We start from the raw sequence: 72,089 nt of genomic DNA, 5'->3' as shown, positions 1-72,089 counted from the left end.
TGTTTTTCATGATTGCTTTGGAAATATTGTTTTATCCTATGCGGGACCAATTGGTATTGTTACAGCTAATTTTGCGGAATTAAGCGCCTTGCTAAGGAGTGTACATATTTTCATTGAAAGGAGGTTAGGGAATATTTGTTTAATTGAAGGAGACTCTCTTAATGTTATCAGGTGATACAAGAAAGAGCAGAAAATACCGTGGGAACTTTGATCTTTATGGTTATAGGTTATGGATGCTTTTGCACCTATATTTATATTTGTATCTTTTTCCCATGCCTACCGTGAAGTTAATGGTGTTGCTAATACATTAGCTAAGGGTGGCGTCTCTCTTGGTTCTTTTACTATTTCTGTCGATGTAATTTCATTTTAAGTCATCAATAAAAATTTTGAATGTTGGCCAAAAAAAAGATGGAGGAAGAGCATAAATTGTCAACGGGAACTTGTTAGGGAGCAATCATGTCATTTCAGATTTGGATCGATATCCAATGGTGATCTTTTAGGGTTTCTTGCCATCTGGTAGGTACCCATAGGATCATTACCCTTACAATTAATAAAAGATGAAGTTTCTTTAAGGCTGAGTTTTTATGAAAACAAAATAAAGCCTCACGTCAAATCCTCATCCGAAAACCACTTTCGGCAACGGAAATCTTCACGATGGCCTGTTGCCGGCCCAGCCAGTCCATGTCCTTACAAGGATGGGCTTGCCCGGCTCTAACAGGGGCAAATGGGCCCTAACCCTATCTAGGCTGGATCGGATTGGGCCTAATTAAAAATAAAATAAAATGAAAAATACAAGGCAGGCCAGCGCAGTCATGGTCCTTGCCCAAGACTAGTCCTTGGGCCATATTTTATGGGCAAAGCCCAAGTTTTTTAGGGCATGGCTGGGCACCCGGCCCATTGCGAACCGTAATGAACAGTTCCTCACAAGTACCCTCATATGTATAAATACATTTCTATTCAAAATATCATTTCAACTTCAATTTTCATACTTCAGATTTCAAAATCCGTTCTAACTTGGAAAAGAGTTAATTATAGTATTTTTCTCGTTGAAATCAGAATACTGAAAGAGAGTGTCAAGCTTCAGCCTGCCGCTTCTAGATCAATTTTACTTTAATAAAGGTTTTCACCTATTACTAAGTATACTTGGAATTTATGTTGTAAAAAAACATAGAACTTATCCCCTCTAAGACTTTCCTCAAGTGTTTAAAAAAACGCCGAGTCCGGTTCGACTCGGGAATCGCCATGGACGGATCGAATCGGCGAAAAAAACGGGAATCGTCTGGTTCTAGAGAGAACCGGACGATTCTGTACAGTGACTCGCCGATTCACTGTACGGAATCGGCGAGTCCCGTACGGTTTTTTTTTTTTTTTTTTTTTTTTTTTTTTTTGGTTGTAATCCATGATAGATTTTTTTGTAATACTTGATCGACTTTTTTGTAATCCATGATCGAATTGTTTTTTTTTTTTTTTTTGTAATCCATGATCGAATTTTTTGTTTTTTTTTTTTTTTTGTAACCCATGATAGAATTTTTGGTAATCCATGATCGAATTTTTTGGAATCCATGATCGAAATGTTTGTTTTTTTTTCTTGTAATTTATGATCAAATTTTTTGTTTTTTTTTTTTTTTTGTAACCCATGATAGAATTTTTTGTAATCCATGATCGAATGTTTTGTAATCCATGATCGAAATGTTTGTTTTTTTTTTGTAATCCATGATCGAAATGTTTGTTGTTTTTTTTGTAATCCATGATTGAATTTTTTGTTTTTTGTTTTTTTTGTAACCCATGATAGAATTTTTTGTAATCCATGATTGAATTTTTTGTAATCCATGATCGAATTGTTTTTTTCTTTTTTTGTAATCCACGATCGAATTTTTTTTTTTTTTTTTTTGTAATCTATGATCGAATTTTATGTAATCCATGATCGAATTTTATGTAATCCATGATCGAATTTTTTGTAATCCATGATAGAATTTTTTGTAATCCACGATCGAATTTTTTGTAATCCATGATCGAAATGTTTGTTTTTTTTTCTTGTAATCCATGATCGAATTTTTTGCTTTTTTTTTTTTTTGTAACCCATGATAGAATATTTTGTAATCCATGATTGAATTTTTTGTAATCCATGATGGAATTGTTTTTTTCTTTTTTTGTAATCCACGATGGAATTTTTTGTTTTTTTATGTTTTTTTTTTTTTGTAATCCATGATCGAATTTTATGTAATCCATGATCGAATTTTATGTAATCCATGATCGAATTTTATGTAATCCATAATCGAATTTTTTGTAATCCATGATCGAATTTTTTGTAATCCATGATTGAATTTTTTGAAAATTTGTGATTTTTTTTTTTAATCCATAATCGAATTTTTTTTTGTAATCCATGATAGAATTTTTTGAAAATTTGTGATTTTTTTTTTTTAATCCATGATCGATTTTTTTTTTGTAATCCATGATAGAATTTTTTGAAAGATTGTGATTTTTTTTTTTAATCCATGATCGATTTTTTTGAAAATTTGTTAAATTTTTTTTTTAATCTATATTATTCAAAGAGAAAATGAGAGAGATGATGATTCTGAGGCCACCCTATCCCAGCTATATTATTCACATATCGAGTCCCAACAACAACAGTGTAAGGATGAGCACGACAGTGCAGGTGCGCATGAAGGATGGACAAGCTTCGGGAATTTTAGATTGGGAACACAACAAAACACTAACACTCAGGGATTTGGGAATAGTCAGACGCCTGCTAATATCGATGATTCGTTTTTAGATCGAATCAATGAATTGTTAAACGAATTCAATCAATGGCACCAGCGTGACTAAGAAGAACAATAACGTCGTCTATCATTTTATTTTTAGATCATATGTTACTAATTTTATGCTTTATTGTAGTCCATGTATGTTGATATACTTATTCCATGATAATTCTATGTTTATCCTTTTGTGTGATATAAATTAAATGCTGAATGGCGGTTCATGCAGGGAAAGAACATATCAATATTCGCATATTCATTCAAAAACATGAAAATTTTTAATGGAGTACCCTCATTTCTTATTGAATTTTTAAAAAACAATATTTATAATGAATTTTAATAATTTTTTCGGATTTTTTTTAAGCTCTATTCTGATCGATTCACCCGATTCCTGATCCGAAACGCCGATTCATCGATCCGGATCGATTTTTTGGGTGCCCGATCCGGGTCACCGATCCATTTTTTAAACCATTGCTTTCCTCTCTTCTATCACACAACCGATCCTTCACAAATTAAAAAAAAAAACCTAGTGCAAATCCCCTTTTTCTCTCATAAACTCTCGTTAATCGATTTAATCAATATAGAGTAATCTAGAATTTAGGGAGAGAAACCAAAATTAAATGAAAATTGCTTTGATAGGGTTGTTGTCTTATGAAAGTAAGTAAAACCTGACCTCAAAACTCATAAATAAGTGTAGCTCTGGAGTTGGAAAACCTTCAAGCGATCATCTCATTTTTTTTTTCTCGCACAGGTTTGAACCGTCACTTTTTTGACCTTTTCTCCTTTTACCATTGCCAACCGTCGCTTTTTTATAGAATGAATGAGAATTATAATTTTTCGACTATGAGCTCTTTTAATTTTCCTCTCCTTTAGGTTTTACGAATATTTCTGTAATGTAAGTATATGAATGTGGATCGTAATTTAACTCTTATGAATATGGTAATATAAAAATATAAAAACATTATATTTTTATTAGGTACGCCATACGCCCATACGTAATTTTTCTCTCTTTTAGTTTTTTATTAGGTGCGCCATAATATATAGGGAGTTACTACTATACGCCCATACGTCCATACGCGAATGGCCCAGATAGAATCTGGACCATTCTATGGCCGATCTGACGCTTACGGATGTCTGATAGTGTTTGAATTTTATAAAAATTTTCTACAAATCTAAATCACTTGACATTTTAAGTATGTGTTTTTCTCATCAAGACGCACCTAATAAAAATATTAAAAAAAAACTTAATTAGTGAAAAATAAATTGATCAAAATACCCCCCAGAATGTTTAGGGGGTATTTTGATCAATTTATTTCATGTAAAAAAAATTTTTGATATTTTTCATAGATTTGCCTATTTTTTAAGAACACACGTCTAAAATTTCAAGTGATTTGGATTTGTAGAAAAAAATTAAAATTCAAATACTAACATACAACTGTGATCATCGGATCGGCTCAGATTCAATCTGGACCGTGGGTGTTTACTATAGCAATATGTACCTGAGCACACGGGATCTTTTCCCATATATATATATATATATATATATATATATATATATATATATATATATATATATATATATATATATATATATATATATATATATATATATATATTGCATTTTTTTGAGCTTTTTTTTTGCACTCCTATTTGAACCATAATTTTTAATAGGAGCTTTTTTTAATACAAAGTGGCACTTTTTAAATGTATGCCGAGCACTTATTATTTTTAGGAGTCTCACTCCATCTCCTACGTGTTTCTTTTAGGAGTCTCTCTCTAAGATCCCTTATGTTATATTTGCAAAGTACCTATCTTACAATTGTTCTAAAGATAGGGTTCCTTCTTATTCTTGCAATACTTGTCTAACTCTTAACTTTGGCATAATAATGTAATGTGATCATTAGCTCCTTTTATCAACTATTTACGGTCAGCTATATGAATCATGGTCCACCATTTTGCTCTATCAAGGACCATACTCTCTTAACCTTGTCTTTTTTAGCTTTCTAATTGAACCAACTCACACTTATTAACAAGTATTGTGTTGGGTCTACGCTGCATATGGCCAGCTCATTTAAGTCTATTTTCTCTCATCTTATCCCTTATTGGAGCCACACTTAAGTTCTCCCAAAAGCATTCATTTCGAATTGTATCCCTTTTTGTCTTTACCACTCAGTTATACGCATCTTATGGTTATATTGTTTCTTGATTATCCAACATTTCGCCGCCCTATAAAGCAAAACCAATCTCACAGTAGTCTTATAAAATTTTCCCTTCAACTTCATTGGTATGCAATGATCCCATAAAACTCTGGTTGTACATCTCCACTTCACCCACCCAGCTCTAATTTCATATGCAATATTTCCTCAATCTCTCTATTTTTCAAGAATATCAAGTCAAGATCTCGAAAGTGTGCTCTTTTTTGTAATTCTTAGTTGTCAATCTTAACTAGTTTTTCATCTCTGCTCCTAATATACTAAACTTGCATAACATATACTTTGTGTAAGTCTCGCTAATTTTAAAACCCTTAGATTTTAGAGCATCCCTCCCTCCGAAGTCCTAAGTTTTTGTTGACATTATTTTGGGTCTCATCGATCAAAATTGTCTCATCCACGAATAATACACACCATGGTGTCTCATGTTGTAAGCACCTAATTATGTCTTTCATAACTAAGACAAAGATATATAGGCTCAACATTGATCCCTAATGTGGACGTATTGTCACTGAAAACTCACTTATCTCTCCACTAATTACTTGCATACTAGTTTGCGCTCCCTCATACATATCTCTCACCAAGTCAATATAGTACTTGGAGACTCTCTTATAAGTTTTCTCTAGATAAATAAAGACTATGTAGAGGTCTTTTCCTTCACCCTGAACTTCTCAATAAGTTGCCTAAATAGTAAAATAGCCTTAATTGTTGAGCTCCCTGGCGAAAAGTTGAAAAGGTTTTTGATACACTCGTTTCATCCCTTAGTTGTTACTCAATAACTCTCTTCCAAAGTTTCATAGTGTGACTCATAAGTTTGATCCCTCGATAGTTCATACAATTTTGTATATCTCATTTGTTCTTATTAATAGGTACCATAATGTTTTTCATTCATTCGTCTAGCATTTTCTTTCTTTTCAATACCCTGTTGCACTTCCAAACGTCTATCAGGATACCATCGGTCCTAAAGCATTTCCTATCTTCATCCTCCTCAAATTTTCTTTCACTTACAATATCCCAATCCTATGAATGTATCTATGACTTCCACCTTTATTTAGGTCAACAGTTCCTTCTACTATTGTATTCGTCATTTAATAATTTTCTAAAATAAACTCTTCATTTTTTGTTGACCCATTCATCATTCACTAAGACCCTTTGATCAATAATATTGTAGATAGGTATTAATTAAATATATAAAGATCCAAGTCATCATTTAATAAACTCCCTAGAAAACGCAAATGTGATAGTGTCTCCATGAAATTGATATTATCTCAAAGAAAATGACCATTAGTCGTTTCTTTCTCACCAAATATTTCAACTGTGTAATCACTAAACCTTAATATTAGGAACTATTTGTTTAGTTTGTGGGGAAATTGTGTACAGACCAGTGGTTTAAAAAACGGATCAGTGACCCGGATCGGGCACTTCAAAACCCCATCCGGATCGGTGAATCGACGATGCGAATCGAGAATCGGCCGACTCGGTTGGATTAAGCTTAAAAAAAAATCCAAACAAATTATTAAAATTCATTATAAATGTTGTCTTTTAGAAATCCAATAATAAATGATGGTACTACATTGTTAACTTTCATTTTTTTCATCAATCTGTGAATATTGAGATATTCTTTCCCTGTATAAACTTATGTTAACCATTAAATTTATATCATACAAAAGAAAAATCATAGAATTATCATGGACAAAGTATATAATCTTATATGGACTATAATAAAGAGTAGACTAAACCGATAAAAAAATGGCCACTAAAATCTTGAATTGGCGGAAAACCCTAATCCGTTAAAAAAACCCTAATTATTACAACCTAACTAACTATAATCCAAATTATTACAACCTAACTAACTATAATATTATATACTTAAATTAAAAATGTTGGTTTACATTTTATAATACAAATAATAAAAAATCCAAAATATATTAGAATATCATCAAATTTAAAATGTATTATTGACAACAGTAAGAAAAATAGTACATTACATGATTTATAATGTAAAAATTAATAAATAAAATAAAAGATTTGGTTATCAATGTAGAAATTATTAGAATGTGTACCAATTTTTAAAAGAACACTTTAATTTTGCAAAATTTCAAATTTTTAGATTTCTAAAATAAATTTAGTAAAAGAGATTGTTAGTAGAAAGAGAGAGATTTCAAATGGAATGAACCAGTGGTTTAAGAAACGGATCGGTGCCCTAAGGTGTATTATTACAACTTAACTAACTATAATCATTTATTCCTAGGGTGTATTAAAAAATTACTGTTGTATTTATAAATATCTTCTTTTTTTTTCACAACAAATATTTGTTGTATCATCTTTTTTTTTTTTGCTAAGAAAAATATGATACTTGTTGAATTACTTTTTATTTTATTTTTTGACAAAAAAATTAAGAAAATGTTGTAATGTATTTTTTTTTTGTATTATCTTTTATTTTATTTTTGACAAGAAATACATTGTATTACTTCTTTTTTTTTACAAGAAAAATAAAAAGATGTATCTTTTTTTTTACCAAAAAAGCTTGTTGTATTACCTTCTATTTTTAAATTTTTTTTACAACAAATTTTTTTCTTTTTATTTTTTTTCCCTTTAGTACGTTTTTTTTTTTTTTTCCTGTGCGCAAAGGGGAAAAGGAGGAATCGAGGGTGGGAAGCGCAAGCCAAAATCCACAGAGCTAACCTCTACCACCAATTTGTCACAATATGCTTACAAGGTTGTAATAAATATACACATGCTATTTGTTATGTAACTCTAATTTTATCCCACATCGAAGGACGAGAGCACTAAAATGCTCTATAAATAAGAACGCAATAGATGAATATCATGCATGTGGAGGTACGAGGGTGATGTGTTGCGCGTTAATATGTCTAACCGGCTACAATTGAGAATTGGTGATATTTAGCCGATTTACTTGCCCGGTTTTCGATATTGCGTAGGACCTTGGAAATCGGCATGGGCAAGCTAATTCTTGTATCGATCCGGGTGATTTCGGGTCAAATCGGCATGGGCAAGCTAATTCTTGTATCGATCCGGGTGATTTCGGGTCGACGCGCTGATTTTTAAACCACTAGTACAGACCATAAAATAAATAGTTTATTACGTGCTGATCCAAATTTTTGAGTTTTTTCATTGCAGTTTACCCATGCCTTTTTTTACTTTTTTTTTTTTTTTTCAATTTTGTCACTTGGTTCAATGTTGGTAACATGAAACTACTTTTTTTATTTTTTTGTATATTAGGGGTATGTTCGATGTTCAGAACACCGAACTGGCCTAAACTTCACTTAAGCATTATCCGATATCGCTAATATCGGGTACTCTTGACTTCAAAAAAAAATTGAGTTTTGAGACGTTCGATATTTGTAATATTGAGCCGTTAAGCATGCTTAAAACATTTGCTAACTACACAGTCCAATGTTCAAAACATCGGACCACTCACCATAGGTGGATCCAATGTTTGGAACATCAAAACGTTAGTTATTCTACTTTCACATGTTGTACGACTCGATGTGCCAAACATCAACTTCTTACTATAGGATGTTCAATAATCGAAACTTCAGATCGGCCCTAATAGATCTAAAAAAATGAAAGTAGAATAACTATCTCATGTTACAAATATTAGACTGAAGGGTTAAATTAAACAATAATAAAAGGGTGTGGTTTGTATTAGGCCGAAGCCCTAAACCATCAAAGTAAGGCACACCTTAGGGTCGAAAGATATTGTTTCAATATTAAAAATCTTTGTGACAGCCTGAAAATTTATTTTCATATCTAATTATAAAATTTAAAGCTTCAAAAATATTGTAGATCGAGCATATCTATGAAAACTTAAAAATTTTGATAATTGACGGTCCAAAAATACATTGCAAGATACACTATTTTCAATACTTGAAATCCATTTTTTTTTTTTATGTTTATTCATCTTGGAGTTGAAATGATCAATTTGAGGATTTTTTAACATTGAAACAACCTTTTCTAGTGAATTTTTGAGATGCACCTTAATTTGATTGTTTAGATGCCGCAATCTTATATAAAATTTTTCCATAATAATAAAAAAAAAAAAAAAGAGCACTTGAGTTGAACCTCGATGTAAAAAACTCAATAATATAAATCATTGTGTTATATCCTAAATTTTTTGCTTCTTTCAAAAAAGGTTTACATAAGTTTGCAATCTTAAAATGCAGAACTAAAAGTGCATCCCAAAACTATCATAAAACGTTGTTTGGATGTTGAAAAACCCTCTAATTGATCATCTCGACATCGAGATGTATGAATATGAAAATAAAAAAAGATTTGGGGTCAGCAAAATAGTGTATCTTGCAGCACATTATCTGAACCGTCTATTTTCAAGATTTTCATGTGTTTATAGATCTACTTATGAACTATATTTAGAAGAACAATTGTTTCATGCAGGTAGGACCGTATTTCTAGAATATGCAGTCCAAAGGTAAAAAGCATCTATCTTAAAGATTGATGAAAATAGGTGGTCCATCTAAAAAACAATTGTAACTAATGGTCCAAATGTCTTTTTAATATAATTATTATAGAAAGAGTTTATATGGAGCCGAGGCTCTCTAAACAATAAAATTAAGGTATTGTTCTAATACTCATAATCCCTCAAATTGATCATCTCGACTTTAAGATGTATGGACGTAAGAAAAATAGATTTCAAGTCTTAGGAATATCGTATCTTGTAATGCTTTTTTTAGACCTTTACTATTCAATACTTTTAAGTGTTTTTAGATTTATTCAATCTACACTTTTTTTTGCAGTTTTAAATTTTATAATTAGAGATAAAAATAAATTATCAAATCATCTTAAAGATTTCCAATACTGAAACAATATATTTTGATACAACTTGAAGGTGCTCCTTAGTTTGATTTGTGTAGGCCCTCCACGTTGTACAGACCACATTTCTTAACAAAGAAAAAAAAAAGCAATAACGTTAATTATGCTCTTGTTGGAGGATAGTGTATATCTGCTCCCTCTTTAAATAGACCTATTTGGGAAGATTTTTTCTATTTGAAATTTGAGGACCTGCCTAAGAATTGAAGATGATTATTTTTTCAAAATAAAAAAAATATTTTAATTTTAATTTTTCAAATATTTAGATCCCACTGGTTTCTATTAAATATTGAGGTATTATTTTTTTTGAAGTGCTTGGAGGATGCAATCAGGAAAATTTTCTTATTGAAGTCAATCCACAGGTCGAAAAGGTTACATCCAAAAAATTGTGGGTCCTAAAAATTAACCCCAAATGGGGGTTTTTATCCGAGGGATTAAAAGGTAAATGAAATGTATACTCCCGCGGGAGCATAATATCATTTGGCAGAAACAGTAGAAACACCTATGACACTGCACATTTGGAAGGTAGAGAGAAGGATGGCCGCATGCTATGACGCTGTGGTTGCGACACTGATGAGAGAGAGAGAGAGAGGGATTTGATGGATGGTTCACGAGTGGCCGCATGGTTGGCGCCGTTAACGGCGCCTCGGAGGCAGGGTCGGATGAGTGCGTTGAATACAATGATTGGAGAAGAAGACTGTTTACGCACTTATTTGACGTAGGCACACATACTCTCACCTCTCATCAAAACGCCAAAAGGAAATGCTCTTGGTGTCGGCTTGCGGCCCACTCTCTCTCTCTCTCTTGTAGCTGCTCGCTCCTAGGAACGGAAATGATCACGGGCCCACCAACCTGTACAATCCAAGCCGGACCTACTCTCAACCTGTCCGGTCCACCGTCTGAGTCTAGACCCGATAGAGGACGCAATGGACCCCAACCCGACTTGGGATCCGAAAAGTAGATCTGATCCGCATTTGAGTATGGGTTTAAAACAATGGTTTAAAAAACGGATCGGTGACCCGGATCGGGTTTCCAAAAAACCGATTCGGATCGACGAATCGGCTATCCGGATCAAGAATCGGGTGAATCGGTCAGAATAAAACTTAAAAAAAATTCAAAAAAATTTTTAAAATTCATTATAAATATTTTTTTTTAGGAATTCAATAAAAAATGAGGGTACTCCATTAAGAATTTTCATGTTTTTGAATGAATATGCGAATATTGATATGTTTTTTCCCTGTATGAACCGCCATTCAGCATTTAATTTACAGTATTTGGTACTCATCCCTACACTGTTACTGTTGGGACTCGATATGTGAATAATATGGCTGGGATAGGGTGGCCTTAGAATCATCATTTCTCTCATTTTCTCTTTGAATAATATGGATTAAAAAAAAAAATAACAAATTTTCAAAAAAATCGATCATGGATTAAAAAAAAATCACAAATTTTCAAAAAATTCTATCATGGATTACAAAAAAAAATTCGATCATGGATTAAAAAAAAAAAATCACAAATTTTCAAAAAATTCAATCATGGATTACATAAAATTCGATCATGGATTACATAAAATTCGATCATGGATTACATAAAATTCGATCATGGATTACAAAAAAAAACAAACAAAAAAATTCAATCGTGGATTACAAAAAAAGAAAAAAACAGTTCGATCATGGATTACAAAAAATTCAATCATGGATTACAAAAAACTCTATCATGGGTTACAAAAAAAGCAAAAAACAAAAAATTCAATCATGGATTACAAAAAAAAAAAACAAACATTTCGATCATGGATTACAAAAAATTCTATTATGGGTTACAAAAAACCAAAAAATTCGATCATGGATTACAAAAAAACAAAAACAATTCGATCATGGATTACAAAAAAATCGATCAAGTATTACAAAAAAATCTATCATGGATTACTACAAAAAAAAAAAAAAAAAAAAAAAAAAAATCCGTACGGACTCGCCGATTCCGTACAGTGAATCGGCGAGTCACTGTGCGGAATCGTCCGGTTCTCTCTAGAACCGGACGATTTCCGATTTTTCAACCGATCCGGTCCCTTTTCGCGAATTCCGAGTCGAACCGGGCGAGTCCGGTTCGACTCGGCGTTTTTTAAAACGCTGGTTTAAAAGTTAGGACCGATGCGGTAGGTCCGGGTCCAAATCTTGGACTCGAATACTATTCAGGTCTAAATCTGGGTCTGCTAATATTTTCAGCTCCTAATATATGAAATATATCTAAATATAATTAAATACATAGACAGTTTAATTTTTGGGTTGGATTGAGTATGGGTTTGGGTATGATGAATTCAGGTCCATGTCTGAATCCAATCAGGTCGACACATCATGTCCACATGCCTGGTCAACCCAGTTCCTACCCCCAATTGCCCTAGCGTGAAGGATGTAATTTTTTTGAGGCCCAGACCTTATAAAAAGAAAGCAAAGCCTCACTTCAAAATCTTATTTAGAAAACAATTCTGACATGAAAATCTCTAAAATGTTTAAAAATCTATTTCTATTGCGGATCATGAAATTTGTAGCTCAAAAAACGATACAAAATTTGTAGTTCAAAAAACGATACAGATCTTGTGAATTCATTAATACTTGAAAATGAATAATTTAGATAATTTGTTATAATATACCTTGTTTTTAGGAAAAAGTTTATATAAGGGTGCAACCTTATAATGTAGAACTACAGATGCACCCCAAAAATCCATCGGAAAAGGTAGTTTTAATGTTGAAAAACTCTTTGATTGATCATCTCGACATCAAGATGTATGACCATGAAAAATAAAAAGATTGTAAGTCTCAAAAATAGTGTATTTTACAACATATTATCTACACCGTCCATTTTCAAGATTTTCATATGTTTATAGATCTACTTTATTTTAATTATTTTTAAAATTTAAAATTTTATAATTAGATATAAAAATAGTTTTGAGATAATCCTACGAACATTTTACATCAAAATTATATACCATGATAAAATTTGAAGGTGCACCTACGGATGCATACTATACCTTTATTTTTAAGGCTTGACATTGTAATTGTTTTATACCCACTATAATGATCAAGATCGATATGATCGATTTGAATGTTTATCGACACCAGAGTATAATTTTCAAAGAGTTTTGAGATGAGTTTACTTTTTTCCCATAAAGCATTGGCCGTACTCTTAACCTTTTCCTTGATTGAATTTTTCTTCCCCATACAAGCCTTAAGCTCTCATTTCCTTCCATCCAAGCCTTCCACTCTAATTTTTCCGCATACAAATTGAGTCATCTCTGTCATTTGTTTATATATAAAATTTTATAAGGTTGTAGTTTTATTTGTAGACGTAAATTTATTGTAATCTATACTATTTGTGTTACTTGGACATAGTAGATTTGATATATATTTATGATAAAGTATAGAATAATATCATTTACCTTCAGTACAAGGTTGTCACAATTAATCTTAATTATTGGATGTGAAATTGTGTGGCCACATTTATCTCATTGACCAAGCTCAAAGTTCAAAAAAATTTCTCAAACTTTATAACACATAAGCTATTAGATTTCACATCGGATGGTTATAAGTAATTGTGACTCCCCTATACTAAACGGTAAATGGTCTCATTATATACAATCCCTATATTTATATATATTAAATTAGCCTTTAAAAGACCATTATGGCCAAGTGAACCTACCTTTCAGAAATATGTTCCAAGTCGATGAATCCGATATAAAATTTGAAAAAAATAATTAGATAATAATAATAATGATGGTGATGCTGATATAGGTGGGATCTCGGAGATTCGCCTAATCCGGATCGTTCGGTTCCCTGACAGAACCAAGCGAATTCAGATGAACAATTCCCTATTCTATCACAGAATGGGTTCAGTAGCACTGATTCCCGATCCAATACGAAAACTTTAAATCACAGTATTGAATATTGCATGATCTCATGGGAGCAACTATAAGCTTGCTCTTGGGGGTCAATGATCTCTCTCCATCGATCATAGTATGCTCCAGTAGGAGCAACTATGCACTTACTCCGTGAGGCAAATAAGCTACTCGTGATGATTTAACTATCAAAAAGTTTGAGATCCACCGATGAATCACTTAGATAATCACAAAGAAGTTGGATTTGAATTATTTCAATCTTAAATATCACTGTAATAATAATAATTAAAAAAAAAAAAAGAAGAAGAAGAAAAAAAAGAAAAAAAAGAAAAAGAAGAAGATGAAGAATAGAAAAGGAGATAGGCTCTATCCATATCTTAGGTCATCTTTTTTTGAGGCACAAATAGGCTGCCTTCAAACCGTTTCTTCTTTCTTAGGATTTTTTTAGGTTAATTGTTAAATTGGAGAAGTTACATTACCATGATTCAGGGGTCTAAAAGTACTCATATACTGGATTTTACTCTATGGAGTGAATGAAGAAATGCTGCCACAAGATCTCAGTACCTTTTTGACCATCCAAAGTTTGCTCCCCTTTTCTCCCCTCTCATCCTCATTAGGCACTTCTTTCTCTAGCCATTTTGTCTTAAACCGGTCATTGCCAGTTTCAAGCCCGAAAGGAGGAGGGTTGTGTTAAGTTGTTAGTCAGTGTAAAACTTTTGTCATATCTATTTCATGAATCATGAGTGCTAACTAGTACGAGGAGAACTAGCAAAGACAAGTGAGTTTTCAATGACAGTAGCATACATCACATCAACGTTGAGCCTATATCCATTTGTTTTATTTATAAATGAGTTAATCAGGCATCTAGAGGATGAGGTACCGTGGTGTATATTGTTTGTGGATAACCTAACTTTGATTGATGAATCTAGAGAGGGTGTCAATGCAAAGTTAGAACTTCAGAGGGATGCTCAATAATCAAAATGTTTTAAAATTTACTGGACAAAGACATAATATATGAAATGTAAGTTTAGTAATAATAGGAGTAGAAACAATAAATTAGTTGTCAAAGAACACCTAAAAAATTATTTTTGATAGCTTAGGTTGATAATCTATGAAAATAGAGAGATTGAGGAAGATGTCATGCAAAGAATTGGAGCTGGGTAGAGAAGTGTAGATGTACTTCTAGAGACTTATGTGATCATCGTATGCCAATGAACTGAAAAGTAAATTTTATAGGACGGTTGTAAAACCAACCATCACAGGACCCAATGTTCAGCAGTCAATAAACAACATATTCATAGAATAAATGTAGTTGAGATGAAGATGTTGGGATGGATGAGTGGCCAGACAAAAAGACAGAATTCAAAATAAATATATGTTAGGAAACTTAGGAGTAGCCCCAATTGGCAATAAGATGAGAGAAAGTAGATTTAAATGGTCTAGTCATGTACAGTGTTGACCTAGAACAACACCGATTAAAAATGAAGATTTGGTTCAAGTAGAAGGCTTTAAAAAGCCAAGAGGATGGCCCAAAAGGACGTAATGAAAGTAGTTAAACAAGATATATGGTGACTTAAAGTCCGATTGCGAGTATTAGCCCTTGATGGAGTGGAATGGAAGAACAGGATTTATGTAGCCGATCCTAAATGGTTGGGATAAGATTTTGATGATGATGAAACGGCTCAATCCGATGTATAGATAGCTTCAACATGCTCCCAACTCTTCCAAAAAGTTTTTGCTTGTTATTTGATCAAGACTGTCCATTTTGTTAAACCATGGATGAGTTGTAATTTCAAAATCTCATTTATTTAACAAACATCGCCCTCACAAATTAAAACTTCAATGAACCTTTAAAATTGACTAATATACGGATCTCCAAGTTTACAAATTTCAGCATAAATGAAACACATTTTTCCGGAAGCCTCGAATTTTAAACAAATTAACCTAACACAGTATTTTCTGTTACGAGTTATATCATAATCTACGTTCCTCAAACAACCACTTACGAATCAGAGAACCGAGAATTTGTCAATTTGCGTTTACAAAGAGTATCAAAACTAAGTGGAAACTGGTATTGCTCGTCTCGTGAAGGATTTTCTAGTCTCTCAAAATTTACTGTTCTCTCTACCAACCATGAGCTTGACAGATTAAATGAAAATGCAATTTCAACATAATCAGTAAAATTCAAGATAACAAGAAAAGGACCCAGTCGAGTCGGTCAAGCAGACTCAGATCTGACCCGCGATGTCCGACTAGTACGTCCAGATGGGGTCGACCCAACACGATTAGGTCTAGGCTACCCTGGATCTGTACCCCAGGTTGATCGATCCGATAATTATTTTCCCCATTAATAACATAAAGGTACATCACAAGAACCTAAATTGGACATCTGACTTCTTGGTTCCTTGCCATATTTTGGCCATTCAGCATGTCAATAGGACCACAACTTCTCATTATAGAAAAGCTTTGAGTTCTGTTACTATTATAACTATGGTTCTCAGACAAATTACAAGGAATACCTTCCAATATCTTCCCCAATTTCAGATCTTACCTAACAATATTTTACACATTCTATTTGCTTCCACTCATATTAAGAGAATCCAGCCATTGGCCCTTATTTCATTTCTTGATTACTTCTTTTGGGTGGATTTTGACCTTGCTTCTTTTGTTTTTTTCTTCTTTTTTATTTTTTCTTTTTCTTTTTCTTTTTTTTTTTTTCTTTTTTTTTTAGTACGTCCCAACAACATGACCATAAGGTGAGAGCCGGTCCCTCAACCAAGGGCTTCAATCTATGAGGTTTAGCAACATTTTCCCTTAGGCCAAAATTATACTTTTTCTACAGCATTGGATATGGGCATCATTATCGGATGTATTCCCATAAGGAATGGCATGACTACATAAACGGTTCCAAAAAATGTAAAGCATCCTTCTTAAAGATGGATGCAAGCAGGTGTTCCATCTAAAAACAATGGAAACTAACCATCCAAATGTTTTTTTACTATAATTATTATTTCTAATTTTTAAAATTTACTTATTTTTTCATATTCATGATCTACATGTTAGATGTTACATGTCCTTAAAAATTGAGTCCAAAAATCCATCTCAAAAATAGATTTATTAATAGGCCCGCATTTCTACATATGTGGGCCTAATCCCATAGAAACCGGTCCTTTCCACAATAGGAACTAAGAGCATGTTTGATAAGTGGGAATTAAATGTCCCACTTTTTGATATTATTGTGTGGAAGCTGTAAAGTAGAAGGGCGGCATTCCACATTATTATTTTTTAGTGTTAAAATGGGTTCATTTTTTGAAGATCACATTTCCAGTAAAATGATACAAGAGCAGTCTTCGGGGAGAGAGTCCCCCTACTGTCAAAAACTAAGACCTCCCTTCCATTAAAAATGATGGAAGATAAGTCTTCCATAACCCCCTAAAAGCCACAAATAACATGCTTTAAGTTGTGATGTTTTTTACACCACAAATTGCAAATGATTTTAAATTGGAAAAATGGCCTAGACCAAATATTGGGTAGACAATAGGTGTGGCTCAAAGGCTCATTTGACTAACCCAACACATGTGGAAATTAGCTCCACCCAATGGGTGCAATCAAGTTAACCCAAATGACAAGCGATTTTTCTGATGTCGAATGTCGTCTACTTTAATAGCATATTTTATATATATATATATACACGCGCGGGGGATCACTGGCATGACGGGGACTAGTGGATTTATGTGCATTACATATAGATATGCAGTGAGAAAACCAAATATCTTAACACCAGACAATAGGTGTAGATTGGAAATCGACACCATCGAATGAGTGCAATCCAGTTAGCCATTTGAAGATCAATTTTTTCAACGTCGAATAATTTATACTATAATAGCACTCTCATATGTGTCGGCATGCATACGGGTCCATAAAGCCACAGGCTCGGAGCCCTCTTTGTTTTTTTCTCACGAAGCGCTCTGCCTCTCTCCTCTGTGCCTGCCCCGAAACCTGTTTCTGTCGCCATTACAGCTCTCTTCAAACTTCTGATATATCATATCAGGATTGAAAGAAGAACATCCAAAGAGAGAGGGCCTAAGATTAAGCCTAAGCCCAATAACCAACTCGAGCTCTGGAACAATTACAATGGCAGAAGAGAGCTGGAACCGGGGCACAGAGGAATGCCAAGCCCCAGAAGGCCACCGCCTCTGTGCCAACAACTGTGGCTTCTTTGGCAGCCCTGCCACCCTGAACCTCTGCTCCAAGTGCTCAAGGAAGACCAGGCCAACTCTGCCAAAGCAGCAGTCGAGAAATCGCTGAACCCGAACAATAATCCCTCTGTCTCCTCTTCCTCTGTCTCTGCGTCAGTACCTGAGCTTCTCGACAATCACCAGAAGCCAGCTACTGTTTCATCCAACTCTTCTGCCGATTCTAACGCCTCAGTTTTGTCATCGTCTTCTTCTCTTCAGAGCGGACCGCAGACTGCTACGCCCAACAGACGCTCTTGCTGCCGGAGAGGGTGGGATTGACATGGTTCAAGTGCAGGTGCGGGATCACATTTTGCTCGACACATCGGTACCCAGAGCAGCATGCCTTTGATTTCAAAGCTGCCGAGAGGGAAGCGATCGCCACGGCTAACCCCGTGGCGAAGGCCAAAAAGCTCAACAAAATATGAAGCAGAGAAGATGGAGAAGTTAATCTGGGGGTAGGAGATTATAGAAGACCAAATGAACTGCTACTTGGGGTGCTATGATTAATTTTATTTTTAATGGAAATATGGGGTGAGATGGTTGTAGTGGAAGTGGGTTGTAAAGTAATGTGATGGATGATAGTGAAAGAGGTGCAAGTTTTTACTTCAAAAAAAAAAATATATATATATATATATGTGCGCATACGTGGGATCATATTAATTATAGGAATTAGTGGATTTACGTGCAGTGTATACATCGACATGCAAGGAGAGAGAGAATAATAACGAAACCAAATATTGGGTAGACAATAGGTTTGGCTCAAAGGCTCATTTTGCCTTAAACCCAAATACCTATGAAAATTGGCACCACCCAATGGGTGCAATCCAATTAGCCAGTTGACAATAAATTTTTTTAATATCGAATAGTTCCTACTTTAATAGCACAATTATAAATGTAATAATCATGGGATCATTGGCCTTACGGGAACCAGTGGATTTACATGCATCGTACATATAGATAAGTCAGAGATAGAATAATAACCAAATATCCCAAGACCAGAAATTGTTAGACAAATCTTATATAAAAGAACAATAAATTTTCAAATATAACAAAAGAGAGAGAAAATTTATAATTAATAAGAATGCCAGGAAATTTTGAGTCTGAATATTAAGTCATAAATTGGTTTTAAAGCATGAAATTTTCATTGTAAAAATTACTTTAATCTTTGTATTCTAATAAGTCTTTAAGCCGATCCCAATTACTTGGGAAAAGGCGATGATGATTCCCAACGTTCTTTAAAAAAGCTTGAAATGCATGAAATTTAAAAGCCTTTACAATTCAAGATTCAGAAATATAAAGTATTTCAAAATACGTTTTATAAATTCTGATTCTATAATTGGAAAGGAAAACATTATGCAAAATTCAAGAGAAATTCATGGCATGGTCGGACCTCCATATAACTTTTGTTTTTTAAATCTTTTTTGACAAGAATAACAACTTCCTTCTTTCATTACCCAACACTCAATGTTAAATCAAGAACAACAAACAGTAAGAAGTTGCAACCCCTTCAACAAATACATGAATCATATAATCCTACTAAAATCTGCATTGATCGCATTTCTATCTTTTATAGTATTGATTTATTCAACATAGAATTTTTGAGCTTCCACCTGTTGTCTTGCTAAAGAATCGGCCTCATTATTCTTTTCTTTATGTGCATCAACAAAACATATATCATTGGATAAGACTCTGATGATGATGATGATACATACATGTATGTATATATCATTAATGGATACATATGATTTAGCCATGGTTTTTAATCATCAATATTGTGCATAAATATCTCTGAGTGACTAAAAAAAGTCCTCTAATAACATCTCTTAATAGTTTAAAGTGAATTCAATACAAAAAACTAAAGTAATAGATGATTTCTCCAACTTCTAAAAAATTTTCGATCTCGAAAACATTCAAAAAGTCTTCTATCGTATAACTTTTTTGCAAGAGAGACTTTAGAACCCCTGAACTCTAGAACAACCAAATCCCTTTTGCCCCTTAGGAAGGAGAAATGACCGGAATGCTCCTTACTCGAGATATTTTATGCCCTATGGCAAGGGGCAAACTAGGCGGGTGCCTAGGCCTAAACCCTAGGCACCTGCCTCAAACGCCTAAGAAGGCCTGCCTAGACCTCAGTGGGCACTCTGCTCCGTAGGCAAGTCAGGGTGGCAACCTAGGCGAACAGCAGGTCAATTTTTGCTTCTATGTTAGGGTTTGGATTTGCAGAATGCCATCTATAGAACCTCAAATTGAGCCAACAAAAATAAGATATATCTACCCAGAGACGTTTTATTGGCATCAAATGTAGCTGTACATAAATGAGGTCAGAGAATTGAAATGATCAATTACAGTTACATGGCTACGCAAAGGTCAACAGCTACAAGCTCATCTCCTTGGGCAAGCTGATCTCCAAGAAATAAAGACTGTCAAACAGGTATAAACACACGAGAAAGTAAGTGTCAGAAAAGGAAAACTAGTTTAAGAATTCAGAAATTTGAGATACCCAAAAGCACAAAAGAAAATTGAAAAAAAAAATAAAAAATGGTGATAGGGGGCCTTCTCCCCCCACTGATTTACCCCAAAAAAAGAAACAAAAAGGAAGAAATTCCATTTATAATACCTTGCAGACATTGCAGCCATGCCTAAGAAGACGGCCTTGACGGCTTGCTTTTGGCCAGCATAGTCGAATGCAAGAGGCAGCATTTCATGTAGTGTAAGAAAAGCCATCACTCCTCCAACTACACTTAAAATTATCCACATATAAAACTAGGTACTGGATTACATTTTGCATGACATAAACACCTCTTGCAGTGGTATAAACACACACACACACACTGTGGAGAGAGAGAAAGAGACTGATATGGAAGACCCATTGAGAAGCCCTTGCACCTGACACCAGTTGATTGCACACATACACACACACACACACGGATGTGCGCACACACAGATACCATCACACCACGACAAAAAACTATAGCTAAGTACCTGATCCAAGTAGGCCTTCCAGGATTTCAGGGGATAATTTGCTTGGGAATAGGTAAGCTGCAGTGACCCAAAAACATATTAGAGTTTTACCAAAAATATATTGGAACTTTCAGTAATGCTGGCCAATGAAGCAGTAACTAAATGTGGAATTGGCTAAAGAAACAACTGACTTAAAAGGAAAAAAACAAAATCTCTCAAGACAAAGATAACGACATGTCACTTTGCCATTTGCGGTAAATGTGCATCGCAGGATCTGAAATGGATTTATAAGTTTCAAACATACTTTTACTCAGCATTTAACATGGCAGTCTAGCCAAAAATGGGTTTACCCTTTCCAGAAGAGTATGAAATTGATGTTTAAGCTTTAAAAGATTGGAGAAAGTGTCATTAAGCCGTAAGAAAATTGGAATCTATACTGCAGTAGTTATGAAAGGCTTGGGTATAGTGTTAAGGTTAGGGAGCTATGGCGCCATCCCATGGAAAGAGAAGCATAGCTGCCTCAAGGCAACTTGATTTATTCTTTCCTTTTATTTGGGTAGTTTGGTGGTAGGAATTGTAGTTTGGTGGTAGGAATTGAACTCGACATGCAACCTTGCTAACAGTAACTGTTATAACAACTCAAACTCAATCCCTATTCCTTTGATATTTTCATTCGAGTATTTTTATTATCCGGAGTTCCCTTCCCTCCTAGGGTCCCCACATCTTTTGTGCACTTGGACTTCAGTATAGCACCTCGTTCATGATTAATTCATGGATGCTTTTATGGTTTGAGCATCCCATGACATCCAAAATTGAAACTACGTGTGTATTAATAACAAATGAGAAATCTATTAATAACACAATTAAACCAAGCTCCATTATCACAATTTTTAAGAAATCACATCACAGAAGTTTGTCCAAGCATCAACATAATAGCATTCAAGATGGTGATATTTCCAACTCTCCAACATAGTAATCCATGTAACCAACAGTCAATAAATTTGATTGGTCTTGATCTTCCAAAACCAATCCCCCTAGCCTTTAGTGAAGCTAAAATCCCAAAACATCAACTAAAATCTCTATGAGGACTTTGTTCCTAGAGGACAATCTGGTTAACTTTTGAGGATCTCTATCCATGTATAGTGGTCCAAGGAAGTGCACAGTGGAATATCAACAATTTCAATGCAATGACTCCGACATCTAAACTACTTTAGTTCCCATCAACCCCAGCCACGCCAAAATCATCCAACATCAAATTGAAATAGTTAGATGTAAATAAGGGTTAGGTTTGAATAAGGTACCCTCCTTATACTGTACACGTAAGGAACATCCTTCTAAAATTTACTTGGAGATGTAGTTTTGGTGTCCAAAACGTCATAATCGCCTAAAAATCTATTTTTAACCTTAATTCATCAACATCATCATTCATCCAAACCTTATCCCAATTATTTGGGGTTGGCTACATGAATCTTGTTCCTCCATTCTTCTCTATCAAGGGTCATACCCTCAATAAGATTAAAAATCACCATATCTTTTCTTACTACTTCTATTCATGTCCTTTTGGGCCTTCCCCTTGTCCTTTTAGAGCCTTCCACATGAACCAAATAGCACCTCCTAACCAATGTTGTATTAGATCTACGCTTTACATGACCAACCCACCTAAATCTACTTTCTCTAATCTTATCACCTATTGAAGCTACACCTAAGTACCTTCGTATGTATTCATTCCGAATTATAGCCTTTCTTGTCTTGCCACTCATCCATTTCAATATCTTCAGCTCAGCTACACTCATTCTATACATATGTTGTTTCTTGACCACCCAACATTTCGTCCCATAAAACATGGTAGGTCTTACAGTCATCTTAAAGAACTTCCCCTTTAGCCTCAATGGTATACGACGATCATATAAAACTCCGGACGCACATCTCCACTTCACCCACCCAACTCTAATTCTATGTGCGACATCTTCCTCATCCTCTTCATTTTTATCCTTAATTATGAAATTTAAAATTTCAAAAATATTACAGATCAGGCAGATCTATAAATGCTTTTTTTTGTTAAGTATCTATAAATACTTGAAGACCTTGAAAACAAACGCTCCAAATAACTTATTCCAAGATACACTATTTCAAAGACTTGAAATTCTTTTTTTCTTTAATATCCACACATCTCGAAGTCAAGATGATCAATTGAAGGATTCTGCAACATTAGAACTCTCTTTTGGAGGATTTTTTAGGTGCATCTTACTTAAATAGTATACGGTTACAACATTATATAAACTTTTTCCTATAAATGAAAATTAAATCCAAAGCAGGCTACACAGAAAGAGGATACAGAAAGCCAGAATTGAGGGCAAAATAAGGAAAACATTATCATGCTCTTGCCAGAGCAAGTTGTACACTTGCTCAAAGCAGACAACACACAACTTCAAGGGATTTGTTTGGCCCCAAACTAACTCTCAAATCATCTTTATTCATCTCTAAGAAACCAAAAAACAAAATCAGTTGGAAGCCAGAAAACGCTCCAATACATGCGCTCCAACATTGGCTCATTACCATCCATTTGATGAATGATCAAATGAAGAGGTCCATATTCGTCCTTTGGTTTTTAGAAATTGTTCCAGATGTGAATCAAAGATGATTTAAGGACTTTCGGATCAAAAAATTCCCCCTAACTAGGTTGTTGGTGTGCAACATAAATGTACAATTTGCTCTGCGGGAGCATGCCATACGCCCAAAAAAGTAAAAGTAGAATTTATCGCTACAGAAAGATGCCTGTAGTGGGTAAGAAATCTCATTAACATACCCACAAGAATCACCCCCAGAGGTTCGGCGAAACCAGAAAGTGTTGCCAATTTAAAAGCCTGCCATTTGCTGGAAGAAAGTGTAAAACGGAAGGGACACATTAAGAACCTTATCCAGACAAAAGAATATGATGGCTCAGCAGATTAAAAAATGCTAAAACAGATGGACAGATTCTTTTTCAGGTAGTTCAGTCGTAGGATTCAAACTTGGGATGTAGTATTGAAATTCTCAACACCTACCCAATCAAGCCCAAGCCTGAATCCTAAGATACAAGTTACTATTTCGGCAGCACTCAAGATATATAAAATAGCAGAGTAATGTACCTTTCTGTTGCAAAATAGACAGGAAGAGCCACAGCAACACCCTGCAAAATAAAATTTTGAAATCACAACTACAGTATTTAATAAAATTTGTTCAAAGCAAGACATTTTATTGGGGAAAATTTGTGAGCATCAGCTCGACAAAGTCCCCCAAATGCGAGCTTGACAATAGAATCACAGAATAAAATTCAACTAATCAAACTAGGCATAAAGCAAGTGAATCTCATAAAAATCAGTTGCCATTTTAAATAAAGGCAAAGCAGATAAAAATTTATAAGCAGACTTGCAACTTGCTAGCATTTAACTTGGCCACTAAAAAGAAGTTCAGTTCAACCATCGAATGTCCTAACAATAGAAGCCAAGAGATTATATGCTCCTGCAGGAACATATTCTAGACTCACTCCTGCAGGAGCATGATGTAGAAACCATCAACACATGCTTTCTAAGAAAACTATCATGTTGCGGCATTTCTTGTATTAGAAATAAGAACAGATTATCTTCGGCATGTCAAGAAAAGAGGCAATATCCCTGAAATTGAATAGTGTATTCACAGAAAGAACAAAAGAACAAATCAACAATATATAGATAGGAACGAATGATGTCCATTTGCCATCCCCCATAGATTTATACAAATATCCCAAAGTTGAGAAACCCAGGTTAACCATTTCCAGTTCCCAATAAGAAAATCAATGAACTTGTTAGGTTTTATAAAACAAGTCAGCAACTTGGTCTCTCTTTGATTTTGATGGAGCAAACAAGCACATTATCATTTTTTTCACAACATGAAGTTGAATCAACATCAAAGTTTAGTTAATTCATAAAATGTAGGTTAGGGGCTATTCTATAAGAAAGTTTGAAACTATAACTGTAAAAAACATGCCCACCAAGGCACCAACTACATCAACAGAACAGAAAAAAGAGTTAATGGTCTATGAGAAACCCCAAAAAGAGTATCGGACTTGCCCAATCAACAAACAAGTAAACCAGAATGTAAAATATCCTTGATGAGGTTTTGTCTCATGGAAAATCATAAGATGGTATTGGATCAGCTACCTGTATGTTGTAACTGCAGATACTGCGTAATGTGATCCGCATGAAGATCGTAAAAACTGGGAAGAGAAAGGACAGTTCACAATTTTCTGGACAAGAAGCAGTAGAAGACATTCCCATCCCAGTCGCCATTATTGTTTGTGGTGCCTTTTTGGGTTGTATGAAAGCTATCAAATAGTCAAAGGAAATAGAACATCCAGACTACAATGTTCAGACTTTAGAGGGTATAATCAGCTGGCCAAAGACATTCCTATCCCAGTCGCCATTATTGTTTGTGGTGCCTTTTTGGGTTGTAACTTGTATGAAAGCTATCAAATAGTCACAGACAATAGAACATCCAGAAGATGATGTTTAGACTTTAGAGGGTATAATGAGCTGGCCAAACAATATTTCCTATGGCATCTCAGAGTGCACAGCTATTAGGTCTTAGCCGTAGCAGGAGGTAGATAAATAGCAGGTGTTCAAAGGTCCATCACGTGGGGCAGGACCCAGTCATACACAGGATTACTTTTTGGAAGAATTTCCTGAATGGTCAAGGGTGACTATCCCTGCAGGTTAAATACAACAGTGTTATCACACTCCACAGTCTTTCCCATGGGAAATGGTCCAAGACGGGTATTTGTCACCTATGTGCTGAGTTCAAACCAAGAAACAGTATTAGATGAGAAAGGTGGATGTCATTCCCTTGAGAAAAATCCCAATTTCCAGACAAACAAGCAGTTGGTGATGAAGATGAAAGGACAGAGAGGTCTCTGGAGATGAAGTGATTTCTAGGTATCTCCAATGATACGCTCCTGAGGAAGAGGATGCTGATGGCTCAAATCGCAATAACCAAATCGGTACAGACAAGAATCAGGTATCAGGGAGCCCAAGAACTCAGTCCCATCAGTTAAACTACATGAATTTAAATAAGGCATAGAGCTATGAGTATAGGGCAAGAACTTGTTAAACCTCATCACTGCCCTCATTCGTATCAGGCACAATATGGCCCTGAAATCAAGTGTAGCTCTGTATGCAGTTGATGAACAATTAAATATATCCTTTATTCTGAAACCAAAGAAGCGATTTAAAGACAAACAACATCAAAATTAACAGAACACAATATAGAGCATAATGACTTTACGGCGAGATGGTCACCCAGCCTTTGGCTTGATGCTGAGTCACCCAGTTTACTGAGAGAAGTCATTTATTAAAAACTCTCCCTCAAAAATAAAGCTGATCTCCAAAAAGAATAAAAGACTTCAATGCATGGTGTCACATGGATTCCTCTACTGTTAATTAATAATGATGATATTATATTTGTAGGAATAGAAAATTGACCTCCTGAATCTGATGAAGACTGAATGCATTTTCCAAGTAAACCAATCATGAAGCAGTAATTATTTCGAGGAAAAGCTCAGGGAAGAACCAAAAAAACAGAAGGAACACATAAAAGCAAGTGTTTATCAATATAATCTTAATGACTTTAGTGACCTCAGAGATAAATCAGCATCAGCTAAACAGGTTACCTCTGGAATATTATGCAAAGCAATAGCCAACGCCAAATTAAGCCCAACCCGAAGTCCCTACAGCATCATGAATTTATCAGCTCAACTGATTCAAGAAAACATACAGCTGTATCACATGCTTATATTAGAGAAAACAAGCTGCAGATATATCATTTAGCTGCCAACTGGAATAGTGATAATTCATGGACAAGTACCAAGCAGTGAAATGGGCTAGTAAGAATGTCATGTTTCTGTATTTGTACGATAAAAATCAGGAGCCAAGTTTATGGTTTTACTGGTAGAAACTTTCTTTTTCTTTGAAGGATGTAAGATAAGATGGTTCCATTGGCGATAAGATAATGGTGATTACTTACTTAGTCATTACTATTGTTTACTTGTCAGGTTTACAAGCTCCCTTGTCACAGTTCAGAAAAACTAACCAAGGCCACACAGAAATCTCAACACCAAAGAAACTATCAATGAGAAATGGAAACATCACAAGTCACAACTCAAAAATGTCCAGCAATTCTTTTGCAAAATATATACTAATGCACCAGACATTGACAGAATCTTGAAAGTGCATTTCAATTAAAACAGAAGTTGTTCTAACTTCTCTCCATCTTAGTTCTATTCCTTAACTATTTTTAGTTTGAGCTTGAAGTAATGACAGAAACATTGGCAATCCTTTCCTATCAAAAACAGAAAGTTGGCTGACGGTGTGTGTTAGAATCTATTTAACTCCAGAACAAACAATGGTATCCAGAGGCCTGAATGACCCTCTTCCCTTGTCTCAGTTGAATTTACAGCCAAGAGGCAAAGAATTCTGCAACATTGATGTTTCTCTTTAGTCTTTATGACAAAAAATCTAAATCTAAGGCAAATCCACACTTCTTACAGTTGCAATGCAGTATATTTCTCTTAATTGAAATGTAAAACATTCTGCATTTTACAGTTAAAAAAAAAAAACAAAGACACAACGCTTTGACAAGTACCAAGGAATATATGTTTTCTAGGAACATACAAATGAAAAATATCTCATAGCATGGCCAGCTCCAATTTGTGGGAGTCATAATATTGGAAAGATTGGTGAAGGAACTAGACAAACAAAGCAAACATGAAACTCCCTGCTACATACATAACTTGCAGAACAAGCTGCATGTACCAAAGCATTTTAAACTTATAGCCAATTAAGGTTTCCTTGGCAAAGATACTTCAGATATAGAAATACATATCTGATATTGAGAGTTCCTTATGAATCCATATTTCAAATATGGAGATGCAACATATGACAAGGAGAGAACCAATTGACAATGGAAGAAGGCGAAGGATACAAAAGAGTTCCAGGCAAATATATCAAAGAAAAAAAACATACTCATATGAGAATATTACAGCATTACTTTGTTATAATAATAGTAAAACAAAAAAGAAACTACATGGCCCTTCTATAAAATTAAAAGAACTTCAAAGCACCTTGATTGATCCAAGAAAGACAGCCATTCCCTCGGGAAAATTGTGCAAGCTTATGCCTGCAACTTGTTAGAAAAACCAAGTCGTCGTTTAGATGACTCACCATATATTTGAAATGAAATAGAAATACATATACACCTATTTTCTAAGGGAAATTCACTTTACTTTTATCTGCATGGTTGATCTAGTAACAATATAGAAGCCACCATTTCACCAGAGGATATATCAACCACCACTGTGGTAATTCTGTGGCATTTTGTATGACAAAACATGACTATTCTCCCCACTAAAAACAAATCATTTTTAAGTAAACAAATTGAAATCATTACAGCAAATTCCACACTAAGAGTGAAGAGACTCCACTTATTCAACTGTCTTAGAAAATGTTATCATAGATAGACTAAATCTGAACAGCTACACTATTGCAGGAAGCAGTCAACTCTAATGGTGAAGGTCTACACCACTTTTTAACCACACATGCATTTTAATCTATTCTTTCAGATGGATTTCTAACATACACATACAATTTGATTTGGAAGAGTACCACAGCGCTTCAAGCTAAATGGTCCATCGCAACTCATGGCCATGCATTTAGTGAACCAAAGCAGTGGTTAAAAACTAGACAAGTCAAACTCAGGTGAGTGCCAGTCATTGATTACCCATATTTGGAGAGTCTGATCCGATCCTTGACTGAGTTTGACCAAAGTCTCACCCAAGTCTTTCCCAGTCTGGCCAAGTCTTCAAAAAATCCAGTGAATATTCTTCAAAAAAGAGTGGTTTCTTAATATGGGACTTGCCCAAGACTAGGTCCAGGGCCTAACCAGTTTTAGCCTGATTTCATGTTTCTAAACACTCGACGCTAGCAATGAGTCTCTAATATGCCAAGACCAAAACAACAGGAAAAGTAGTATGACATATGATAACAATCCATACAAAGCTATGAAGTGTCTATTAGAAGTAAAGAAGAAGCAAGATAAGATTTGAGTGGATGCAATCATGATACTAGATAGATAATATGACACAATCAGTGTAAGTATGCATACACGTACAGTTCTACGATTTGCATCTATTGTATCGTCTGACATTTATATCTCTTTTCTTCTCTACAGGAAATATTTGTATAGCAGTTAGAAATTTATAACATTTCACCTATCAATTAACCAAAGTTGCCATCTTTTTCATCAAGCCAACCCTAATCATTGAGATAAGGCTGGAATGATGATGTCATCTTATCCATCAATTCCACAAATGGATTCCTTCACACAGTAATGATAGTCACAGAGAACTGTTTCACATTAGAAAGACTGGAGGAGCCAGCATCAAAGGAAGTGGGATTGTTTTCCCAACTCTGTAGTTTCCTCAAGGGAAAATATATACCATAAACCAAGAAAGAAAATAGAGAAATAAAATAAGGGAGGGAGAAAACAGTATACCAATGGCTGTGACGATTCCACTATATAAAACCTGGCGGCGATGCTTCTTCATCATGTCTTTACCTGCTCCATCATCCTTTTGAGTTTGTACAGAGAGGCATGCAGGGCAACAAAATATTCATGATAAATACTTAGGTAACATAAATAGTTTTCAATTACAACTTCTATATGACATGTATGGACACATAAAAAGGATTATGCCATACAGGTTTAGCGGCATCTTTTTTGGGCACCAGTGTTGGTTCTGGTATGAAGTTGGCAACCAGTCCAAACAAGATTACACCTGCATAGAACTGCAGAAATCAAACTGGTTCAACCAAATATAAACTTTTCCTTTAATGATACAATAGAAGAAAAGGTTAAAAACAATGCCTATAATCAGAAAAAAACCAAAATTTCTGTCTAGAGAAAGACGACCCACCCAAAGGTTTCCTTTTAAGAAGCCAATAGAATTCATGGCATTATGTGCCAAGTCTAAGAATGAAATGCTCAGCATAAGGCCAGCAGCAAATCCTTGCAGAAGCCCCAGCATCTTCAAGTTGGGAGCAGGATTCAGAATAACAAAAAATGCACCTGCATCATGGAGAATTTTCTCAGATGATAAATCAAATTTCATTAAAGTCATTACATAAATAGTGGTGTTGTCAAATTCGCTTTGCTTCGGCCGAAGTGGCTGAAGCATTCGGATTTTAGGCCAAGACCGAAGCAAAGCCTGGTGCTACCGCTTTGGTTAGATTCGGGCCACTTCAGGACACTTCGGTCGGGTCTACTTCGGGCTGATTCGACCTCTTTGGCCTAAACAAAGAAATATCTATATAAAAGTTGTTTTTATTTTTTTTATTTTTTTGAAATTTTTATTTTTATTTTTTTTATTTTTATTATAAACCGAAGAAGACTCCAAAGCGAATGTTTTAAAACTCAAATTTTATTCTTAATAAAAACACCAGTTTCAATTCCACCGAGTTTTAAAACGCCGAAGCACTGAATTGCTTCATATTTCCACATTCCGATTTTATTTTTAATAAGTTTTCTGCAGTAGGAGACATAAAAGGAAATAAGGTACTAGAAACAGTTCTAATATTAACTGAAACCGGTATTTTAAAACTTGGCCGAATCAACTCGGACTCGGCCGAATTACTTGGCCTAAGAAGGGGGCCGGGGCAAGTAGTGGTGCACATACTTGGGCTGGGAGGACATACACAGCACTCCGGCAAGAACAGTACAATCTCGCCCTAGTATTGTAGAACTCAGGCAAGTTGGGCGAGTCCGTGGGTGGAAATTCGCCACCCATTTTTCCTTTTTCTTGAGCATATGAGCCCAAAGTCCCCTATTTCTTTATCCAAACTTACAAATTATGCTAGAAAATCACTAGATCTGCATATCGTAAGGACTAGATTTGAGCAAAAACAATTTGATTTCTAACATTCTGTAGATCAAAGAATTGGGGATTTTTTTCCCTGATTGTGAAAAATTTTAATTCCTTTGAACCGATGGCCGACCTTTCTTGAAAATCAAACCCTTTGATGAGACATTTATATTTTCAGATTTGTTTGGGAATTTTTTCCATTTGTCTCGGTGCCCTTTGTAGTCTCAAATAGGACTTGAATGAGTCCACTCGGACTCGCCTGAGTAACTCGGCAAGGGCAAGGGATATGTCCCAAAAAAGCCAAATTTTCTTACATTGATAGAATATATTCTACTAAGCATGAAATTTTTGTAGTCTCATTGAAATCCTTTCGTAAAAGCTTTGTACCAATCCCTAGTCCAGGTGCAATGTTGAGAAAAGGATTGGGTTATCCTAGGGTGCAATTTTGCCGTGCCCACCCTCCTCATTTTTTAACAGTGTTAGGGGCATTACTATGCCCACAAATTTTTCTCCCATGTTCTCTTCACCTCAGTGACCACTCTAAAAAGAAAAAAATGGATCCCATATCCAAAAAAAGAAAAAATGTTCATTTGTTGATTACTCAAGGCCTAGATCTGTCCATTCATCTAAATGGACAGCATGTGGTCACTGTATTTTCTCTCTCTTCAACGAAATCAATTTCAAGGGTTTTTTCAAAAAAAATTTCATCAGGTTGTTTTTTGGTTTGAAAATAGATGCTAAACAAAATTTTGACACAAGCAAATGCCCTTAACATGGTCAAAAATGAGAAGGAATAACAATTTATATAACATGATATATGTAAGAAAGTCAAGGCAAATATAATCATGCAGCATCAGTCTTTGAGTGAAGAACAATGCATTAAAATACTTCAAAATGTAGGATAGTCAAGCCCAAGATTTCCTAGGATTCTATTATGTACTTGCTATTAAACTCTAGAATGTACCATATTTTAAAAGCTAGAACGAATAGCATGCAATAGCAAAAGCCAGTCAGGCAACTTGCGAATCAAAAGATTCAAAACCAATTTATACCTTATTCAGGTCACATATTATTAATAGATATGCACATTCAGTCAAAGCTATATGCATGAGACTACAAAGCCAAATATGAGTCAAATAGTTCAATCAAGATCAAATGACCAACCAATCAGTCGACAAGTTAGCCTTAACAATTAGCCTCCTTATATTAGCCTGGTTATCAAAAGGGGTATTAAAATTAGCCAAACTAAGAGAGAATATACGGAATGCAAGCTTAGTAATAATAGGAGTGCAAACAGAAAGTAGTTAAGATTAAAGACCAAGAAATACCTAAAAGAAATTATTTTCAATATCTTAGGTCGATAATCCATGAGAATTGAGAGATTGAGGAAGATGTTGTCGCACATAGAATTAGAGTTGGTGGGTGAAGTGGAGGTATGCATCCTGAGTTTTATGTGATCGTCGAATACTAATGAAACTAAAGGGGAAGCTTTATAGGACGGTTGCAAGATCAGCTATGCTTTATAGAGTGGAATTTTGGGCATTCAAGAAACAGCATATCCACAAGATGAGTGTAGCTGAAATAAGCATGTTGAGATTGGTGAGTGGCAAGACAAGAAAGGATAAAATTCAAAATGTATACATATGAGGGAACTTAGAGGTGGTTCCAATAGGCGATAAGATGAGGGAAAGTAAACTTAGGTAGGCTGGTCATGTACAACATAGATCTAATACAGCACTGGTTAGGAGGAGCGGTTGGGTTCAAGTAGAAGGTTCTAAAAGGGTAGGGGGAAGCAAAAAGGGACATGGTGGAATAAGGCTCAGAGGATGATGGTGATGATCAAAAGGGATATTAACCCCACCTTCATATGAGGGAAGAAACTCCAGAATACTTCATGTCTTTCATCATGCGAATGAGGCACAAAGTGGATGGTGACATCTTCATAACCCATCTGGCCACATCCATAGAGCTTAATTGGACTAACATCCCATATGGCAATTCAAACAGAACCAACCAATTTGCTTAAATAGTAGCCTTGGATTTACAGTTTTGAATGATATAAACCAGACCCAACCATGCAACCCCAACAAAATTCTTGTTCTTTTATTTTGATTCCAGTGACCGGAAAGCACATCATGGGTCTATGCATTGGCTATGGTTTAATAACATTTTTCTAAATTTTTTTTTTTTTTTTTAAATGAAAAATTATTCTAAAAGTTGAACTTTAAAATTTTCAATTTTAGCATACCAGCATAAAATTTTACAAGAAGTAACTTCTTTGGGAACCCCATAACATACTGCAGAGCCCATATGGCTCCCTGCTTCATATTCAATAAGGATACAAGACTTTCCTCATCTTCCACTTGACAAATTAATAAAACTCAAAATTTACATCAAAAGTTCAGGGGAACTACTAATAACAAAAAAGCAGGTTACCATAAACATGATTAGGTTCCAAATGTTTCCAATAAAGGAACTTGATTTCTCCTTTTGACAATTGAAGAACAAATACTTAATTCATGAAATACTTTCTTCAAAAATGGAAAGCAATAAAATTATATAGGGAGAGAGATAAGAACAACAAGCAAATTCATGATCTAACCAAGGTGCCATGATATCTATTAGCAGAGGTTAAGGAAAAAAAAGACTCTTACAAGCTTTGAAAGCCAGCAGCTTCTACGAATATTTCAGGAAACATAATCGTTAGCAGACATAAAGGTACATTTCTTACTTTAGATACCATAATATTAAACAGTAAACAAGCCATCAATTTCAAAATTCCCATCAATAAAAAAATTTAACACAGATGAAATTTCCCATAAATCACAACTTAGTATAATTTACAAAACCACCAATTGAATATAACAATGTGCACAAAAAGATAATTGAGCACTTCATGTTCGGTGAGGAAATATGCATTCAGTACACATTCGAATATTTCAGCCCTCAAGCATGAACAATTATCCATATCAAAAAATCATCAGTAAGATATATAAGCAAGATATCAACGGAAGTCTTTTCTGTCACTAAGATGGGAATTTATTGGTCACCAACTAATGAGAAAATGAAGTTCTCTTTGACAAAAAGTTCAATCCTCTGCACTGAAAGAGGTAAAGAAAGGTATATAAAACGTAAAAACTAACACGGGCCTTTAATTGTAGAGGAAGATTCAAATTTCAAAAAAGTCCATGCGCCTTCTTGGAAGGATATTGCAACCATAAGGAATACTTTGAAACACTCATTTCAATCCAACCTCAGAGACAAAATAAGTTTAATTGTCAAAAGAATTATACATAAATGGAGCTCCAACTGATATTCGAATCCCAAATTCATTGGCATAAGATTAGATTAACGTAGAAAAGTTAAAAGAAGTTGCCCAGTTCATCAGAACAATACTGGTATAAATTTAAATTCTTGCAATAACGGTATAGAATTTCAACAGAGAGAAAACACAATAAATTCCCATCATTCACGTTTTTGTAAATAAACTCAAAGCACAGCTCCATTAATCCGAAAAACATTTTCAACCAGAGCAATAAACAAAACAAACAAGCAAGAAATTATAGCATAGATCATGAGTGGATAATTCAGAAAAAGGGAATGAGAAAATATACCAATAGAAGTGCTCAATCCACCAACAAGCGATAGAGCAAGAGCAACCATCACCTGGGGATCCATGGCTCCTCGGAACGCTAAGAGAACCCCAAAACACACAAGCAGAAACCCTCCAAACCCCTAGAACCAGAGGAAATGGAAAACCCTCGAAAAGCTTTAATAGAAAGAGAAGGTGATGCAAATGTTAGTACCAGAGAGCACTGAGAAAGCGTGAAGTGGGACGCAAATAGTTTGTTATTATATAGACAATCCAATTGAATTTGAAATGACAGTAGAGAGAGAGAGAGAGAGAGAGAGAGAGAGAGAGAGAGAGAGAGATGGAATATTTGACAGAATGTGTGTGTGGAGAGAAGAGGGACTTCTTGAAGGATTGCAATCAAGGAACGTTAAGTACCGCCTTGCAGGCTTCTTTGTATTTAAATTTGGATGAAGTTTCTATAAGGCTTAGGTTTTACGAAACAACATAAAGCATCACGTCGAATCCTAATAAAATTAAATTCCGACACCAATAATAAAATTTAAAATTTAAAAAATGCTATTGTAGATATATGAACATTTATTTTTAGGGCGAAATAAATGGTCTAGATGATTTATTGTAATATATTCTATTTTTAGATTTTAAAAATTTTTTTTTTTTACAACCATAATGTTAAAGCCAAGATGATCAATTTAAAGATTTTTTAATACTTAAATTTAAATTTTCAATGAGGTATGAGGTGAGGGTTTACTTATTCTTATAGAACTAGAGCCCTATCAAAGTATTGTAATTTAGACATTCTTTGTTTCGTCCGTAAGTTTTAAAGAAACAATTTATTAGCATGCACTCATGTGAGATGTAACACCCCGAGGAAGAAGACGAACAGCCCACTAAAAAAATCCAGTATGAAATGGTATTTTTGGAAAAAATTATGCAGTGGGATTATTTAATTGAGAAAATTATAAATAACCCTCAAAAATAGATTTCTTATACAAGTTACCTCCAATCAAACTTTTTTTTTCTCTTTTTAGCTAAAATATACTTTCCTAGTAAATGCCCCCTAGCCCTCCGCCGCCAACCACAAAAGTAAATAAAAGAAAGAATGAACTATTCTCCATTGACTTTCACCAATGTTTCTCTCTCCTCTTTTTTTTAACAAAAGGCGGTTTGGCACTTTTGTTCCTGGACAAATATGCAGCCCGTCAAATCTATATGGCGGTCCGACACATGCGGTCTAGTAGATCTATGTGGCGGTCCGACAATGTGGTCTGGCAGATTCAAAAGGTTGTCCGGCAGATAATGAAAGCGGTTCTCACTTTTTTAAAGTTTAACAGGGTCTGGCAATTGGTACATGGTTGTCCGATAGCTTTTGGTACTATGCGTAATCCCACGAGCCACAATTAATTTTTTATGTACGAAAAAAGGTATGTTCATTAAAAAAAAAAAATGTGTGTTTTTTTTACTTGGGGGTATTTGCTAGGAAAGTTTATTTTGGGATAAAAAGTGAAAAACACAGTTTGGTTGGGAGTAAGTTGCATGGGAAGTCAATTATTGGGGGTTATTTGTAGTTTTCCCTATTTAATTTTGAGACAAAGAGGTCACAATCAGTCCGTAAGATTCTAAATCAGGCGGTTGTGAGTGTATCATTGATTAAACTCAAAGTTCAAAAAAAAAAAAAAATCAAACTTTATAATGCACCTCAAGCCATTTAATTTTACATGTAATGGCTAGAAGATAAATGGTCTCATAGTATAATATCCCGATTTTTAGAACCCAAATTTGAAATTTTGGGATATAACCCCAAAAGACCAATTAAAGAAAACAACAAAATCATAATATTTGTGTATGAACTTGAAAAAGCTAATTGATGAAGTTGAAGACCATCTTTCAATATTGTGAGTCGATAATCCAGAAAAACAGAGAGATTTAGGAAGAGTTCATACATAGAATTAGAGCTAAGTGGGTGACGTAAAAATGTGCAACTTGAATGTTACGTGATTACAACATATCAATGAAGTTGAAATATAAGTTCTAGAGGACATCTACGAGACCAAGTTTACTTTATATGCGGAATGTCGGCCGATCAATAAACAACATACCTATAGAATGTGTGTAGCTGAGTACCAAGACAAGAAGCGACATAGTTTGAAATGAATACATTCAGGAGAATTTAGGTAGGACACCAATAAGCGATAAGATGAGAGAAAGTACACTTACGTGGACTGCTCATATGTGGGGCTGACTCAGTATAACACCTCTTAAGATGTACGAATTAGTTCAAGTGAAATGCTCAAAAAAGACAAAGGGTAGGCCAAAATGACGTAGTTGGAAGTAGTGAAAAAAGATATAGAAACTTACGACCTCACTTAAAGTATAGCCCTTAATAGAGCATAATGACGGACAAAGATTCGTGACCTGATCCTAATTAGTTGGAAAAAGACTTTGATGATGATGACTAATCTAATTTTCAAACATCTAAGATCAAAAGTATTAAGGAACTCATAATCCTCAAAATTCCAATTTTGTTTCTTGAAAATACTTCTTATGATTCTAAAGTGGATCAAATTCCATATCCAAAAAATCCTCGTGAGCATCACTTTTGCTTGAAGGAGTAGATACATTATATCCAATCAATGGGTTGTACAATGATCAAGAGAGATAGGTACTTGAGATGGAATCAAATTGCACCCACACTCAGCATCCCCCAGGTTGAACGGTGATGAAGATGGATGGGTACTTGAGATGAATCCAACTGCATCCAGATTCACCATCGCCCTCCAAACCATTGATTGGAATTTGATGACCATCGTAACAACCTTTGTTTTTTTTTTTTTGGGTAATTTAGTGGGGATGACAAGTCCCTATCTATTTTTTAAAATTGTTAGTGGTTTCCAAACCATTTATTGGAATTTGATGACCATCGTAACCACCTTTTTTTTTTTTTTGGGTAATTTAGTGGGGTACCTATTTTTTAAAATTATTAGTGATTTTTTAATGCGTCACGTGATAATAGAAGGCTAGACCTTAATTGGGGCACAAGCAATGCTACTACCATAACATCAACCCCATTCTCCCATCCTAACCACCTAATTGATGTGGTCATCCACATTATATTTATAGGATACTTTCGGAAAGCCTGAAGATTTGGTGCTATTGTTGGCATATACTATACATTTACTCCCTCAAATAACTTTTACAAGACATAAAAAGACCTCAATAGCAAATAAACACAATTTAAATCACACTACTTATGTGGTTAAAAAAAATAATGCCGCAAGATTGAATAGAGACATACTAATTTTGGAAGGTGAAATATAAGTGCTAAAGAGTTTAAAAACTAATTTAAAAAAATATACATCATCTAGTGATTTTTAGGTGGTTTTCAAATTTTTGAATAAAAAAAATTCTCTTTAATTAGTCTTTAGTCGGAAGAAGTAAACATATAGTATGCTACCACAAGAGCATAATATTCTAAATTTTAAATGGTTTGAGACCTGCATTGTTTCCAACCTCAGCCTCCTACAGGACCAAAGCCCCCGACCATGGCTGGTTGCATCTCAATGTCGTATTAGGGTTTGGTGGATCACTTTTTTTGAAGTGGTAACCGGTAAACATTTTGAAACTCTTTTAAGTTTGAAAAAAGTTTATATAAGTGCGAGGTTCTAAACAATTAAATTAAGGCGCATCTCTAAAATTTCACTATAAGCGGTTGTTTGATGCTCAACTATCTTCAAATTGACTATCTCAACTTCAAGATGTACAGACATGAGAAAAAATGGTTTCAAGTCCTATCAAATGCTAACATGATAATGAATGTTTTTTCGGGTGAACTTGGTAGTAAAGTTTAAAATATAAAATATGGGTGGGACACCTCCTATATTTTTTAAATAAAAAATAAAAAATAAAAAATACACATGCAAAAGGTAATTTATAAAAAACAAAGAAGAAAAAGAGATGTTACGTAAAATATAGGTTAACATTATAATGAGTTGTAATGAGTATATTTATCAAAAAATGATTATTATTTATTTAAATTTTTGTTTTACTACACAATTGAATCATTAAGTAAGGAAAAATTTGTAATTTTTTACAAAAATACAATAGTATTTTGGAAGTTAATGTCATGGAACTTTATTTGTAGAATAACATTGTCTTTTAGTAAAAAATTGAAATTTACCCCTTACGAAGACAAAAAAAGTATCCACTGTCTTTTAGTGATATTTACACAAATCTCCTGCTCGGGGCATCTGGCTTTGGTGGGCTGGTTAGGAATTCTAATGTGATATATTGCTCTCTTATTCCGGACATGTAGTTATACGACAACAAATGAGGCCGAATTTTGGGCCGTGCTACAAGGACTGAAGCCGGTGAAGGAAAGGCATCATATAGGGTATTATGTTATGGAAGGAGATTTATTGAATGTTATAAACAGGTGTAATAAATGGGGCAGGCTACCGTGGAGATTTCTGGGCATAAATTTTGAATAATATGTAATGGGATGGATTTCTCTTTTCAACATGGTTATAGAGAGATGCTAATAATGCAGCAATGCTTCTTTGGAATCTTTAATTGTTGTATTTGGCAATTTATGACATTGTCTGTCCTCTATAACACCCTCTTATTGCATGTGAGAATCCCCTTTCACCATTGTGAAATTTGCGGTTACCGAGCCACACGATCCGAGAAAGATATATGATATCTAAAAACACCATATACTCCAACTGTTCAATATTGTTGAATGAGCTTCTATCAAAATTTAATTTAATTTTAATATTGTTGAATGAGCTTCTATCAAAATTTAACTTCATTGCAACCAGAAGAGGAGAGACCCATCTACGACTTAACCCAAGAGATATAGAGAGCGGTGAAAACGCCTTACATTCCATAATATCATAGTGAAATTCACTTGTTTGAAAATAATAAAACATGAAGAGAATCGAAACATAAGTTATCCTTATTCAGTGTCCCAACTTTCGGTGAAACTCATACCTTTGGTGAAAGTTAACACTATTCGGACTGTCGCCCTATAATAATATATTATAATATTATTATAAGATACATAAAATATAATATTGTAATAATATACGATAATAAAAGATAAAGTAGCAATGGGTCGGGTGCCCCGGCATGGCTCTTATTTTTTTATCTTTTTTGTACTGTTTTTTTTTAATTTTACCTGGAGGGGCTAGGCAGCTATAATGAACCAGGCCCAGCCCACTGCCAGCCCTACCTGTCTGCCGCCTGCTCATGGACATCACAGATTAGCCCGAATGCAGCCCGCTTCTGAGGCCATGGGCTGACTCAGCAAGTTTGGCAGCGAGGGCATAAAATATCATGCAAGGCCCTACAGCATTCCAGAGGATATTGGGTGTAGTCTTAGTAATTTCCTTTTTGATGACTGTGGGTTCAAGTGAGAGGACCAACATGGCTTGGGCTTGTAACGCACCACCCTTTTGGGTTCACAGCCCTCTTAAAATCCAAACAAACCCATTAAAATTTTTAAGAATTGAAGCAAACCCATCAAATATTAAGAAGAAAAACCATCAAATTCTTGCCCAAAAAAGATGCCTTAGATGCAATAGTTTGTACGAGGACAAGGATAATTCCCCTACGGCTTGCCTCTTCCATGGCCACACTAATGGTAATTTGCCTCTTACCCATACATTCAATCCAATGTTCACAGTTTTGAATTAGTTATGATTATTTTTTTTGATATTGTGGGCGTTAAATTTCGCATTTACAGTTCAATCAAGCACTTGTGCTTTGTGCCTTTGGGGCTTCCTATTTTTCAAACCAATATCCGGTTGTTTTTTCCGGCCTGACTTCGGTTTCCGGCAAAAAATCGGCTCTTTCTCTGTGTCTGTCTGGAGACTAACATGATCTCTATAGCCTTGCATTTAGATGTTTCAATGGGCTGGGTCCTGATTGAAGTTGTACTGAAAAACTAAGCAGCTCCATATGCTTAGCCTATCAATATTGGTGTAATACCAACTACTGTAGTTTTTTTTTTTTTTTTTTCGTGGGGATGGGGCTTTTTGGGTAGATCTTTGGTTATTAGAACTACTTGACAAGCTATATCCCAAGTAATAAGCCAAATAAGGCAATTTCAAGAGGGATTGTACACCAGAAGGCCTATAAAACCATTTATATTTAGTGCAAGAAAGTCGCAATTATTTGTAACTGTCAAATATGAAATCAGATAGTTTGTGCCTTTGGGTGTCTCATAAAAATTGTGAAATTTGTTACCCGGTACCAAAAATAATGGTCTTATTTTATAGGTACGGTTTGTAAAAGGTTACAACCTTATTTATAGAAATAAAATTGCAAAATTGTGCAATGTCTATTTTACTTGGACTGTATAGATTAAACACATATTTTAAGATAGCATCGCATATCACATCTTTTAAGATAGCATCGCATATCACAGTGTTCAATCTACACCGTCCAAATAAAATAGACGGTTTAGATTACTACAACTTTAGTTCTGCAAATAAGCTTGCAACCTTATATAAAGTTTTTCCCTTTCGTATACTTTCTCATTTAACAAAAAACAAAAAAAGTATAACTCAAAAATGACTCTCCCCTTTAAAGGTAGTGGAAACATTCATGCACTTAAGAAGAAGTCATATTTGCTTTTGTATGAACAACATTGGAACTACTCAAGTGATTGTGTGATGATTTCTGATGTTGGTTTAGGGGAGAGAGGTTTGTTTGCATTGGCACCACCACACCAAGGTATAGATGGTGAGTGGAGTGAAGGGAGTGGAGTGATAGTGTACAAATGGAATGACAAGGACAATAGGCCCAACACTGGGAGGCCAAACTGGAAGAAGAGGTGGAGTTGTTGTGGTGAATATGAGGAGAGGGCATCACCTTGTAGGAGAGGATGGCATGTCTCCTATGACGACGGGTTCACTCTATTCTAGCTTGGGTTGATCTTGGCTTGTAATATGCAGACTCAATGGTTTGTAGGCAAGAAGTTTCTGTCATGTAAAGATAATTTTTTTAATGTATTATGTATGAATAAAATTCTCAAGTAAATAAGGCTCGGATGATGATGTTTGGATTATACATTGGCAACTTTGTACCTGGCGTCAGTAGATGTTTTCATTTGGAAGGTGTTAGTCGTTGGAAGAGGAGAGTTTGTACTGGTTTATCCATGTGTTAACCTACCATTGACAAAAATCAGAAATCTCCCTCTACTTGAACCAAAGGAGATAACCTAATTGTCCCATCCTTAGCCAACTGATCTGCCTCTTGTTTTATTTCTCGGAACCTATGGCTATGAACCGGTTATTTCCTTGTTCCAAGCTCCTGACTTTGTCCAAAATCTACCTCAGCTCTATGTTGACACCATTGGATGACATTGGATTTGTTCCCCTCCATAGTTCCATTCAAAAAGGACTAAATTTTGGAGGGTGGAGTTCGTGAACTGCATTCTAAACTAATGTCAATCCAAATGCCATTGCACCATAAAATGAACATTTTCTTTTTCTTTGATTGGATTTTGTAGGGACTCTACAAGCAAAGCCCTAAAAAATGTGTGCATTGATGCTGCAAAGTCCTCCAAAGTGCTTTGGCATTGCTACGAGCTTTACTCGTTGCTTGTCTTGCCATTGGCTATTTACATCCGCCCCAACAAAGAACTCTGATCTTTCTATATACCAATTCAGTTGGCTGATTCAATGGCCGGTCTGAGTGCGTGGATGAAGGAATGAATATACCACTTGTGAGGATTGAGTTATCTGCTATCATGTAGTTCTTCTGTAACACCTAGAGTTTTACCAATTCTCTTTGTCAATCTCCAGGCTTCCATTCTCTAATCTTCGGAAACTTTCTGGTTACTTCTAAACTGCCAAGGCAACTTCCTTATCGAACTTTATTTTTTATGGGTGTTACAAAACAACTTTATGATATGGAAAAAAATTTGGTGTCAATGTTCATATGTGGTCCCTTCCAAAAATACATATTATAGATGGGTTTTGTTGGATCAAACATTTCACATGGCGATTATTTTAAAAGAATTTAAATAAATAGACCACAAATAAAGGTTTAAATAATAGTTTATTTTAATTTTTTTTTTAATAGATTCATGGTTGTTCTGGTCAAGGTTATCAACCTGTTGAATTTTAGATCCAAAATCCATCTCTAATTTCGATTCTGGAAGGACAATGGACTTTAATAGGATCAGTCACCTGATGCAACAAAACTCCATCCTTTTTTCCATTCTTTTAGCTGGCCAGAAGGTCATGTTGTGATCGTGGTTTGATCTCAGGCGAATTGGTATTTTTGTCTTCTAACTATGGTCACCAAGGGTTTCCATAGCATTAAGTGCTTCCCGAATTCCTACTAGCATTAAGGTAGTTTCTCACTGTAGTTAAGGATCCCATCCTTTCACCACAGACATAGTTTGCCCTGCATCAACCACCATTTCAAAGACCATATGTCATCAACTCTGAGTTTTAGTAACTTCTACAAAGACCCACCTTTGAGGCTAAAAACAAGTCCAAATGTTTTTCTCACGACTACTCACTGCAGTCAACTGGGAAACCACCATCTTCCCAAAACCTCCCTCAATTTTGTTCCTTTTGAGTTTGAATAGAAACCAAACCTAAGACAAGTCAACAAAGATGGAAAATCAGTTCAATGACTGTGTTTTCAAATACTTCTTCTGGGCATGCAACTCAAAGAAGATTTAACAGTAGTTCATTAGTTGTTTCCTAGAGCTACACTCCTTAGGTTCTGATTGCCTCTTAGATTGTACAAGTCATGGCATTAAATATCTTGATGACAATGACAGCATCTTGTGCCTCTGGGTCTGTTTTCTTTTCGAATATTGTTTGTATTTCCAAATTTTGAGCTTTAAGCTTAGTTTTGAACCATACATTCACTCTTTCATAGGATTATGAGATCTATGCTCAAATTGGACCCTTTGTATTTTGCCATACTATACAGTTTGGGTGGGGTTTACAGTTCTTACCATGTTGAAGAGATCACATTTCTCATCTACTTTGAATCTTCCATATGATTTATCTTTTATTTCTTAGGGTTATTATTTTAATTTTTGGGATACTAGATTGAATCTTCCATATGATTTATTGCCCCTTAAATGGTACAGTGGTGACTTTTGTTTGCTCGTCGGTTTCTTTCTTGCCATATGATCCCCACAGACTTCCAATTATATTTTCATGAACCACACCTCTCTCTCTCTCTCTCTCTCTCTCTTTCTTCTTGGGTGAATAGTTTCCATTCCCCTTTTATTTTATAAACAAAGGAAAAAGTACTTAAAACATGAGCCATACTGTCTATCCATGAATCAAACAAGCAAGTTAAAAATTGAAATCAGAGACTGCTTGCAGAACATTGAATTAATATCTGGTCGCCTCAATTTCACAATTGATTTCAAGGAAAAGTTACCATAATTGACTCATAGTATATTGGCAATAGGGAATCATACCTTATTGATAGACCAACTCAAAAGAAGGGGTCTTATCTTGACTAATGTGTGTTTGATGTATAAGGCTGATGAAGAAACCACTGACCATCTTTAGCGATGATGTTCATTTGCAAGAACGATTTGGAAGTGGATCATTGGCCCATTCAGGCTTAGCTGGGTTATTCCACTATCTATTGACCATCTATTCTCACAATGGGCCTTTCCTGTGTTTCCAAAAGTAGTTATTCAGGCATGGAGGGAAGTAATAGCAGCTGGGAATGGCATTTTGGACAAAAAAAAAAAGAGATTAAAGAGTAGTTGACAATATTTGGAGTGTGAAATCCAAAATAATGACAATGATGGTGGTATAGGACTTGACTTAGAAGGATTTCCAAGAGGTCTGATAACCTCAACTTGCTAGCTCAGCTTCAGCAAATAAACTATGTGAAATCAAGTACTTGGATGCCTCCTCCACCTTGGCAGGTGAAACTCAATTATTGGATCTCAAGAGGGAATCTAGGCCCTATATTCGTCGAAAGTCTATTATGAGATTGTCTGACAAACATCATCTTTTCACTTTCACGTTTTTGTTCATCATGTACGGTTAAATGAAGCAGAATTTAATGCTCTCATAAGGGGTGTTCGGCCTTCACATTGCAACAGTAACATATTAAGGGAACTCATTACATGTGATTATGTGGCGCACGAGAATAGAGATGACCCTTTGGTCCCAATGCATCGTTTCACATCAATTGGCAACTAATTAGTGTGAAAATATTTCCACACTTAACCATACGATGGAATTTTTTAACATAAAAATATTTATCGTGAACCAAATGTGTTAGTGATAAAGTTAAAAGAGGTCATTGCTTATCGCATCAATAAAAATGAATGACGAGGCAGGTGTGTTAGCCATGAGGAGGGGACTTGAGATAGATGGTTTTGCTATTTGTGGACACCGTTTTCTCTGTAGAGGGAATCCTAAGAAACCACAAACCCTGGAAACCATAGGGACCAGACTAAGACCCCTCCTAGACAAAAATTTGGCTTTCATCTCACCAGAAACCCCCTTTTCTTGACCAAAGTTACCCTAGGGACCCTACTACACTTCTACCCCGTAGTGCACCAATCCTTAAATCTAGACACCCCATTATACATCATATATTAGTTAACATTTAATTAATTAAACTAGAACACACTTAGTTTAACTCCTAAGCATACTTATACCTTTAAACATACCAAATTAGGCATGAGATCCCCTCAGACCTACATAATTAATCCCAAACCTTCCAAATTAGGCTAAAGCACACATTAAAATCTGCCAAAAATAAGTCCTCAACCTAGGATCAATCAAAACCCTGCACTATTAGCCCGAACCACCCTTAATTACCCACTTAGATCGGCCAAAACCATATAGAGGCAGCAGACCTAGCCTTGACCCAAGACACATAAGTAAACACAACACCACGTCTAACCTTAGAGTCGAACTATGGGCCATTGACCTAACCCTAGATCCGCACCTCTTTTAGCCAAAGGCAACCGAAACACATTCAGGAACTGAACTCAGTCTCAGTTGGCAATCCCAATCCCAAGGATTGGTGATAGTCCGCATAAACCATCAATTTGAAGCTGGCCCTGTGGTTCAAGTAGCTACCCTACCTTTTTTTTATTTAGTCTTAATGCACATTCAACATAGTTTAGTATAGTTTCTTTCTTTCAAAAAAATTATTTGCAAAGTTCCTTTCTTAAGTTTCTCCCCATCTTGTTAAAAATCTTGCTTTTTCTAATGGCACGATTGGTTCCCATGAAAATGTTTTTTAGAAAATATTTTCACATGTTTCTCTCATGTTGTCAAATGTGAAAATATTTTTACATCAATTAGTTACCAATTGGTGTGAAAATATGCACTAAGACTTGGTATAAAATTAGTCTCACATTTGACCACATGAGAAAATTATTCATGTGAAAATGTTTTATGCGAACCAAACGTGCCATAAGTGTATTCTTTACCAGGTTTTCAGTTTTAGTAAACCACAACCAGACAATGGTCGATGAAAATGTGGCCTCTTGGTTCAGTCTTCTCATGGATCATAATTCAATAAAACCCTTTACCTCTGTTTCCATTCACCTGAATTTCGAGCATAAAAACTGTTGATCAAAGGTTAAGTACAGGAGTTATGGGACAAGGGAGATGGGGGGTTTTAGACGAAGATTCTTCTACTTTTCAGAGTCTTGGATAGGGGGTATAAAGGGGGTAGGTTAAGTTTGGGTTAGTCCTGACCGGGACCAAACCCAAAAAGTCCATAGTTGGACCCTGACTTAACGTAGACCCAATTGGGGCTAAGTCAATCAGTCCCAGACCTGACCTATGGGGTTGGGTTCGATCCAATCCGGTTTGGGTCAAAAAGTAAAAAAAGTACAAGGATATAGAAATATAATTTGTATATTTCATAATTTAAACTATATGCTTACATATAAAAAACTATAGGCAGGGTTGGGCTTGGTGGAGCCCGACGGGAACTTGATCCAACGTGATTTACATCTTCATGGATCTGAATGCATCCCAACTCTTGGGTCTATACCAATGGTTTAAAAAGCGGATCGGTAACTTGGATGGGGTACCTCAAAAGCCGATTCGGATCGGTAAATAGGGGATCCGGATTGGGAATCGGCTGAATCGATCGGATTAAAGCTTCAAAAAATTCCAAAAAAATTATTAAAATTCATTATAAATGTTGTATTTTAGGAATCCAATAATAAATGAGGGTACTACATTATTAACTTTCATTTTTTTATCAATTTGTGAATATTGAGATGCTATTTCCCTGTATAAACTTAAGTATTAAATTTACATCACATAAAAGAAAAATCATAGAATTATCATGGATAAAATATATAATTATTACAGCCTAACTAACTATAATTCAAAATTATTACAACTTAACTAATTATAATATTATATACTAAAATTATAATTATTAGTTTACATTTTATAATTATTTTATTAGATAAATAATAACAAATTAAAAATATTTTATAATATTATCTAATTTAAAATGTATTATTGACAACTGTAAGAAAAATAATACATTGCATGATTTATAATGTAAAAATTAATAAATAAAATAAAAGATTTGGTTATCAATGTAAAAATTAATAAAATGTGTACAAATTTTGAAAATAACACTTTAATTTATTATATGGCCAAGGGGGAACAAAAATTAGCTCAATAAGTAATAAACTGTTATATGGCCCAAGGGGGGTTCAAACTTGAGAATTTAAAGCACATAACATTAGTGATAACCATTATGCCTCATTAGCATATGCGTTTAAAATTGCCTATTAGTAGCATATATTTACATTTTGTTTTCATTTAATGATGTTTGTGAATTATCCCACATCGAATGATGAGTATTCAAATATGCTATATAAATAACTATGTAATTGGAAGATAAACATAAGTGTGAAAACACTAGGGTATCCGTGCACATGCACACGTGCATGTGTGTGTCACACGTGTGACGCGAACACACTTGTGAAGGTGTTTTTTAGGCTTGAATCGGCTATAACAGGTGCACATATGCATGTGTGTGTGGCTCGTGTGGAAGTACGTATTGCTAGTGACGTGTACACAAGTGTGAAGGTGCTTTTGAGGCTCGAACCGGGAGGGAACCGGCTAGAACCGGGAGGGAACCGGACAGAACCAGGTTCACGAGTTTACATACATGTGAAGGTGCTTTTGAGGCTAGAATCGAGAGGGAACCGGACAAAACCATGTGGGAACCGGCGGTTATGCTCTAGAACCGGGCGGTTTCCAGTTTTGTGCTGAAACCAGCACGGGCTATGTCGATTCTCGAGTCGAACCCGACGAGTCGCCGATTTTTCAATCATTGGTCTATACACCCGAACCCAACGCGCTGGTTCTAGAAGTTGGATGATTTTGGTGGATGGCACACCCCCTTTAGAGTGATAGAGATCAAAGCATTAGGGTGTATAGTGAGGCGTTAGGCTTCAATTTTGTGTGTATTTACATTTGTCAGATACTGTGCTGGCAAATCTCTTTTATTCTCAATAAAAGTTAACATTAAAGTTCTGGGCCATTCTTACCCTGACAGAATCAGGTGCGAATCGACGGTTCTGCTCTAGAACTGGACGATTCCCGATTTTGTATTGGAACTGGCACGGGTTGTGCCGATTCTCGAATCGAACCGGACTCGTTGATTTTTAAATCATTGTTCTATACTGCTCCTAAACCCAACGCACCGGTTCTAGAAGCTAGATGCTTTTGGTGGATGGCACACCCCCTTTAGAGTGGTTGAGATCAAAGCATTAGGGTGTATAGTGAGGCGTTAGGCTTCAATTTTGTCTGTATTTACATTTGTCAGATGCTGTTCATTTGGCACACGTCTTTTATTTTCAATTATAGTTAACATTAAACCCAAAATAAAAAAAGAACTCCTTGTATGTGCGGACTCCTTTGTACATGAGTGTATATGCGGTCCAGATCGGTGATTTTAACAAAAGTGAATCGGTCAATAAAAAAAAGTACAAAATAAAGAACAAAATAAAAGGTGGGACATGCTGGCTTGTTGCCTGACAAAAACAACCGGTTTTTAATATATGGTGGGAACTAAACCGATCCCAAAATACGATTCCAGTCTGAATTGAGGTTTTTTAAAACCTTATAAAGGGTATCCTTAGGATATGTTTTTACTTTTAAGGATGTAAGCTCCTACCGATCCAAAAATGGATTTCAAATACCCTTATGCGCCTTAAGAAAGGGATGGTAAAGAAGTGTGTACCTCAATGGTTTAGGTTCAATGATTCAGATTGAAACAGCTATAATCCAACAATCATAAATAATTTTAATTTATAAATTTTATTTATTTAAAATTTAAAGCGTGGATATATTTCTATATGATTCATTAAATAAAAATAATAAAAATAATTTGAATAATTTAAACCCAAATTAGGGGTGGCAATGGGTCAGGTCGAGTTCGAGTCCAGGGTGACCCAGGCTTAAAAAATAATATGGGACTTAGACCCCCCTAGACCCGGACCAAAAAAATATAGTTTGGGACCCGAACTTGATCGGACCAATCGTACCCGACTAAAAAATTAAAATAACTAATATTTAACTATATTCATATATTGAGACTCAAAAAATATTACTAAACCCGAACCTAAATAGTGTTTGGGTCAAAGATTCGGACACTGGCCCAGCCCGTTGGGTCCCATTTCTAGACCCATACCTGAACTCAGATCCAGTCTAGTCCTCGAGTTTCAGGTCGGGTCCGGGTTCGGGTCCATTGCCACCCGTGACCCAAAATGCCAAATATGCCAAACATGAAAGAGGGTAAAGTCGGATGGGGGGAAGAGAGATGCTTCAAATGTGGATTAGCATCGAGTATAAGATAAGCAAGGGTCGGCTTTTCCCATTGTGGTATGTCTGTTATTTTGGGTCATATTTCAGGTAATTATTGTAATTTTAATGTGTAAAATTCAAACCAGGCCGGCTCCGCCCTCTCACGCTCTCTCGACGCTTCATTCAGTGTTTGTTTTTCAATGGCTTCTAGCTCCATTTTCGCCTTCTTCTTCTTCTGATAGACCCTAGGGTTAGGTTCTCCACTGTGTTTATAAACTTTATATTCATGGCGGAACCCTGGTTATACTGGCTAGGGTTTCAATTGTTCAATAAAAATTTGAAATTCAGCTATTTTTGAAGCTTCTCTTTCCTCCAGATCTTTGAGGGAGTGTCTTGATACTCTTTTTTTTTTAATGCCGAAACATTAGGGACCAGGGTTTTTCCATTAGTTCTTTAATTATCTTCATGGCGTTGATCTGGTTCTCTATGATAAGGTCCTTGAATTTCCTCTTGAGCTACCAGATTAGGGTTTCTGAACTTATTTATCGATCTTCATGGCCAATATTTTCTCCATTTGGCTAAGATCTACAAATAATTTCAGTAATCTCTGAGAGTTCTCTTATATTCCATTTTTTTCTACAACTTTTGTTAAAATGCAGAGCTCTTCAAGCCCGATGGCTCAACCAGAGGCCATTGTTGAATGGCTCAAGGAAATGGGGTACCAACCCCAAGGCCAGTATCATTCCTCCATCAAACCTCTCCCTTCACCTGAGGCCCTTAAGAAAATTTGCAGGGGAAATATGGTTCCAGTATGGAACTTCCTATTACATAGAGTTAAATCTGAGAAAACAACTGAGAAAACAAGGAGAAATATCATGGTTCATGGTAGTACTGGAGTGGAAGGTTTGGATAAGAGTAAGGGATCAAAGGAAGACAGTAGAAAGGGGAGGAAGAAGGTAGAGGGAAAGGAAGGGATTCACAAGGGTCAAGCTTTGGAAGGCAATGAAGCTCGAGAGAGAGCAATAAGAGAGCGAGAAGTTGCAGAGAGAGAAGTGGAGACACTTCGCAATGTGCTTCAGAGACAGAGGAAGGATTTGAGGGGAAAGATGCTTGAAGTCTCTAGAGAAGAGGCTGAGCGCAAGAGGATGCTTGATGAGAAGGCAAATCACAGGTGTGCTTAAAATTATTGACTTGGGTTCTCCCAAATTCCTCTGATTCTAAGTTTCAGTATGAGCTTTTACTCTTTTATTTTCCTCCCTTTGTTTTCTTCTTTTTTTGACAAAAATATTTCCCTCACTTTATGTGGCCAAGGGATAATGGACATTGCTTGCCATTTTTTTTTTATATATATTTCTTTGTGTTGCTGAAATTCTCTGCTTTCCTCACCTTGGTATATTTTTGGTTTATTTGGTAAACATGATGTTGATTGATATTGTTTTTTTGGGTACCCATTTGTCTTAATTTGATTTGGAACTATGCACTGGCAATGTCTAAATGTAGATTGCATAATACTTGGAGAAATTGAACCAGATTAGAAGATATGTAGGAATTATGCTTGTAAAAGTTAAACTATCACCATTTCACTATTACATTTTGTCATTATACGATAATTTGACAAACCCATTTCACCTGGCTTAGAAGCTTTGTGCATTGCTACACTTGATATTTATTGGTTAGTTACCAAAATTTGCAGATAACTTTCACATGAATAGTTGTTGGAGTGGACAAGACTACTTTCTTAGGTATCAATAGGGTTTCATATGGGAAAATTTGTATTGGAAACTAGTAAGAAAATAAATTACAAAGTTTCCAAAACTGAGCTGACTTCTTGCTGCTTTGAGATGATGAGTTTTCCTGCCAGGATCCAATTATGAACGAGTGTGACCACACCCTTGGAACAAATTGAATTATGCATAGACCAACATAACCGAATTTAAATACTTACAACTCTACTTTATTTCAGAGCATTCAATTTGTATCTTGGGTTTTCTAATGTCAGGTTGCAGATGAAGCAGCTATGATTTTTGCTGGTTTTGTATTGTCATGAAACAGGATAGGTGGTAGTTATTACACTGATCTGCCTATTTAACTGTGTTCAGTGTCTTGACATTTTGTTGGTAAGAAATGCAAATGCAAATGATTATAGTGTCTTCCTATGGAGGTCCTATGCATCTTGAACAAACCTTGCTTGGAAACAAGTTTGAACTTGTGCCTTTTGTTAGTAAATATGAGAGAACAAGAGAATTTGATGTCCAATCAGCTTCTTGGGTAATCCAGGGGAGATATCCTCATTCTTCAAAACTCATAAAAATGTCATATCTTGCATTGCAGTCTGTATTTTTTGGAACTGAGAACTAGGGTTAAGAGGTTTTGATATAACACCAATGATATAACTGAATAACTAGAATGCCAATTGTTAATAACTTTGTAACATGTTTATGAAAAAGAATGACTAGAAGATGTAGAACAACTATCTCTAAGCTTAATTACCACAATTAAAGACGATATCACGACCAAGAAGTCTCTAGCTTTTACAATTATTTCTTAGGAAGAATGCAACCCATAACTCTCAAATCAAACCCCCCATATGAAACCGAAATCTCTGAGGAAGAAAATGAAATACCACAAAGAAAGTTCACTTTTGAAGAAATTGAAAGCACCTTAATGAGTCTCAGCCCCAACAAGTGCCTGGCCCCAAACGTTTTCCCACCCAATTTTCTCAAAAAATTGGCAAATAATGGGCTTAGATATTACTCATGCATAAAGACACTTGACGTAGACAATCAACAATGAGATCCTTTGACTCTTTTATGTCTCGAATCCCAAAGAAAAAAGGTGTTCTTTCTATGATCAACTTTACACGTATAACCTTTGCAATGTGGTCTATAAGATTAAGATCATTTGCAAAATCATTGCTAATAGGCTCACAGCGTATTAAACCGCATCATTAGCCCTAATCAAGGTGCCTTTCTACATGTCAAAGCATTTTCAAGTAATCTTTATTTGCAAATGAACTTATCCGTAGTATGACTAAAAAAAAAGGAAAACACCCTTTGATTAAAAATTGATCTCCATAAGGCTTTCAACAAAGCCAATTGGGAATTTTTATTAAGTGGGGTTCAAAGATATGGATTGGGGATAAATTTCCAAATTGGGTTAAATGTGTATCCCCACCCCTACATACTCCATTCACCTTGAAGGCACTGCCTCTGGATATTTTAAGGGCAAAAATAGGCTTCAACTAGGGGATCCCTTATCTCCATATCTATTCCCTTTTTTTTTTGGATAAGGTTATATAAGAATGGAACTTGAGATGTTGTGCTATGAAAACCCAGCCTCTACCGTCTTGAACCTAGCCTGGTTCCTTATCTCTATATCTATTCCTTATGGCCATGGAATGTTTTAGCAAGCTTTATCAATAAAGAAATTGAGAATGAGAGACTCCAACCACCTAGAATCCATAGATTATACCCCCTCCCATCTTCTCTATGCTGATGACCACCACTTTTTTGGCAGTGCTAGCACACAATCATGCCAATCTCTCAAATGTATCTTTTACCTTTTCCAATTCTACACTGGCCTTGATAAAAACCCCACAAAAGCAAAAATATTATTTTTCAATTCCGTCACCTATGAAAAGAGTGAGTCATTTTTTAAAATGCATCTATCGGATATATATCCTCTACATATCTGGTTTTGCCACTGTTCCAATGTAGACTAACCCCTAAACCTTGCTAACCTATCATTGATAAAACCATATCCAAACTCAAAAGAGGGAAACTCAAAACCCTATCCTATCCAGGAAGACACATTTTGCTTGCATCATGTGTTTCCCCAATCCCAAATCGTTGGTGCTTTGTTTCAAATTCCCTTGTAGCAAAATAGACACTCTAGAAAGGCTCCAAAAGGAACTTTCTCTAAGGTAATCACCAAAACCTAAAATGCCCAAACCTAATCAAATAGAGAACTATGTGTAAACCAATGGATGAAGGTGGACTTGCTATCAAAAAGGGTATTAACTTATCCTTACTAGCTAAACTTGCTTTATTTATTTATTTATTGGGAATTGACTAGCAAAAGTCGATCCATATGGACACAATTCATGAGAAGAAAATATCTTCAGAGAAGCCACTGGTTTGATCCATGGCTTCATGGCAGGTCCTTGTATGTACTTGTATGTGGAGGAAATTGGAAGGGACTTGGGTCTTGGATGATCTCTAATCATGTCCCAATTTTTGGGATAGAAATACATGGCGATTTCCCTTTCCTATAAGAGGGAGGAGATTGAGGGCTTAGAAGCTAATCTTAGAGAAGGCTACCTATCTACAGTGAGAGGATGATGATATGTTTGCATGGATACGTAATTAATATGGAGAAATTACCTCAGAAAGTGCTCATGAAATTATTAGAGAATGTGGGGCCAAAAATAGAACATTTGAGACAATACGAGAGACCAATACACCCAAGGGCTTCATGGTTTCATGTGTATCTTATCATAAGAAGCTAACGGATCTCTGATAGAGTGCACAGATGGAGTTACCTTGGTTGTAATGATGCCCTATATAAAGTCAAAATTGGAGATCATGTCATGTCTTCATCATGTGTACCTTTGTAGGTGAGATTTGGAAAGTGATCCCTTGGAGATTGAACATTGGAGCCATAGCCGCTATAACATCCAAGGTCTCCTAAAAAATTGGTTCTAAAAGAAGTTCAAAAAAAAAATACTAACAAAACTTTGGAATGCCTCTATCCAAATCTTTGGAATGCCTCTCTTCAAATTTAATTTGAGTCATATGGCAAGAAAGAAATCGGCAGGCAAATGAAGATCATCATCATCATACAATTTAAATCATACTAAGGGAGTTGACATGGCAAATTTGAAATAGCACCCTGAAGAAAAGATGAGCCCTCCAAAAAATCCAAGGGAAAAATCATATTTGAAAGTTAACAAATCAACCTTGATTGATATAGAGCAAATTTAGTGGGATTATTATGTACATTAAGTGATACAGATTAACTTTTAGTGAAGCTCATTGTAAATATCATATCTCACAACTGGAAACTTTTCATACAAACTAATACAATAGGTATGTTTCCTGCACAAACCCCCGCCATTGTAAGGAGAAAAAAAAGGAAAAAAACTGTACCGTGTGGGTTTTGTCACTGCCTAGTGACTGTAGCTTTTCCCATGTGTTTGCTTAATCTTATGAGCAAAAGCTATTATAATTCAAATTGTTTAGAGAGATATTTTACAATATAATTTTTGGTATTTAGTGATTGATTGAAGGCATAAAATTTCTCATGGGCGATTCATAATTGTGGCTGTGGCATACTTCGGGTTTCTCTCCCAAATTCTGGATGCATATTGAGCCTATATTTTTGCTACTTGATGCCAATCCATTTTCTAGCTCTCTTCTGGCACCCATCTTGCCAGTTTGAAATACTTATGCTGTTGCCTGTTGCTTATCGGTTGGAATTTGTTTGTTATTTCACAGCATAAGCCTTTCCATGTAATCATAGCATAAACCCTTCCATGTAATCTATAACATCTATTCATGGGCTTTAGACATCACAAATGGAGGAAAACATGTCTATCTTCATTTAATAGCTTTATTATTACTCTGATCTGCTTGGTCACTGAAAAGCTGCCAGTAAAATTTACAAAATGGAAGTTGACAGAAAATACATATTATATCCCGAAGTCTCATCATTGACTCTAATGATATCGTCAAAACAACTCCTCTTGGTGGTATAAATTTGTAAATTTGTTGTTTGATTTTATTTTTACGAGAATTGCTTTGTTTACCTTTTTTTTTGGCTTAGGCATAAACAGGTGATGTTGGAGGCTTATGACCTGCAATGTGAGGAGGCGGCTAAGATATTCGCTGAGTACCATAAACGTCTGCAGGAATATGTCAACCAGGCAAGAGAAGCCCGGAGGCTAAAGGTTGGCAGCAGTTCTGATGTCCTCGATGATTTCCATGCAGTGAGTGATAAAGGATCTATTTATGCCACCGTCAAGGGTAATAAGACTGCAGATGATGTTATTCTTATCGAATCAACTCGAGAAAGAAACATTCGGAAGGCTTGTGAAGGTCTTGCGGCTCATATGATCGAAAAATTACGAAATGCTTTTCCTGCCTATGATGGAACTGGCATTCATCCAAATCCCCAGATAGAAGCTGCTAAGCTGGGTTTTGATTTTGATGGTGAAATACCTGATGATGTGAAGGCCATTGCTCTAGAGTCATTGAGAGGTCCTCCACAGCTGCTTCATGCAATTACTACTTATACTTCAAGAGTGAAGAGCCTCATAAAAAGAGAGACAGAGAAAATTGATGTTCGAGCTGATGCTGAACTCCTAAGGTGCTTATAATTTCTTTCACTTCATGTATATACATATTTCTAAGCAGCTATTACTACTTATATTCAGTTTTATCATTCTTTGAGAGCAATTTTATTAGCTTTTAGAATTTCCCAAATTGAACCGAGTGTATGGAAAAAAAATGGTTTATCGGTGAGCATGAATTCAAGCTCTCTGGTAGAGTTATATTCTAGGTTGTGGAGTTGGTTATGTTTTGTATTTTTGTGCACCTGATTGTCCATTTAATGCGCAAGCATAAGACTAGTGCCATTTCAGTTCATGAATGACGTTGAATAAGATATGCATCCATGGCCTATTGACACCATTATACTGTCCTTCTTGCCTGTAGATACAAGTTTGAGAACAACAGAGTTACAGATGCTGCATCTCCTGATGGGAGTTCACACTTACAGTTTCAGGTCTACGGCAATGGAAAGCTAGGAATTGATGTTTCCACAAAGGGAAAACACAACCAGCTTCTTGAAAGACAGGTACTTGTTCTTTAGCAGGTCACGACATTTGCATGGTGAGCACTTCGATTTGTAAAGGTCTTATTTGAAACTTCTCTGCCTAGCCACTGCTTAATTTGTACTATTTTTATGTTTCTTATGGTGCCTTTCTGTGGTTTGAAGATCTTTCTTATCCCTTGTAGGACATTCAATTGCAATTCGTTCCTCAATTGTCCACATTTTTATGGAGAGCTTGAATGTTTATGTTATCCTGACAGTCTACAACTAGTTGAAACACGAATCTAAATGTCCATCAGGAACAAAAGATATCCATGAACAAGCTTAATTGTGCTTAAATAGAGCTTAGGAGATGGTATGCTTATATGATTTCAGGAATATGATGTTGATCTGGTAATGTTTTACAACTCGGGCGAGTTGACTTGGACACGCATGAGTAACTTGGGCTTGGCAGGTTGCCTTTCCCGAGTTCCCCCAAAATATGGGGTGCAAAATTAATACAAATTTTATATTAATATAATTATAATTGATCTAATCTTTGATTAAACCAATTAGAAAATGGCATTTTTAGATTTTTTAATACTTTTTACGGTTTTATATCTTTTGAAGATTTTCTCTATATTTTCTCGTTTTTCATAGAGAATGAACTTTAAACAGTTTCCCTTTCCTTATTTTATTTTTTGAAAATTTTTTCATTTTCTATATACATCTTTTAATGCTTATCATTTTCTTTGTTTTTTATTTTCCTATTTTAACAGATTTTTAAGTGTGTTTCTTTATATTTTATGACCTTTATTTTGCCATGCCCTATTTGTCCACTCTAGTTTGACTCGCCACCGAGCAACTTGGACTGGTCAATGGCTGAAGCCAGTAAAAAACATTGTGATCTGGTCAATGACATCCTTGGATGATATAAGAAAATTTCATTACAATGCTCTTTGGTCTTCAATTTTCATTAAATAGTAACAGTACACCAGAAGTTGACGTGGCAATGTGTGGGATAAATGATGTCACACCAACCTAACTTTGCTAAAGCAGCCCTTCAGTACCTAACCAACATGATGTACCTCCAAGATCCAACCCACCTAAGTCACATGACATGTCCATTTCACAGCGATGGCGACACGTAGACACAGATACACAATCCTTTAGCATTGTTTGAACCACTTGGTATTTTATTCCTGCAAACATATCAAAGCATGCAAGAAATCAAATCAACAAACACCAGTTCTACAAAAAATAGCTGGAGAAGGAAATCAACCATGAAAGAAGTATCATAAGCTTCAAATTTTCTTCATGGAAGAAATCAATAACATGGGTAAGTGTTCCAAGTCTCCTTTCGTTGTTTCTCTAAACAAGCATTTAAACTGACTAGAAAAACCAAAAAATCTCTATAATATTCTATCTTTCATGACTTCAAATTTCAATCCGTCATTTTGACTTAAACCTACTAAACAACCATAACCAAAACAACAAACACATGACTTCCCGAACCCCAGTAACCTATATTAGAAAAATACCAAAAACAAGCCCTAAAATATCCCCGAAATATTCCCTTAATCTTGCAATTAGAATCCAAAAGAAAAAGCCCATTCTGTCCATTCCATGCCTCCGGTTGGAGAAAATTTATCTTCGAGTTTTGAAATGGTTTCGGATGGCCACAGAAAATCCACAAATCTTCTTCAACCTTTCTCTTCACTGGACATATTAGTTTAAATGGTACCTAGAATGCCTCAAGAAATGGATCAATGTGTGTATATGGAGGAACTGATAAGAGTAGACCTAATTCAGTGTTCTTCATGTTCTCTATGGATTTACCATTAATAAATCCATCCACAAAATCCAACCACTCATTAAGAATCAGGTTCTCAGCAATACTTAAATCATCATCTGGGATGCCAGGTATATGTTGAAGATTGGTGGTGAGTCCCAATCCATGATTTCCATGATTTGTGAAAAAGGTGATGAAAATAAAGTTTCTCCATGATAATCATGGAGGCTGATTGCCAAGGCCCCTTGTTGATGAAGCAGATTCAAGGTGGATCTTTCCCTATAACAATCAATTGTTTGGTATTCTTATCCAATGACTGGTATCCTTCCAGGCTGTTACACCGCCAGCATATATGCATGATTTGATCTAGTTTGTGTTCCTATTTGGTGATGGTTTGTTACAATTAGGCAAATCCATCTTGATTTGCAGCAAGGGATCGTCTTCTCAATGACATCTTCGAATTACAACTCGAATGCCAGAAGATATGTTCTGATACCAATTGACCCAGGCCTTGGTATTTTATTCTTGAAAAAAAAAATCAAAGCGTGCAAGAAATTAAACCAACAAATACGAAATTCTACACAAAGTTGCTACAGAAGGAAATCAATCATGAAAGAAGCATCACAAACTTAAATGTTCTTCTACAGAAAAATCTATAGCATGAGTAAATAACTGAGTCTCTTCTTTCTTTCTCTAAACAAGTATTAAAGTAACTAGAAAAGCCCTAAAAATCTCTATGAAATCCTAGCCTTTTATTACTTAAATTTTCAACTCTTCATTTTAACTTAAACTTACTAAATAGCCATAACCTAAAAAAACAAACTAACACTTGACTTCCAAAGCCCCAATAACCTATGCTAAAAACACCAAATCCCCAAAATATATAAATTATACGCACATTTAGAATCCCAAGAGAAATCCAAATCTGTCCATCCCATGTATCACATGGTGCTTAGCTGACATCAATGACTAGGAACCTGCCAAAGCTTTCATCTCAACAACTCTCCTCATAAGGTAATGCTGTGCTGGTTCTTGTTGCTTTGCTGGTGGTGGTTGATCAATGTCTTGCTTGCTGCGGCTTGATGCTGGGGAAGTGCTCTGCTTGTCCTTTCAAGGTGTGGATAGTGCATATGGAGTTGCTATTGATGTGTGAGATTTTTTTGAGAAAATTTATAAGGTGTAGTTGTCGGTCATTTCTCATGGTCTTCTTAAATCATTTTTCCATCTAGTACTCTTTCTTTACCTTTTGGGGAAGAAAAAATATCCATGATTAGAATTTGTTTCTAATTTCTCTCTCTTCCACACACAGGAACATACAAAGACACAAACTTCTTTATTTACGCTGTTGCATGCATATTCTTGATTGGTGACAAACATGTAATATTGCTGACTTTTGAGTTGTTGAATGCATAGTAAGGACCATATGGTTTTTAGAATTTTGAATGGGTTTTATTGGTAATCATTCCAAAAAAAGGGCTGTCATGGTTGGAATGACTGGTTTGGATTGGTCGTAGATTTATATTTTTATTGGGGGCTCACAAAGTGATTTGACATTTTCTACATTTTTCATTGCTTTTATGAGAGCTGATTTTTTTTGTTTTTTAAAATGAAATATATGGCCTATTTGTAATGAAACTTACGGGTGTCATTTTGCTTTTTGGCTGATGTCTAATTACCCCCATTGGCTTTAGAAAGCACACTTGCAACAATTTATAGCGACTGAGGATGCTTTGAACAAAGCTGCTGAAGCTAGGAATACTTGTTCAAAGCTGATCAGACGCTTGGAGGGAAGTGAAGACGGAGCATCCACACACTCAGTTGGGGGTTCACTGCAGAATGTGGGCAGTCTCAGACATTTTGAGGTATGACTTCTGGTGCACTTTTATAGAAGTTTGAGCTAGTATCCTGGGGTTTTATCTTGCTCTCAGTTTAAACAACTTGCAATGAATCCGTGTCCAAAAATATTAATACTTGACCCCAAAGTAGCATCTTTGAGAAGTGAACTTTTATGTAATCATATTTTAGGTTCCTTTGTTATCTTAAACTTCAATTTTTTGCTTTGTCCCATAAAGAGTTGTTCAGGTTTTTGGGGGATGCAGGTTCTGTTTAAGGCACAACAATAGAACTGTACCCCACAGTAGCAGTATATCTGAAACTTCTTATGATTATTTATTTATTTATTTATTTTTTGATGTGAATAACTAGGTCATAATCTTATTGGAATATTTTGTGAATGTTAAACACTATAAAAAAGTGTATTTAAGATTCCATAATATATGTTTGGAGAGAAGAAAAGTGAATTGCAAAAGCTTTGATGTAACCGAGTAGGGTTTTTTATTTTGTTTTCTTTTTTTTTTTAATCTTTGATGTTACTGAGTTCCTAATATTATGGAATCTTAAATCTAAATTTAAGATTCCATAATATTAGGAACTAAATTTAAGATTCCATAATATTAGGAACTAAATTTAAGATTCCATAATATTAGGAACTCAATAACATCAAAGATTAAAAAAAAAAACAAAAACAAAATAAAAAATCCTACTCAGTTGAATCAAAGTTTTTGCAATTCCCCAAATTACATTTAAGTCTATGCTCCATAATATTAGGAACTCAGTAACATCAATGATTATAAAAAAAAAGAAGAAGCAAAAGGCAAAAAATCTACTCAGTTTCATCAAATATTACATCAAGGGTTTTGCAATTCCCCAAATTACATTTTGAGTCTATGCTCGTCTCTTTCTCAAACCCCACTCTCTCTGTCTGTCTCTGTCTGTCTCTGTCTCTCTCTCTCTCTCTCACGATCATCACCACCACCAACAACTTCACGACTGCCACTTCCCTGTCGCTGCCAACACTACCACCCATCACTAGTTAGAATTGTTATTTAAGCGGAGACACTTAAACAAACCACATAATCCAAACAAAATGAAAGTGAAGTTTAAATCAGAACAATCCCCGTTTCCAAAAGAAAAAAAAAAGTTTAAATCAGAACAATCAAACATCCCTTCTCAACGGACCGCAATTTTTCAAACTGTGAAGTGGTCTATTATGTTTTGAAATTTGAGTACCTTTTCATAGAATTCGACAATAAAGCAGGCTCTTAATCAATCTCCAATATGTGGTTTTGCTATTGACCTTATTGTTGATGGAAATCACCATGGGACTGTCAAATCCGCAATGAAAGCCCCTTATGCATCTTTAGACACACCACATCCAACCAATGCTTAGTTTTCTTTGATGCACCATTTGTTTTTAGTTTTCTCTGACCTTCACCTGGTGTTAAGTTCTTTTCTAACACATTCTTCCATGTCTGATGGGTATCGATGAAAAGCCTCTTGTCTTTTAATGGGTGAAGTTTGTATAAGGTGTCAACCCTAAACAATCATGGTAAGGTGAACCTCAAAAACTTGTTAAAAGTTGCATTTTCGATGCCGAAACTCTGTGATGGCCTAAAAATCTATTTTTCACCCCTATTATGAAATTGAAAGCTCCAAAAATGACGCACATCTAGCAGATCTATGAATACTCTAAAATCTCGACAATTGACGGTATAGATAATGTGTTACAAGATATACTATGTTTAATGTTTGAAATTCATTTTTTTCTTTTCTATCCATACATTTCAAGGTCAAGATGATCAATTGAAGGGTTTTCTAGTGACCAAACAACCTTTCCCCATGGGTTTCTAAGGTGCACCTTACTTGTACAGCTTAAGGTTGACACCTTATATAAACTTCTTCTTTTTAAGTAATTGGATGAAGTCTTCTTCTCCCATTATGAAAAGGAGAACAGTAAGCAGCTGGATTTTTTTTATCCTTGTTATCTTTTTCTGTTAAATATGCATTTATTTAGCAGGTTCTTCTGGAAGGAACTTAACACCAGGTGAAGGTGAGTGAAAACTATTGATAAACAAATGAGCAAACCTAGAATGGACTATGAAGTGTCCTCATGCTAATGTTGAGTCAGGCAGTTGTGACCTTCTTTTGAGCATATTCTTGATCACTGTGTATGATATCTTGCCTAGAGAAATTGCTGGGTATATTAAGCTTGTCTTAAGTATTGCTGAATAAATCACATTTGGATGACATTTTTTAGTTTTTGTTTCCCGAACAGTTGGAGGTTTGGGCAGAAGAAAGAAAAGCAGCAGGCTTAAGGGCAAGCTTGAATACATTGACATGTGAGATGACCCGCTTGAATAAGCTTTGTACAGAGTGGAAAGAAGCAGAAGCTTCCTTGCGAAAGAAGTGGAAAAAGATAGAAGAGTTTGATGCTCGGAGATCAGAACTAGAAACAATCTATACAACTTTGCTCCGTGCAAATATGGTAAGGGATAATGGAAGTTTAGAAATTTTTGTTTCCTGTTTTTTTCTCTCTTTCGCTTTTGATATATAGCTAGTTTCGAGCCCTTCCATTTTTGAAATTAGGATGCCTTTGTTGCCCGTGATTCATTGTGGTCTTTCATGACTTTGTGAATTCAGTTGTGGACACGAGTGTGTCATAGGCAGTGGATTACTCCTAATCCAATGCATGCTGCCCCGCCACAAATGCACCTGGGAAATGGTTAATCAAGCCTACATGTCAGTTTTGTGGACAGGGTACTAGGAGTTCTTGCAGTTTACTTGTTTTTGAGGCATATTGCTAATCATGTTGTTTCTTAACAACTGATGCACAAGGGCATGCACCTATAATTACATTGCCTGTTCATGTTTTAAAGCAATGCCATCTTTTGCCTAATTTGTTGGGCATGTTTATTAGTTGAAATTTATTCCTGGTAATGAGCTAGAAGAGAGAGTCATACGTATTAGGCAATGTGCTGTCACTTTTTTAGGTACTTATTATATTGTCACAAATCAGTTTATGTTCAATGAATGTAGGATGCAGCTGCATTCTGGGATCAGCAGCCTTTAGCTGCTCGGGAGTATGCATCAAGCACTATTATTCCAGCATGCAGAGCAGTTCTGGAAAAATCAGCAGGGTCAAAGGATCTCATAGAGAGAGAGGTGTCTGCTTTCTGCCAAAGTCCAGATAATAGTCTTTACATGTTACCCTCAACTCCACAGGTTGGTTCTTTAACTGATTATGCTTGTTGTTATTAGTGTTTTAGAACAAGTATTGAGGCTTGGACTTGCCACGGTCTTGAAGCCTAACCACCCTGTTCAACTCAGAAGAGTTAGAAAAAGACTCAGCCAAGTTAGTAAAAGATTGCCATAAATATGACAAAAAAGGGTGACTCTGGTGAATCCCTAGTTTTTGACTTGGGACTTCCCACGGTCCTGAGCTGAGCTGACTTGCGCCCTAGTTGGCTTGGAGATTTTTGAAACACTGCTTGTTATAGGAAGAATAGCTTGATTTTTTAAATAGCATTTGCTAGCCTGTACAACATGAATATCACTAGTAGAGAAATAACTATAGAAGTTATGCAACATTTGTTGGTCTGTCGCTTTTATAGTTATTAACTTATTCTTCTTTCTCCATTATCAAACAGACAACAGTTATTTACTCTCCCTCTTGAAAAGCTGTTCTTGAAAATAACTAAATAATCAGTCAGTAGCAGTCATAAATATTTCTCGTGTGAATCACCTTTTTTCCTTTCTTGAGAAGAGCTGTTATAAAAACACTAGTGAAGGTGTAGGCAAGTGTTTTAAAAAATGGGATGTGGTCCCCATGTGGTTAGAGCGCCGATGTGGCGATGCAGCTCCATGCGGTCCAGATGCAGGCGCATAACCCTAATGCGGTTAATAAATATAAAAAATTCCAAAAAATATCAAAAAATAGGTTAATGCATGAAAAAAAATGGAGGTGATTTATGTGATGATATTTAATTTATTCATTCATCATCATCAGAGCCTTTTTCCATCTAATTGAGATCGGCTACACGAATAATGGTCCATCATTCTGCTCTATTAAGGGCCCTACCCTTAGTGAGGCCATAAATCCTATTTTTTCTCACTACATCTAATCATGTCCTTTTAGGCCTACCCCTTGCCTTTTTTTAGCCTTCCACTTGAACTAACTCGTACCTCCTAATAGGTGTTGTATTGGGTCTGCGTAGCATATGGCCAGCCCACCTAAGTCTATTTTCTCTCATCTTATCGCCTATTGGTGCCACACCTAAGTACACTTAAATATATTTAATTTATTCATTAACTCCAATATTATTAGCCGTTTGGAGACTCTTAATCCCTTGATAGAAGACATTAGAAAGTAGAAACTGGAAACTTGAAAGTCACTTTGTAAAAGACATATTATCATAATTCATGAACATCCATAAACCATAATCACAATTGCAAACTCGACCCTTTAAACCCTTGATATGTTGACAAATCTATGCTCAAACTTCTTCAAAACAACGCCCAAGCTAATCCCAATTGATCGACAATTTTTTGCAAAAAGAAATTCTGCCTAATTTTTTCTCTTCGTTTGATTCAAAACAGTGTTTTGGGGGGTTTAATACAAAACTATTTCGCCCCCTTTTTTTTGGGGGGGGGAGGGGATGACAAAAATACCCATGCTCGTTGGCTCTATTTTTGCCCATGACCATGAGCTATGTGGTGCATATGTGCTATGCAGCTGTATATGCAGTGGGATGCGGGCGCATCCCACCAAAGCGAATATGCGCCCCTATGCGATGCGATTCGGGGGGGCGTATAGAGCATTATGTAGCCGCATGTGCGGCGATGCGGCTGCATTTTTACATAATGTGCAAAAGGGCCAGCCCACAGGTTGGGTGCTCAGAGTTACAATGGATTTATACAAACTTGGGCAGAACTCCCATCGAGAGTCGTGAGATGTACATAAAGTGGTGCATCACTCATAAACCAAAAATGGGGGTACACCCCCTTGTAGCAGCCATCAAAAGTGTTTGCTGCCTCGCATGGAGTAGAATTCCATATGAAGGTGCCCTCTTTTTGAGAGCATCAGTGGCAGAGTTGGCCTCCTTTCAAATGTGATGAAAGTTGACTTGAAGGGGCTCGCAATGTGAAAGATGTGGTAAAAAATTGGGTTCAAGTCTCCAAGGACAGAAAGCAAGTTTAGATCTCCAAAGAATTTAGTTTTTAGTCTTCTTCCACGAATAGGGATGTAACCTGAGATGGGTTGAATCTCAAAAGTCCTTCCATCAGGGGAAGTGCCACAGCCATTGTCAGTCAACAACGGCAAGTTATCTTGAGGATGATATTGTGGTTTGCCCCCATAGCCTGCAGGTCCCAGATTATCAAGAGAGAAACTCTGTATTAAGTTTGATGTAGCCTGGTTCTGGTAGTTTCCAAAGAGACAATCCAGGGATTATCACTGAGCGGGAAACGTTAATGGTTTTCCAGTCCATCGTGAATTCCACCACTGCAAAGACACGGAACCCTTTGCATCCCCTAGTCCAAAAGATGATAAGGGATTTGATATGCTCTTCGATTGCTTACAATGTTACCTTTTTCCCTTCAAAGGTCCATTGGTTGCGCCCAAACCATATGGTCCAAATGGTGGCTGGCCAGCTTTCCCTTTACACAGTGCTGAGGAAGTGGAATCCTCTCCTGTGTAGCTGGTCCACAGCGAGTTCTCTATTTAACAGAACTACTCAATTGACAGCTTTGAACCTTTGGTGGAGCGAGAGAATGCCAGGCTTTGTAAGGGATGGCTATATTTTGTTTTTTTGGAAGGGGGGTGGGGTGTGTTCCAGAGAGTAATAGGAGACCAAGGACTTACTTCTGCTGGATTGTGTCCAAACCACCTTGTTAATCCCTTTCCGCAGAAGGAATTTGGTTAGTAGAAGGTGTAGTAGTCAGTGTTACCTGGACACTTCGTATTTTGCATGGTGTCGCGTGTTGACACACACAGACACATCGACAGTTGACTGTACGGTCTGATAACATCATCAGTTTTTGGTACGTATCGACATGGTATATGTAAGTGTCTAGCATTTTTCTAAAACATGGTTAAAGGTTTAGGTGGTAGAGTGAACGTTAAACCTTGTAGCATTGGGAGTTCGAATCCTGTCAATGAATCTTCTGTTTTGTTTTTTTGGAGCTTTTTCTATTTTAAAAATGCCATGCCATCACCAACTGACCAAAGCACAACTTGAACCTAGGATCACTTATATATGAAACCACATTGCTACCACAATGCCACTTTGAACTTTGATACAAGATAACAAGTGCTTGTTGTTTTTTATGCTAAACCAGGGTCTTTTGGAATCCTTTGGTGCTACTGGATCTACGGGACCAGAAGCTGTTGCAGCTGCAGAGAAAAATGCAGTGATGTTAACTGCGAGAGCTGGTGCACGAGATCCGTCTGCAATTCCATCTATTTGTCGCGTTTCTGCAGCCCTTCAGTATCATGCCGGTATGTATACTTTGAGATCGGATATGATTGGTTCATGTGGCACATATGTTTTTGGGTGGTCTTCAGCATTAGTGACTAATATATAGTTTCCTTTTAGTAGCCTAAGTCCTATCTTGCATGTTTGTACTTGATTCCTTGTTATCCTAAAATAGTTTTTACTCTTTTAACTCAAGGATTTTAGGTTTCAGGTTAGAGGGGGAGGGGTTTCAGACCTAGGATTGGATCATCACCGTCCAATGAAGTGATTGATGGTGATGGATATAGAATGGGCACACTCTAACATGGTATGGCCACAATGGTGATTCCCAGCGTCCATCACCATCCATGATATCATTGTGCTGTGATGACTCAAGGATATTGTCAGTTTCATTGTCCGTTGGATTACTGGTTACTTGCAATTTGTATTTAGTGGTTCAAGAATTGCTCTTGAATTGGAAAATTGTGTCATCTTCATCTGTCAGCATTCTTGCCAAAAGGTAACCTGTTTAGAAGGTTTAGATAGAGAAAGTTACTCGTGTAAGATATTGGTTTCTGATCTTGTGCAACATGTTCAGGGCTGGAAAGTTCAGATGCTGGATTAGCATCAGTGCTGGAATCCCTGGAGTTTTGTTTGAAACTACGAGGCTCTGAAGCTAGTATTCTAGAGGATCTGTCTAAAGCAATCAATCAAGTTCATACTCGTCAAGATCTTGTGGACAGTGGCCGTTCATTGTTAAGCCATGCACACCGTGCACAGCAAGAGTATGAGAGGTATCTTACTCTTTTGTATTTATGCTATTTCCTGCCCAGTAAATTGTGGGATATGACAGACTATGGAAAACTGCAACTTATGGGGTCATCCCCATCCAATAAATTGATGGGTGGTCATGGACAGAGAGTCAGAACCACCATGAGGTCATGTCCGATCTCTCTCTATCACTGTCTTTTGTTTCATTGGAAAGTGATGATTCTATGAGCCGTGGTTTTCCAATGGTAATGAGAGTTTTTTTCTTTGTTTCTTCAAATAAGAATAAGATTCGAAGTAATTCATTTAATAGAGATTATTAGGAATTTAAGAAGTCCGGATGTATAACTATGATTTGGCGGGCAACAGTTTTGAGAAAATTATACACCATTTCTATTTTCATATAGAACATCTCATTTACTAGATCTTCCATATTCAGGACCTAAGTTGAACCTTTTCTGTCTCTTTGTCTAGAACCTGAAGATTAGCGTCTTGTTTCTTATGCAGGGCTTGAAAACTTTCTTACTTGTTTCCTTTACTTTGCAGGATTACCACTTTCTGTTTGAATTTAGCTACAGAGCAGGACAAGATAATCATGGAGAAATGGTTGCCTGAACTAAGGAAATCAGTTCTGGATGCTCAGAAATGCTTGGAAGATTGCAAACGTGTTCGAGGATTGGTAAGAAGAAAAACAAAATCTATATGTAGAGGAGACCTTTTTTGTGTTATTTCTTGTTTTTATGTTCTCAATCCTACTCTTTACTTATATCCACATCAGAACCCTACTAGCTATGCTTATGTTGATGACCAAAACATAAGTAGTTATGCTTCTGTCCATCATGCCATCTTCTTGCCATTTCTCTTGGAACCACCTCTCTCTGTCTCATTTAGTTTTTTTAATTTCTGAATGTCATCTTTGAAGTTATTTGTGGCTTGAATGCTTGGAATAAGGGTACATGACAAGAACACCCCTTGCATCATAGTACATGCAACAATTATTTGAAAAAAAGAAAGAATGGAAGGTACTTCTCATGTCCTAACAGTTATAATGAGGATTCTTATAAGACACCCAAGTAAATTTTTTAGTTTGAAAAATGGGAGAAAAAGAAAAAGCATAGTTTGAGAATTATCCCCCTCAAAATGATAGACAATAATGCCGCTAAACCCAGTCAACCGTTTCCAAATATTGCAGGTTGATGAGTGGTGGGAGCAACCGGCTGCAACAGCTGTTGACTGGATCACAGTGGATGGGCAGAATGTTGCTGCATGGCTTAACCTTGTGAAACAGCTTCAGATGGTATTCTATGACAAGGAGCTTCTGTAATGATTAAGAATGAATTTTGGTCATTGGAACTAGGTTTAGGGCAAAAGAAGAAGACTCTGAACCTAATCTATGCACAAAGCAAGAATGAGGATGAGAGCAGAACTCCATTGATCCATCTTTCTCCAATCCAGCTGCCAAGGTTTATGATTATGATTCAATCAGCTGAGATTGGATTGTATGTTTCTTTTGTTGGGGGAGAGCTGCTTGGGCTTTTAGAAGGCATCTCAAGATTTGCAAGGAAATTGGGAGGGTATCAGTCCTTGTTCTCTCGGTGTAAAAAGCCCTCTCTTTCATATTTTGTAGTATATGTGTTGTAATTCTTTATTCAGGTTTTTTGGGATTTTGGTGTTGAGTGGTGTGAACGTTAGAACTGTAAATTTTATTTGTGGATGGGGGTGGCTTGCGGGCTATATTTTAAAATGTGATTTGATATTCAATGATGCTGAAAGTTGGTATTAGGGTGGTTCCAATAAGTATTGGAACTGTTTTCTTGGTCTAATGTTTCTGTTAACGTAGATACAACGCATCATCATTTGAGCCATTTCTCAAACTATTTGGGGTCGGCTATACAAATCCAGATCCGACATTTTACCCTATCAAGGGTTAATATAGATAGAGCTCGATTTAGTAATGTTCATCAGATGAATGGAGTCGTCTCATTGACAAGTTCAATAGAAGACTAGCTGGTTGGAAGGGTAGATTTCTATCATTTGCAGGGTGTAAAACCCTTATCAAAGCCACCTTTTTAAGCATCCTATATTCCAAATGTCCCACTTTCACATGCCGGCCATAGTGGTCACGAGATTGGAGAAATTAATGAGGAACTTCCGTTGGTCAGTTATCGAGGGTCTTAAATAACACCTTATTGCATGGGACAAAGTTTGCTCCCCCATCGCTCAAGGTGGGCTGGCTTCAGCAAGCTCCAAGGCAACAACCTTGCTTTGTTAAGGAAGTGGTTGTGCGGTACGGCCCCCAACCTTATGAACTTTGTGGGCAAGTTATTTGCCACATATACTGTTTGTGCAACAATGATTGGCTCCACCTTTCAAAACCGTGGTAGAATCTCGGGGCTTTGGAGATCCATCCTAAGGTGTCGGGATATTTACCATCAAACATCCGTTTTCATCCTCGAGTAGGCCATCACATTTGCTTTTGGGAAGACTTGTGGTTAGCTGAAAAATGTGTTCCCTCTTCTTTTGCGAGTGGTACAATCCCTATGGCTACTGTGGCTGACTACTTCCCCCAGAATAACTTGGGGAGATCCTGGAGCTCAGAGTTGAGAAGGGTCTTTATGGATAGAGAATTTCAAGAGTTCACCACGATGTCTGCGCTCCTTGACCAGGTTTTTCTCCCCCTAGTGGCGAAGATAAAACTCATTTGGACCCCATCCCCCTTTGGGATCCTTCACTGTGGCTTCTATGTACCACAAGATCACCTCTTCCAGCTTCTTTCTCCCTAGTCCTCCCTTTCGTGACTAAAGCCTGGTTCCCCTTCACCTCTCCTCTCCCAAAATTCAGGCCTTTCTTTGGCTTTTTTATCCCGAAGACCTCTCATCATTGACCAAATCCAAGTTAGAGACCTCCCATTACCCAATAGGTGGTGCGTCATGCACACCAGAGCCGAGGAAACTAGCAGCCACCTTTTACTATCCTGTGACTTCACCGGCTCCCTTTGGTCTAGACTGCTGACCCTCTTTAGTTGGACCTTGGTTACCCTTGAGTCCATACCTCACCTTTTCCCCACATCTCTCTTTCTCCCTTGGTCTAAATCTGTCCTCACACTCTGGAGAGCAACTATAGCAGCCATAATTTGGGTCATCTAGTTAGAACGAACAACAAAGCTTTTAGGGGTGGAAAGATGCTCAATTGAGCAATGTTTGACGAGATTCTAAACCTTGTCACCTTTTGGGCCACGCACCACCATACATTCAGACACTATTCACATGCTGATTTCACTCAAAACTAGCAGGCCCTTCCTCATTTGCGAACATCCACCATCTCTCGATATTCCCTGTGGTAGGCAACATCAAACTTAATTTTGATGGTTGTTCCCTAGCAACCCTGGCCCCTCAGGAGTTGGAGGCAGTTTCGAATCCCACACGGGTAGCACTCTCCTCTGCTTCTCCAGCCCCATTAGACATGCCAACTCTTCCCTAGCTGAGGCCATTGCCCTCACGGGCCTCAGAAAATTCAATCCTAATTGGGGCTATGTCCTACAAATCGAAGGGGATTCAAAGAACACCATTTCCTGGGCTACTTGTCAGTGTACTTACCCCTAGCGCTTGGCTCACATTTTTAATGAAATCTTGCATATCAACAACTCTATCTCAGTGTCCTGTAAACACATTTGAGGGAAGCAAATGCTGAAGCCATCCTCCTGGCTAGGTAGGCCGCTTCAAACAATCCCACAGCAGGGTCATCTACTACCTTTTGGCGTTACTGACCCCTCTACAGTGACTGATTGTAAGGATTGTTTGGATTTTTTGGGCCCCTTGTCGGTTTTTGTATAGGGCACCCAATCTCAGGGTTAGCCTATTTTTTGTACGTTGCTGTTTCTTGTAACCCCCTTAATTTATACATAATACAGTAAACAGTTTAAAATAAAAAAACATTTTCTTTGGGTGTTAGCCAAGGCCCTAAAATTTGGTTTTTTCCTTGCGTTTGATTTGTGTTATTTGCTAATACACTTCTAGGTGGACTTTCTTTATAGTAGACACAATTGTTTTTACACTCAAAACACCCATGATCTGGTCGATGTCACATTGGACTCTGTTAGTTATGTCTTATGTGAAGAGCAGTTCCATGTTTACATTTTGTGGGGATATGTTTGTTCTATGAATTTATTAATGTTACTTTTCATCGTTGAACTAGGCATTCGGGCCCTTTTCAACCAATATTACCATGAAGTCTGATAGTATATAAATAAGAAAAACGTTTTATACAAGGGTAAGGCCCTTAACAATCAAAGTAGGGGCACTTAAAAATTTATTAAAAAAAGTTGTTTTGATGTTAAAAAATCCTCAAATTGATCATCTCAGCCTCAAGATATATAGACATGAGGAAAAATGGATTTCAATTATTGGAAATAGTGCATCTTGTAATGCATTTTTGGACCGTCAATCTTCAAGTTAAAACAATTTTCAAGTTTTTCAACTGTTCATGGATATGCTCCATCTACACTATTTTTGAAGCTTTACAAGATGAAATTAAATTTTCAAGCCATCACAAAGATTTCCAAATAACATCTTTCAACACTCTTTGAAGGCACGTCTTACTTGGATTGTTTAGGGCCTCCTTATACAAACCACACCCTATAAATAAAGATAAAAATGCAGAACATTGCTCAAGAACACCAATATACAAAAAGTTTTGCTGGTTCGTGGAACACATCGCTAGGAGAATCAAAAAAGAAAAAGGCTGAAATAAAGCCCAAGATCTTACTCAAATGCCCTTGTACTGGTAGAGATGTAAGAGTGACTGACAAAATTCTTAACTATTAAGACTTTTAGATTGTAGGTGTGAAAGTGGCGGCCCATGGAAGCAGTGGAAGCTCTCATGAGAGAGAGAGAGAGAGAGAGAGAGAGAGAGAGCACTTCCCTCCCTACGAATTCACGGTCCTGAAGGAGGCGTGCAGCCGCCTGAGTGTATCTTGATCCCGCTGCCACTCTGCGGCCGGCGCATTAACAAAATGTGCATAAAGCTTATTGTTCGCGCATGTAACTGCAATCAAGCTATGCTCAGCTGCACCCTCCACCTCATACTCATAATACAGCTGCCCCTTCTCATCGTTCCTCTCTGTCGACCGCACCTCGCCGCTCGCGATCAAATCCTGCAATCCCACATCCGACAGCGCCAAGTTGTTCAAAACTGCATCGCTCGGTG

The 72,089-nt window shown here is 36.1% G+C and overlaps 3 protein-coding genes and 1 pseudogene across 11 annotated transcripts in view; 2 read left to right on the top strand and 2 right to left on the bottom strand.

Moving 5' to 3' along the window:
• The first annotated feature begins 17,712 nt into the window (after positions 1-17,712).
• Positions 17,713-18,567, top strand: LOC105421091 (zinc finger A20 and AN1 domain-containing stress-associated protein 4-like; annotated as a pseudogene).
• A 1,635-nt stretch (positions 18,568-20,202) lies between these two features.
• Positions 20,203-44,325, bottom strand: LOC18439957 (ZIP metal ion transporter family). Of its 6 annotated transcripts, XM_088863066.1 has the most exons (14): positions 43,880-44,073; positions 42,956-43,033; positions 42,618-42,837; positions 34,445-34,599; positions 29,886-30,037; positions 29,671-29,757; positions 29,465-29,540; positions 28,035-28,096; positions 26,586-26,642; positions 24,031-24,071; positions 23,709-23,776; positions 20,924-20,980; positions 20,559-20,676; positions 20,203-20,361 (listed from the first exon to the last, which is right to left on the bottom strand). In XM_088863066.1, exons 4-14 carry the CDS (start codon positions 34,506-34,508, stop codon positions 20,316-20,318), a joined length of 828 nt encoding a protein of 275 aa, XP_088719192.1. In that variant the 5' UTR covers positions 34,509-34,599; positions 42,618-42,837; positions 42,956-43,033; positions 43,880-44,073; the 3' UTR covers positions 20,203-20,315. The 6 variants fall into 6 exon arrangements, with proteins under 6 accessions (XP_088719192.1, XP_011625476.1, XP_020526334.1 ...); XM_011627174.3 differs by lacking the exons at positions 42,618-42,837; positions 42,956-43,033 and having other exon boundaries at positions 28,035-28,090; positions 43,880-44,325; XM_020670675.2 differs by lacking the exons at positions 42,618-42,837; positions 42,956-43,033 and having other exon boundaries at positions 43,880-44,292.
• A 4,891-nt stretch (positions 44,326-49,216) lies between these two features.
• AUG5 (HAUS augmin-like complex subunit) lies at positions 49,217-68,645 on the top strand. Of its 4 annotated transcripts, none has more exons than XM_011627173.3 (11): positions 49,217-49,301; positions 49,883-50,394; positions 55,047-55,589; positions 55,937-56,078; positions 59,517-59,687; positions 61,940-62,149; positions 62,701-62,886; positions 66,001-66,160; positions 66,715-66,910; positions 67,431-67,563; positions 68,077-68,645. In XM_011627173.3, exons 2-11 carry the CDS (start codon positions 49,898-49,900, stop codon positions 68,206-68,208), a joined length of 2,370 nt encoding a protein of 789 aa, XP_011625475.1. In that variant the 5' UTR covers positions 49,217-49,301; positions 49,883-49,897; the 3' UTR covers positions 68,209-68,645. The 4 variants fall into 4 exon arrangements, with proteins under 4 accessions (XP_011625475.1, XP_020526431.1, XP_020526432.1 ...); XM_020670772.2 differs by having other exon boundaries at positions 49,218-49,331; XM_020670773.2 differs by having other exon boundaries at positions 49,297-49,473.
• A 2,744-nt stretch (positions 68,646-71,389) lies between these two features.
• Positions 71,390-72,089, bottom strand: part of LOC18439954 (thylakoid lumenal protein (Mog1/PsbP/DUF1795-like photosystem II reaction center PsbP family protein)) — a 1,212-nt gene continuing 512 nt past the window's right edge. The window contains exon 1 of the mRNA XM_006850109.4: positions 71,390-72,089. This exon is cut by the window's right edge and continues 512 nt beyond it. Within this exon, the coding sequence (XP_006850172.1) occupies positions 71,809-72,089 (281 nt within the window). The 3' untranslated portion in view covers positions 71,390-71,808.

Source organism: Amborella trichopoda, chromosome 3 (assembly GCF_054954075.1).
Source record: "Amborella trichopoda isolate Santa Cruz 75 chromosome 3, AtrichopodaSantaCruz75HAP2 v2.0, whole genome shotgun sequence".
NCBI lineage: Eukaryota > Viridiplantae > Streptophyta > Magnoliopsida > Amborellales > Amborellaceae > Amborella > Amborella trichopoda.
This window is presented reverse-complemented; position numbering and strand designations above follow the sequence as displayed.

What these genes read in the sequence shown, in the direction of transcription:
- AUG5 (XM_006850110.4), top strand. Translation starts at nt 49,877, where the DNA reads ATGCAGAGCTCTTCAAGCCCGATGGCTCAACCAGAGGCCATTGTTGAA. An exon ending in GCAGTCTCAGACATTTTGAG is followed by an intron (nt 59,688 to 61,939) that starts GTATGACTTCTG and finishes TTTCCCGAACAG; the next exon opens with TTGGAGGTTTGGGCAGAAGA. An exon ending in AGCCCTTCAGTATCATGCCG is followed by an intron (nt 66,161 to 66,714) that starts GTATGTATACTT and finishes CAACATGTTCAG; the next exon opens with GGCTGGAAAGTTCAGATGCT.
- LOC18439957 (XM_020670675.2), bottom strand. Translation starts at nt 34,508, where the DNA reads ATGGATCCCCAGGTGATGGTTGCTCTTGCTCTATCGCTTGTTGGTGGA. An exon ending in GTCTATTTTGCAACAGAAAG is followed by an intron (nt 23,777 to 24,030) that starts GTACATTACTCT and finishes ACTTTCTTCCAG; the next exon opens with CAAATGGCAGGCTTTTAAAT. An exon ending in ATGGCTGCAATGTCTGCAAG is followed by an intron (nt 20,362 to 20,558) that starts GTATTATAAATG and finishes CCTGTTTGACAG; the next exon opens with TCTTTATTTCTTGGAGATCA.